This window comes from Gouania willdenowi, chromosome 11 (assembly GCF_900634775.1).
Source record: "Gouania willdenowi chromosome 11, fGouWil2.1, whole genome shotgun sequence".
NCBI lineage: Eukaryota > Metazoa > Chordata > Actinopteri > Blenniiformes > Gobiesocidae > Gouania > Gouania willdenowi.
The window spans coordinates 30,554,363-30,610,048 of NC_041054.1; the positions used below are offsets into that span (position 1 = coordinate 30,554,363).

General features: G+C 38.0%; 2 protein-coding genes across 4 annotated transcripts; one reads left to right on the top strand and one right to left on the bottom strand.

Moving 5' to 3' along the window:
* Window positions 1–18,128: 18,128 nt before the first annotated feature.
* On the bottom strand, window positions 18,129–47,155 carry LOC114471830 (homeobox-containing protein 1). Of its 3 annotated transcripts, none has more exons than XM_028460767.1 (10): window positions 46,857–47,155; window positions 40,670–41,102; window positions 40,516–40,601; window positions 36,059–36,169; window positions 31,664–31,885; window positions 30,324–30,480; window positions 24,440–24,522; window positions 19,521–19,616; window positions 19,332–19,426; window positions 18,129–18,757 (listed from the first exon to the last, which is right to left on the bottom strand). In XM_028460767.1, the coding sequence occupies exons 1-10, from the start codon at window positions 46,948–46,950 to the stop codon at window positions 18,605–18,607; spliced, it is 1,530 nt and encodes a 509-aa protein (XP_028316568.1). In that variant the 5' UTR covers window positions 46,951–47,155; the 3' UTR covers window positions 18,129–18,604. The 3 variants fall into 3 exon arrangements, with proteins under 3 accessions (XP_028316568.1, XP_028316569.1, XP_028316570.1); XM_028460768.1 differs by having other exon boundaries at window positions 46,782–46,913; XM_028460769.1 differs by lacking the exon at window positions 31,664–31,885.
* Window positions 47,156–48,800: 1,645 nt separating this feature from the next.
* Window positions 48,801–49,998, top strand: LOC114471900 (gap junction beta-4 protein-like). The gene is given in 3 exon segments (XM_028460886.1): window positions 48,801–49,458; window positions 49,838–49,943; window positions 49,945–49,998. Coding segments are annotated over 3 exon segments (696 nt in total). The 5' UTR covers window positions 48,801–48,922.
* The last annotated feature ends 5,688 nt before the right edge of the window (window positions 49,999–55,686 follow it).

Genomic DNA, 55,686 nt, shown 5'->3' on the forward strand with positions numbered 1-55,686 from the left:
ATTCATATATTTCCTTCCAGCTGACATAAATGTGTTGATCAGATAAAGATTTTTTTCAGACTTTAACGAACCACTAAACCCTGAGGTTTCCGCTGACCTGTGTTACGGCTGAATTTACGGTTGACCTCATTTGGAGACATGATTCATTGCTCTGGTTGAATGATGGAGTCCAGGAGAAGCATTGATGATTTTATATAAAAAAAAGTTTATTCTAAACTAAGAAAAAAGGTACAAGATGGAACAAAGTTAGCGTCCGTCCAGGCGGACGTCCGAAGGAAGTGCCGCGCCCCCTAACAGTTTCAGCTTAAGGTTTTATACAGATAAGAAAAGGTCCCAACAGTGAGAGACAAAAGGGAGGGAGTCAGATGCCCATAGTGGAAATGTTGGAGGATGATGAAGATGTTATGAGAAGGTTCGGTGCCAGTCCTTATCTGTCCTTGATAAGTGTGTGCGTCAGTGTATATCTGCATGTGAGCAGAGACTGTGCTGCACTGAGAATAATACGATCTGTACTGTTTAATCATGATTCAGCTGTTCAAAAGTGTAAAGAGTAATGGAGTCGTCATGTATTAAAACATGACAAATTGTACACATGAACATACATTTGAGGATATGATGATGAATATAATAATTGACCATAACATTCCCCACTTTTGGTCGCATCAACGACCAAATCAAGAAACAAAATTATTATATTCCACCTTTGCTGTCTGTCAGGGTTAACCATTAGCATCGTTATTGTCATACATTGGATATATTCTTCTTTTGTGAGGCACAGATATATCAAGAAAAATGTGGAAATAAACCTTAAAAAAAAAAAACTTCATCATTATTATCAATGGCATGAATCATCAAAAATCATCCTTTATTACATCTAGATAAGCAAAAATCATCATTTGCATCAAGGACATCACTCGTCTTCATCGGCTGAGTTCAGTGGTAACTGGGGTAACCAATAGCCATGGTTAGAATCACCGCACTTGATTGGCGGCATCATGAGTGAAGAACCTTGAGTATTTTCCTCAATCGTAGCAGAAGGGTTTATGACTGTATTCCTGCAGCTAGGTGTGAGATTGTCCTCCCTCAACCTAGCTATGAGCATTTGGTGTGGCTTATAAACAAAGCTAGGCCCTTGTTCTAGAGCGTTTTCTTGTGTGTGTCTCAGTGGCCTTGTCGGTTCCCCCTTCATTGTTCGGTCAGCCTCCGTCTCAGCATCAGCTGGTCTCGGCAATCATCTTGGATCCATGTCGCCCGCTCTGCGACCTTCACTGCCGTGTGGGTCGTTCATTTCGGTCGGCGTTGTAGATGATTGGTTGTTGTCTGAGGAAGGGTAGTCTCCACACACCTGGCAACCTCTCTTGGGATCGGAAGGTACCTGAACAGAAGAGGGGGAAAAACACCAAAACAGAACTCTTGGGATTGGCTGGTACCTGAACACAGGCGCGATCCCACTACTGAGGCTTTAGCTGGTAGCTGGTACCTGGACAGAAAAAAAAAAGGGGTGGGGGGGAAAAACACTCACCCAAAACTAAGAAAAATAAAATAAAATAAAATAAAATAAAATAAAATAAAATAAAATAAAATATAAAATAAAATAAAATAAAAGTTTAGGGGTGTTAGGTTTAGTTAACTAACTAAATGAATAGTTAGTATGGCCAGGAAGGCAGAGACAGGTCAGAGGTCAGGATCTGAGAGCTTTTCAGATCCTAAAAGGTGCTGCTGCACAATCACACAATGGTTAGGTGTGGGTTAGTGAGCTTTTAGCCATGCTTGCTCTGTAGCCCATTCGCACGCGAGTGGGAAAATATGAGGCTGAAAGAAAAGCAGGAAGTATTAATTCGATTTTCTTTTCCTGGAGTAAGGAGAAGCATAGCTGGAGTTGCAGTGATTATCTGTGGTACATCTACTTACCTGGTGAGAAGCAACAATTTGAGAACCACTGTTTACAAGGACATGCAAGTCGGACGGAGAAGGACATGCAAGTCGGACGGAGAAGGACATGCAAGTCGGACAAGTGTGGAGTGTGGTTACATGTCTTCTCAAGATGAATACATACAATTGGGAGACATGGAGATGTGAGAAAGCTAAATAAGTTTAACCAAATAAATAAATGATGTTATTTATTTATTTAAATTGTTTGTTTCTTTGCTATCTCTTATTTGTGAAGGAGAAATCTTATTCTATCCTTTATTTATTCTGAATAATGTTAACACTCCACACCTATTTACATAGCCTAATTCTTTTATAGAGCTGAATTTGTCAGTTCATTTATTTCATTATTTTCCCTCATAATTATTATTTGAGATGTAATTTACTTAATTTTGAAGGTCAATTGGTGGCAAAAGTGTCTCCTATTCTGTGTCTGAACCAGAGTTTAGCAAGACTATTGGCCCTTTAAGGTTAGACAGAATTAAAGTTAAGTTGAGTCGAACAATCATATTGTCTTTTGCTCTCTGTATTTATCCCATTCGTAGGGGTGACGAGCCCCAGCACGGTTTGGAGAGCTTCCTTAAATGCTTGGAAGTTACTTAACTTTAAACTATCTCTTATTTCAATCAATTATCAAGAATTTCAGGAGGACCCTTTTTAAATCTCAGGCGACCCAGATTGGGCCACCAACCCAATGTTGAGAACACTTAATTTTTCCCTTAAACGTGTCTAAACCCAGTGAAGGTGTTTTATGGTCTTGCACGCTAAGTGCTGGTGGAACAAGAAGAAAATAGTTGGAGGGTTTGAGGTATATTTTCCTATGATAAAATATAAATCAAGAAATCAGAGGGACGTTGGCCCGCTCCCTTCCCTTTTTTACATAAGAATACATTTGGATTCTTAAAACCATATGATAAATATCATTGGAAAATCACTTATCTGATCATTTTGGATGTGTCTCCGTTTTCCTCTCTCTTGTGTCCGCCTGCCTTTGTGCCCTCCAGCCTCATCGACCTCCTCCTCCTCAGCCTTAAAAGGTCAAAGCCAGGGTCAACTGTACGCTCCCTTTGGAAATTTGAAGATCTGTCCCCACTTTTGCAGTTGGATTGGAAGTCTCTGTAGTCTCTGGAATAGATATTATGTTAGAACATCCACAATATGTCATATTGTCACGTGTCTATTTCAATCTATTTCCCCTTTGCTTCCCAGTTACAGTTATGGACAATACTTCCCTTTAATTCTCATCCTTCATCATAAGAGCAGTAACCAGGCATGGCGGCGAAGAGGTAGGATCGGAGTCGAGAAGGCGGTGGCATTGTCTGTTAGGAAACACTCAGAAACAGAAAGAGAGGAAAACATTAAGACTTAAATGAATAATTTAAAATATCTCTTTTCTTTAGTTGGATCTGATTCGTCTCCTTTGAGTATACAGCCAGCGACCTGTATTTTGGAAAAAGCTACACAATAACAACAACTAAGACGAAGACATAGACAAGTGCACTCAACAACGAGTATACACATATAACAACAAAAAACATGGACACTGAACATGAACAGTAAGGTCAGTCAAGGTCAAAGCCAGTCATTCCACTGAAAGTGGTATCATATATAAAAAATGTCGTTTGGTGTTTTTAAACACCCAGAAAAAACCTTTAAAACCTGGTAAACTTTTTAGAAGGCCCAAGGCCTAAAACCATAGTTCTTTTAACAAGCAGCAGTGTTTTCTGAACACCCCACTACATAATTGGCAAAAACAGGGAGAAGATCTAGTGCATCAGAACCCAGGAGGAAAGGAAGGTGAAACAGAGGAACATGTGTAGTCAAACAGCCATTCATCGGTCAATCACTCAATGACACGTCCACGGCACATTCGCACTCACAACACGGTTCTCTCAGGCATACGTAACGTGTCATCATTCAGTCATTCATACACCGCACACGTTCATGCCTCAATTTTCACGTCCATGCATTCACAAGGTTTTGCTGCATAGTGTCTAAGTGGAATATAGGTCTCATCTAACCCACCAGCGGCGATAGCCAGTCCACCTCCTCTCTCGGGGTCAATGAGCTCTTATTGCCCCCCCATGCTTGGCAACCTTTTAGTGTTAATTCATTGCTTTTTACTGGTATCGTCTGATTACTAAGAGGTACGCTCCTTTTTACTTCCGCCTTGGCGGAGTCTTAGATTATCGCCCGCGGTACTGACAGTCTGCTCATCTGCTGATCAGGCAGGAATAGCACAGCCGTGTCTAACTCAACAAACTCAACCGCGGTACCAAACCGCGGGAAATTCACCCGCTGTCCGTCTCCAGAAATGTAAAAAAGAATCTCTGAATCAGCAGGGATCAACCACCGCTCTTGAAAATAAGAGTTTGGGAGAATAATTCAACAGTACCAAACTGAAGGAAAACTCAACCTCCAGTACCAAACCGAAGGAAAACACAACAGTACCAAACTGAAGGAAAACAACCTCCGGTACCAAACCGAAGGAAAACACATAAACTCAACCTCGGTACCAAACCGAGGGAAAATTCCGCACAACTGTCAGGACTTTTATTGGGCACCTCTAAGATTGAACGGAGCACGCAACCTCTAATAACCCTCACTCTAAGGGAACATAGAAATTTGTTCAGAACGGTCTTCGGTTACCAAGCATGTATCAAATCAGGTAGACCACTATCCCCCGAAGAGTGCTTTCCCTAGCAAGGTTTATCCTTTTTCTGCACATTAAACCAGGACTTCTTGTTTGAAAAGTAATTGCCTATGTACTCATAGCAACTAATGGGACATTTTTTTCTCAGGAAAAATTTGGTACCCCCCCATGCTGTCGAGTGGCTTTGGGCCGGCCAGACAGTCCGACGCGGTAAGGGGGAGGCGCGCAAAATGAAAACAATGAATGTTGAACTAGGCTGTCTGTCGCAAGCAGCTTCAAAAAGGGTAAGGTACAGATTGTTTACGAGGGTATCGGTCAAAAAATGTCAAAATGTAAACTTGGTTGAGGCTGCAGTCCTCAATCTCTGTCTCAATTTTCCTGAAATTGAGTAAAAACAAAAGAGAAAAAGAAGAATCGTTCAGAAATAACAAAGGAGAAAAACGTGTGAGCTCAAAAAAAATCATGGCCAATAAAATAATAAAAAATTAAAACTTCAGCTCCAAAAGCTGAGGCAATAGAGGGCTCTTTCTTCAGCGGATGTAACCATATCTTGCATTGTGGGGGCCTCCCCTCAATCAAGAAAATAAATGAAAGAAAAGCAAACAAAAACAACCTTATCAGTAACACTATTTTCTTCCCCTTTGTTTGTTCTTTTCTCATAAAGGCAACAGCAGTGTAAATAAATGAGCAACATAATGAATAAAAGCAAAGATAAATGATGGGCACACTTGATCTCATGTGGCAAACAGAAGGGTTCTGTGTGAAGTTCTGTGTTTCTCATAGTTGTGAATGTGGGTGTGTGACTGTATGTCTGGTCTGTCTGCGTGTGAGAGAATAAATGAAAACAAAATAATCTAGTGCACAGTCAGAAGATAGAGGGGTTAGTATTGTGCGAAGGAGAAGCTTGTTGGCTATTTGCTAGTTGTCCCCCTCCATGCCAAAGTTCAAGGCTAAAGTGATTTAGCACTACCACCAAAGGCTGTGGTGGACTTCTTGTGGCTTGGTATCCTTGTGGCTTTTGAAACAGTGTCTTTTTTGGTGAAGATATTCCATCAGACGTGTGACCAGTCTGCAGTTGCTGCCCATCATTCAGGCAGTAGTCGTGGCGTTTAACTCGCAACTCATTGGTGGGGGAGTGTCCACTCCGACGCCCACAGGTTCTCAGTCTTTGATGATGGGGCAGGATGTGTTAATCCCAGCGATGAAGAGTTGACTTGGGACTGAGCGAGTTATTTCAGCATTGCTTTGCTGAATGGGAGTTGAGTCCTTGAGTCCTGAAAGGTCACAGACCTTTGATTGTCCATTTCCTTCTGATGTTTGGTCCTTTGAATGATGTTGACATTTCATTAGCGTAAGAGTTGAAGGTGATTTCATTCTTTCATTGAAGATGTCGTTTCTTCAGGGGGCAACCACAAAGCCAACAATAGAATAATAATAAAAAAAATGATAATGATGATAACAGTAATATTAAAAAAAATAAAATGAAATACTGTATTCATCTGTGTGTGTGTTTGAGTGTGTGTTGCTCATGGGTGTGGTTCTCTCTCTCTCTTTGCGTGCGCGTGCGCTGTGCGTGCGCCCGTGCTTCCCTCTCTCTCTCTGTGCGTGGGTGCGTTTGGCTCTCTGTGTGTGTGTGTGTGTGTGTGTGTGTGTGTGTGTGTGTGTGTGTGTGTGTGTGTTGAGAGAGAGAAGAAAAAAAAAAAAAAAAAAAAACCAAAGCCGGCTCTCTCCAAAATGAGAGCCTTAAAGCCAAACAACTACAAAAAAAAGAAGTAAAACTCACCGAAAGCATGATCTGAGTTCACATCATACCAAGATTGTATATGCGTATGCATATATTATTTGTTTATTGGGTTGTTCATCTGTTTGATTCACAGAAACACAATTTAGGTTAGATTCGGGGGTTTAATCTATTTTGCTTTCGGTACAGAGGTGAACTCAGATCATGGCACCGCTGGGATGTTTTGGAAACTTTGGTTGCCCGTCTATCTATGGTCAGGACCTCACAGGCTGTGGGTGTCCGAACAAAACAAAGTAAATAATGACCAGCCGTATTTTATGCCTAAACAAAATATCCGAGCCCGAAGAAAACCAGAGCGAACCTACAGCATTAAAAAGCATAGAACCTCAACCATTTGAGCCCTTCTCATGGCTATTCACTGCGTCAAAACACAGAACAGCTGAGGATCAAAATCAAAGCTCAAAGCTGAAAATCAATACAATGCTTGACTGGTTCCAAAAAAATCAACACAGAGCAAATATATATGTAAATGAAAATTTATATATATATGTTTATAAAGGCAGCTTTACCTTAGTCCGAATTGGTGTTTGAGGTTCAACCGATGGTTCGTGCTCCAGTCTCTGTCCGAGGGCGGACCACCGCGGGCCAGCCCCGGGGCTTCAAGTGTGTCGACCCAGTGCTGGTCCACGGTCGACGCCCCACAGAGCAGAAGATGGATCCTGTTCGTGACGCCAATTGTTACGGCTGAATTTATGGTTGACCTCATTTGGAGACATGATTCATTGCTCTGGTTGAATGATGGAGTCCAGGAGAAGCATTGATGATTTTATATAAAAAAAAGTTTATTCTAAACTAAGAAAAAAGGTACAAGATGGAACAAAGTTAGCGTCCGTCCAGGCGGACGTCCGAAGGAAGTGCCGCGCCCCCTAACAGTTTCAGCTTAAGGTTTTATACAGATAAGAAAAGGTCCCAACAGTGAGAGACAAAAGGGAGGGAGTCAGATGCCCATAGTGGAAATGTTGGAGGATGATGAAGATGTTATGAGAAGGTTCGGTGCCAGTCCTTATCTGTCCTTGATAAGTGTGTGCGTCAGTGTATATCTGCATGTGAGCAGAGACTGTGCTGCACTGAGAATAATACGATCTGTACTGTTTAATCATGATTCAGCTGTTCAAAAGTGTAAAGAGTAATGGAGTCGTCATGTATTAAAACATGACAAATTGTACACATGAACAAACATTTGAGGATATGATGATGAATATAATAATTGACCATAACACCTGCCACGAGGCTAGAAATTCTAAAAATACCTTGATTATGGGCGGGGCTCCTGGGGCAGATAAGACACTCCCAGTCACAATAGCCCCACCTCCACAGCGTTGTACAATTATTACACATTAGGACAGAAAAATACACAAAAAAGCAAGAAAAATACTTAAAATTGCTGCCAAAACAGGCAAAAGAACAGCAAAGTACACAAAAGAAATAGTACAGAACAACATGCTTGTGCTGTTACTGACAGCTATGGCGTTTAACTCCTCTCTCACATCAATGACTCTACAGACGTGTGTCTTTAAGCAGGTTTATTGATGTTCGAAAAGGTGAAACGGTGATGGAATCTCTAAATATTTGCGGTCTCATAAGACTGTTAGAAATGAAGAAGTTTTATTCAAAGCAACAAGTGCACTAACGTCCTTTATCCACCTGATGGCTCTATAAACTAACTGAAATGAACAATAGGGCAAAATACACATTTTAAACTCAAAACTATGCTTATTATGCATAATAGAACAATGCCAAACGATAAATGACATACACAAAAATGACTCAAAAAAACTGCACACTGTGTTTTAGCAGGATTAAAGTAACTTTTAACACAATGGGCGTGGCCACAACCATGTGTTTGTATCTGATCTGAGGGTCACATGATCAACACAATCACATACACAAAACACAGAGTCAGAAAACATCAACTTTAATAATGTAAATTTAAAATGTATATATAGAGCAATTCAAATCAGAGATAAAACACAATGTCACAGCAGGACATACCTGTCAAGTTTTGGATTTGAAAATAAGGGAAATTTTCTTACCAGCCGTCCCACCCCCCCAACCAAGCTCCAGTATCTCTTATATTTTAAGATAGGTGTATAATAAATCTAAAATACCCACTTGTCAACCACTTACTAAATACAATTATGTGAATCTGGTAGGTCGACATTTATTAATAAACAGCTGATCAATATGTGACACTCATTAATCATCTAACTGAGCTTTACATGTTGTTCTGAGAAGTAAAAGCAGCGACTCTTAAAACTAGTATTTTATATACATAATAAGCTATTATATATATATATATATATAATATCGCCTAAATAGAAAACTCGATACATCTTGAATCTCGATATATCGCCCAGCCCTAATTCCTAAATTATAAAAAAGCCTAAATAAAAACACATGTTTATTTAATATACTTACAGTTTATATACAAGTTAACACTTTGAATATTTACTGTTAATTTCACATTGTCTTTAAGTTAGACATTAACATTTTATTCATTATATATTTTATTATAATTTCTCATACTCACTCATGTGGTTCTCTGGTATTCACTAATGACTTATTAGACACATTTATTACAGACTTTACATTATTTAACACTTTATAAACAGTTTATATTTGTGGAGCTTGTGATTGGATGATTTTTCATGGTGACTTACGTGGTTCCTTCTGCTGTGGTAGACGTTAAAATATCAGTTATTAATCTAACAGAACGTGTAACTGTGTCACATCCTGATGGTCTTTATGAAGATAAACTCTGTTATATTTTACAACGTATTTACACCAGTTCTTTGTTTTTATCACCAGAACGTCTTCATTCATCATCTCTGTTCTGAGTTCTAATCTAATCTAATCTAATCTAATCTAATCTAATCTATTCTAATCTAATCTAATCTAATCTAATCTAATCTAATCCAATCTAATCTAATCTAATCTAATCTAATCTAATCTAATCTATTCTAATCTAATCTAATCTAATCTAATCTAATCTAATCTCGTGATAACTGCCACTCAGGCCATTTCAGGTGGAAATTCTCGCGAGGCTCGTGACGACGTTCAGTTTAATAAGGCATCTTTTAATTATTATTACATTAAAATACGGGATATTTATGGAAAAATACTAATACGGGAAGATGGCGGGAAAGAGAGATAAAATATGGGAGTTTCCAGGCCAAAACGGGATATTTGACAGGTATGCAGCAGGAATAGTCACATTATTTTCACATTTTACTGAAATAATGAGGAAAACTATAAAATGCATAAGTGCAGTTTGAATTACATTTTGAATACATTAATCAAAAAATGAATACAAAATGAAGAGTATAGTATGAACTTATTTTATGAGTACATAAATCTAACTTTAATCAATACTTTGTAAAACTGAGGTCCTATCAGAGAGATGCCACAATAAAAGAAAAAAGGGTTTGATTTCTTTTTTTCTGAAAGATGCTGAAAATCAGTACGACCTAATTTTGCACCTTGACCCACACGTTGAGAACCTCTGTCGTAGTAAAACCATACATAGTGTATAACTGCAGACAAACCAGCCTCCAGCAATTTACTGTGTTTATTAACGGTTTTACAGTAATGCAGTCAGAGGACGGACTTCAAAATAAAAGCAGAGACTTATGAAGGCAGTCTGCAATTTCACACAGATTTAATCAATCATTCAGTCTGTTTATTGACTCAGAGTTATACTCAGAAGTTACTTCTTTCTATAGACTAATTTCACTTCACTTGATATTATAAAATCTTAGCAAGTAATGCAGATTTGTCTAGCAAGTTTCAAAACAAAAGCTCACCAAAGTTTCAAATGAGACTTATTACATATGATTTTGGATTCATTTTTAAAGACAGTGCACTGTTATTACAGTCTAATTCTATTTCAGGGTTATAGTACACAACCTCATGGTGTGACCCAATCATTTTCAAGACATTCTGATGTGTTGTTTCAAAATAAAAGCCTGTCAAAGTTTCAAATATGAGACTCATTACATAACATTTTGGAGTAAATTTAAAAGGAAACGCCTTGTTCTATTTCATAATATTTTGCAAGATGTCTCACTATGGGGTGCACCCTCCATCTGCAGCCCTCAGAAGCATTTATCTCAATCTGTCAATCCTGATTGGCTGGTGAAATATGTCTCTCCACCAGGGACACTCCCACCTCCTATGAGAGGAGGAGGCGGACAGACATCCTTCATTCAAAATAAGCATCTCTTTTCACTCGTACGAGCAAGAAGGCTTGTCTGGTGAAACATCTCACTCATATAATAAATATATATATATATATGTGGGCGACCATGGCTCAGGTGGTAGAGGGTCGTCTTCTGATCGAGAGGTTGGGGGTTCGATCCCAGTACCTGACTATGTGTCGAAGTGTCCTTGGGCAAGACACTGAACCCTAAGTTGCTCCCAGTGGTCGACTAGCGCCTTGCATGTCAGTCCTGTCCCACTGGTGTGTGAATGTGAGAGTGATTGGGTGAATGAGCTGATGTGTAAAACGCTTTGAGACTGTTTCAGTGGTGATAAAGCTCTATATAAATCAAGTCCATTTACCGTATAGAATCGTGTTATGTAGAAAACCTAATGTTCTATTTCATAATATTTTGTGAGATGTCTCACTATGGGATATTGTAGTTCGTATTGCAGACATGCGTATCGAGCAGAGACCAGCCACAGGGCAGAGGTCTGTACACATCCGGACAGTAAAACCGCCCGTGCAGAAACGTCCAGCATGTAAAAGCGGAAAAACGTGAGGGGCGAGGTTCAACTCGCCGCCGCACAAATGTCCTGTACAGACACTCCCCTGAACAGCCCAGGATGTGACAAGACCCCAAGTCTAGTGTGCGTGCAGACCCTCAGGCGGCCACAGACCCTGACTCGTATAAGCCAAACCAATACCTCCACAACTCAGTGTGACAGGCGTTATTTAGTAACAGGCTCCCCCTTCGGGGGATTAGCACAGGAGACAAACAACTGAACACTCCTCCTGAGGCTCCTTGTCATGTCCATATAGGTGCGCACCACACAAACTGGACACAACACATGACGCCGCTGCTCAACTTGTGAGGCAGAAAAGGCCAAAAGGTCAGTGGGAGAACATGAGGCCACCACATTCGGCACAAAGGCTGAGTTGGGCTTCAAAATGATCTTTGCATCGCCCGGGAAGAGCTGAGCACATGACGTGTGTGCTGAGAGCGCATGGATGTCACTGAACCGCTTAGCTGACGCCAGAGCCAGTAATAGAACAGCTTTCAGAGAGGCAAACATCAGGCTCGCCTCCTACAGTGGTTCGAACGGAGGACTTTAAGTCCCTCCAGAACCACCGGTACCAGTGAGTGCTGACTCGCTAGATTCTCCCCATAGCCTACATGACAGGTGGTGATCGCAGCCAAATACTCTTTCACGGTGGAAAAAGCTTTGCGCTTGTCAATCAGGTCCTGCAGGTATGACAAAACATAGCACCAGTCACTTTGGGTGTGGGTGGAAAATTGTGCCCCTGGCTTGTGACAGCAAGTCCCTGCACAGCAGCAGCCGCCAGGGACGAGCACGCAGCACCTGGTAAATCTCCGCAAGCCAGTGCATGGCAGGCCAAAGTGGAGCCACCAGGATCAGTGTATGGCCGTGCTTCCTCACCCTGGACAGAGTGGGGGTATCAGGGCCAACAGGGGAAGAAGCATGTGTGGCCAATCGTGTACTAGTGCGTCTACGCCGAGATACCTGTTTCGAGCATGTACATCCAGGATAGGACAAATAATGCTCCCACTTATTGTTTGGGGACCAGAATCAGCTGGTGTAAAACGTTAGGTTATTCACATAACCCCGGTTCTATTAGTAATATGAGTGAGATTCTCACACATATTATGAAACAGAACTTGCTCTGAACCTGTGCAGGAGTAATGACAGAATTGCCCATTTGTTCAACAGTAAGATGATTTCCTCTTGTAAAACGCAGGATGATTCTCCCACAGCATGGCCCATCTTTTGCCTCCAAATCTACTGAAATAGTCTTCATCCGCAGTGCGGTGGCGCCCTCTCTTAGTGGAACAGTGCCATTCCCCCAGGGCGAGCACACACTGCACACCCAGGGGGACAGTGCAATGATGGGGGCCCGCTTCTCTCAACACGGGGGGAGGCCTCCCACCAAGGGTCAACAGCGGGTGCCGTCACCGTGCAGCTTATTATGGCAGAATTTGCTTTCATTTGTTGCGCCCTTGGCCTTCGGCCTGGGTGCCACACTGGGGCACACTTTATTATTTCTTTTTTTTTTTTTAACACTTTATTTGGAGATTTTTCAGTTTTATACAAACAAACATTTCAAGAATCAGGGCTTGTTCAAACTAATTTTACAGAGATTTACACCCCAATGCCAACCAGCGGCACATGAGCCCTCAACTTGTGAAAAGATATCCATAAAATGAAATTAAACACACACAAAAACAAAAGGAAAAAAAAAAAACATACAATTCAATACAATACAATAGAATAGGCTCCACAACCCAACTCCTCAATGATTGAATTATTCTTTACACATCCCACTCAAGTAAAAGGCAAACCTTCAACATAAGCAATGAAGAGTGACCATGTCCTATGATATTTATTTATTGACCACGTAAGCTGTACCTTAGATATTCAATTTGCAAACACATCATCAACTCTCGTACCCACTGACTAAAGGAAGGAGGTTGTACGTCCTGTGGGCCAAAAGTGATGAAAGGGCAATGGTACTGGTCTGGTACGTAGTCAATACATGTCCATTTGGGACAACACCAAACACTGCGGTAATCGGATTGGGATCAATCTTTCTGCCACACACATGTGAGAAAGCATCAAATATAGAACCCCAAAACCCACCCAATGCCACACAGGACCAAAACATATGGCTCATGGTGGTGGGCGACTGTTTGCATCTTGGGCACGCATCATCAGAGGTACCGTATATTCTAGCAAGCCTGGCCTTAGTGAAATAAGAACGTGAAGAACCTTAAACTGTATCAAACAGTGTCGTATGCAGATGGACGTCGAATATATGAGCCCGATACTCAAATCCCAGGTATCACCAGATATTTTCATGTTTAGGTCTTGTTCCCAAGAAGTCTTCACCTCAGCCAAAGAAGTAGGATCTATGTGATGCAACGCATTGTATATTTTGGAAATCATGTCCTCTGGAAATAGATTGTAGCTGCAAACAGTCTTCAAGGGGGCAAATGTATGGTTTGTTTGGATACGTGGAGAAATGCTTTGATGCAAAGCTACGGGCCTGTAAATATCTGAAAAAGTGAGATCTGGGAATATCAACATTTTTTGCTAAATCTTCAAATGACATAAATGAGCCATTAATAAACAGATCAATGAAAAACACAATCCCTTTTGTTTGCCAAATTCTGAAACCCGACTCATTTAAGGCTGGTAAAAAAGAAGGGTTAGAAGTAATAGGAGCATAGAGAAGGGTCTGTTTGAAGGAAAAGTGGCGACGACATTGAAACCAGATACTGAGAGAATTTTATTTTCCCCTCTAATGGCAATGAGGAACACATTAGAGCTATGGGTGTGGTTGGAGGACTAGAACCCAGTTCCATAACAGACCAAAGTGGGCCGCCGCCCTTTTTAAATGTGCGGAGCCAGGTGGAAAGTTTTACAATATTAGCTGACCAGTAGTAATACATGAAATTTGGTAGGGCAGGGCCACCTTCAGCTCTAGAGCACTGTAATCTAGATTTCCGAATCCTTGGGCATTTCTGGTTCCATATAAATGAAGTCACAATACCATCAATTTTTTTAAAGAACGTTTTGGGAAGAAATAAAGGCAGCATCTGAAAAAGATACATGAATTTGGGCAAAACGACCATCTTAACAGTGTTAATACGCTCGGCAAGAGAGATGGATAAGCCGACGAGCGCTTAGGTTCTATCAAGAAGGGTGAAGTTATATTTAAAAAGATTAACACTTTATTATTTCTAATACAACGTGTGTGTGTGTGTGTGTGTGTGTGTGTGTGTGTGTGTGTGTGTGTGTGTGTGTGTGTGTGTGTGTGTGTGTGTGTGTGTGTGTGTGTGTGTGTGTGTGTGTGTGTGATTGTGGACATGGGGGAACAGCCGACCCTCCCTAGAACATGCCAGTCTGTCCCGGCCGCCACACCAGTAGGGCCTGTTTTGTCTTTTTCGTGGTGTTGTGATTTGTTTTGCAGGTACCTGACTGGTGGGCGGAGCCTCGTTAGACTGACTGGGAGCACCTGGCCAGTCACCAGTGGATGGACTATTTAAAGATTCACTGTCACCTGCAGTGAACTCAAAAAATCCGCCTGTGGACAGTTAAGCTGATAGAACAACACAAAATATGCATGTGAGAGAGAGGAGCTGTTTGTCTGTTCGCCTCCTCCTCTTATAGGAGGTGGGCGTGTCCCTGGCAGACGGACACGTTTCACCAGCCAATCAGGATAAACGCTTCTGAGGGCTGCAGATGGAATATTATGAAATAAAACAGGGCGTTTCCTTTTAGACTGAATCCAAAATGATATGTGATAAGTCTCATCTCTGAATCTTTGACAGACTTTTATTTTGAAATTACACATCAGAATGTCCTGAAACTTATTGGGTCACACCATGAGGTTGTGTACTATAACCCTGAAGTGGAATTAGACTGTAATAACAGGTAGATTTCTTTTAAATTTAATCCAAAATCATATGTAATAAGTCTCATATTTGAATCTTTGGTGGGCTTTTATTTTGAAACTACACATCAGAACTTGCTAGAAGTATCTTAGTCAGTGTGTTCATTTTTATGTTGGACTATTTATTCACAGATTAAATGTGATGGCCTCCATCTTCTAAGGCTTCAATGTGATCAGAATTAAGATGGTAAAATGAATTAAGTAAATAATCAATTAATTTACTCTTTAAATGTTAATTATTAAGAATTAATTAATTAACTCAGCCATGTCCAAACTATTCCACAAAGGGCCGATATTCTTTTTAACCAAGTAGCAGCTCGTGTTCATAGGTCGGTGCTTTTATTTTGAAGTACATCCTTGGACTGCATTACCGTAATCTCGTTAATAAACAGGCACCGCATAATGGTTGGCGGAGGCTGGTTTGACCGCAGTAAAGTACTGAAGGTCAGTGAAAATCTTTCCTTTGTGTAACAAATAAACATAAATATTTAGCGGTAAATGTCTCCCCCGTGTGGCCAAAAACAATATGATGGAGAGTTCCTCCATTTGTTTATTTTACTGAATAACATTTAGAATAATGACCAAATACAGCATTAACAAAGGCTCTGTGTGTTTTTAGAGTCATTTTTCTGCATTTGTGTTGTGCTTTTATTTACTTTTCTTATATTTTTAAAGTAATTTTATGTGATTTTGAGAAATTTTGTATATTTCTGTTGCCATTTTGGTGATTCATTTGTTAGTTTTGTGTATTTTGGTCAACTGTTGTTTATTTATTTTGTCATTTCAGATAATTCTGTTGACTTTTTGTTTTTTGTCATCATTTTGTAAGTTTCTGTTTTTTTACTCTAGTAATTTTGTATATTTTTAGTCATTTGGTGTATATTTGTTGTCATTTTGTAAATTGTCTATTATTTTTGTGTCTATGAAGTCATCTTGTCTGTTTTTGTAGTAGTTTAATTTGTGTATTTCTGTTGATATTTTGTGTTTTTTATGTGCTTTTGTATATTTTTCTATAATTGTGTTTTTCAGTCATTTAGTGTATTTTTGTCATCATTGTGTTCAGTTTATTGTTAGATTTGTGCATTTTAGTCATTTTGTGCTACTTTTGTGTTTTTTTTTTGTAATTTCAGACATGTTTGTGTTGCTTAGTTGACCTTTTAATTATGTTTCTATTATTTTTGTCATCATTTTATACATTTCTGTTTTTTGTATTGTCTATTTCTACTCTAGTCCTTTTGTATATTTTTCTATAACTGTGGGGTTTCCAGTCATTTTGTGTTCTTTTATGTATTTTTGATGTGCTTTTGTATATTTTTCCATCATTTTGTGTATTTTTGTAAATGTTATCTGTAATTTTAGTCATCTTGTAAGTTTTTTTTGTTAAATGTCTCTATTTACAGTCATTTTGTGTATTTTTGTAGAATCGACTATAATATAAAACATGAGTGTAAAGTTGAGGACTCAAAACAATAATCTCTCCACTTGCTGCAGAAACGTAACTGTATAGATTGTGTGTGAGTGTGTTTTAATGATTCTGATAGTTACTAGTTAGTAATAGTTATTTATTTGTATAAGTCCAGATACTGCTGTGGTTTTGTACATGTTTATTACTTTCTTTACATCAGATAAAAGCAGAGAAAAGCTTGGGTGGCTCCGTTCCAAAGCTGGAGGAGAGAAATAGAGAACTGTCTCATGTTCAGTCAGGAAGTGCTACATCAACCTGGAAATATGAAGCTCCGCCCACAACAGGTGAGGTAAGTCAGGCCTCGACTCGTGTCGAGTTAAACAGATGAAAGATCATCAGTGTGGACTCAACTTTGGCCTTTAGCGTTAGCCACGGTTAGCTCAGGGGTTCTCAACCCCCAAAATAAAGGTTCCAGAAAGTGGGGAAACCATGTGGAGACAGGACCATCTATAAGGAGGAATAAAGGAGAGATTTTTGGGGTCCATCCATAAAGTCAGTAAAATGATGGTCCATTGTTCTATGAATCTGTGATAACCACATTTATTTATTCATCTGAATAATATCCACTGTTATCAGGAACATTTATTATTATTATAGTCATCTTAAAGATGGAAAAATAAGTTGCAAATTATGGTAGCGTGGCCAAAAACAGACAAAGTGGTAAAAAGCATTTTAATATTGGAACATTTAGTTTAAACTGGCAAATAATGGGCATGACAAACAGTAAATGTGATTAAATTGGCAAAAATAATCATGAAATATGGTGAAAAGAGGTTAAAAGTGACAATAATGGGTCAACATATGTGACATTAGGTGTAAAAGTGGTAGAAAGGGTTTATAAGTGCTGAAAATGTCTGGAAAGTGGAAAAAATGTGCAGAAAAGGCATTAAAATGTGATGTAGAAGTGTCAGAAATGGGAGAAATGTAGCAAAAATGTATTACAAGGAGCAAAAATATGGCAATAAAATTTGATGAAAATAGGTTAAAATATGGAAAGTTTGGTGTAGTTACAGAAAAAAGTTAAAAAATAAGCAAATTGTTTAAAAAAAACAAAAAAAAACAACTATTCTTAGTTTCTTGAAAACATCTGACAAACCCACACCCAGTGTCTCATGGTCCTGACCCCAAGGTTGAGAACCCCTGGTTTAGCTTATTTTAGCTTAATTTAATATGTTTAATCCACCATCAGATGGAAAATGAGTTGTCCAAGTGATTTTAAATCAATAATTGATCCTTATTGGATCTCAGTGTTAGCATTTGCTTAGATATAGAATTCATAATGTGCTCCCACTTCCCACTGGTCCAGATGTTGAGGTGTAACACCTGCTTTACGCGGCCTTGGTTGTAGATCTGCTGATGGAACAGGAAGTTATTAATTACATTAACACTGGAGCAGATGTTTCCAGAAGTGTTCCCTCCTTTCATGGATTATATTTACAGTTAGAGTGTGGTACAAACACACAAGCTTTAGCTTATTCTAAAAACCTCTCTTTTTAGCGTTCTTTCAAACGGTAACAAACAGAAGGACCGTCCTACTGGTCCTACTGGTCCAGCTTCACTGGCTCCACATGGAAGGACTGGCGTGTGACGTACAGGAAGTGACACGTTGAATTTTTTTTCTTAAAAAAAGGAAAAAAACAAGCTAGCACGAGTCTTTGCTGCAGTTATTGGCGATTTTCTTTTTTTTTTTTTGGCGTTTCCTGAGATTCCCGTCGTCCCTCAGGGTTTTAATGCTCGGTAACAACAGAGAGATCCCTGACAATCACACGCACGCGCACACACACACACACACACACACACACACACACGCACGCACACACACACACCTGACCTGCAGGTCCATCAAAGCTAAAGTGTGGCAGAGGTTTTTCTTTACGTAACTCTCAGAGGATCCTGGTTGATTAATCCCAGCTAGATATTGGTATATATATTTATATATTTCTGCATATATTGCCATTATTGATGAGCAGGATTACTGTTGATTACTACAGCAGGCTCCGCCCCCTCCTCCTTAATCGAGTGAAGCCGGACTGAATCTTTTCCTGCTTTTCTTTCCTTTGTTTTCTTTTTTTCAGTCTTCCATCACTCTTCATCCACGCTCTCCCTCTTTGACTCCTCCCCCTCCTCCTGGACCTGCTCCAGAGGGGTGGGGCTGGGTGGAGCTGCTAGCGCTGTGCTAGTAGCCAATGAGCTGGGCTCATGCTGCTCTGTAGTTCTCAGGGACGAGGCATCTTCCTGTGCAAACAGGAAGTACAAAACCATCAGCAACATCGACACTTCTCATGATCTGGTTTGATTTGATTCGTCAAATCTTTGAATTCTCGTTCTTGAACCTGAAGTTAAAAACATTCTGTGTGTTTTTGTGTGAGTTGGGTATCAGCAATGGCATTAGCCAAGCATGAGCATTAGTATAGCATCAACATTAACCTAGCAATAGCTGAACATTAGCAATAAGTTTGAAATGGGTTGAAAAAGTTTTTTTTTTTAAAGTTGAAATGGGTTAAAAAAGTAAAGGAAAAAAAGTTGAAATGGGTTGAAAAATGGCTGGGAATGAAGGGGTTAAAAGTTTAAAAAGCTGAAATTTCCAATAGAAATTAATGGGAAAGAAAAAAGTTAAAACAAGTGAAATTGTTTAAAAGTTACAAATTACAAAAGTCCAAGCATAAATCTCAGGAACCTTCTAAACGTTTTGATAGATTATTTGTCACAATCGGACAAACGTGTAGGAGAAGTGAACGGATAACAGTCGGGGGGATGTCTCTTTTATCCTCACTATTGTTATCTGACTTGACGTACGATGATCAATCACCTGATCAGGAAACTCTGGCATGTCCCCCTCCTCCCCGTTGGAGTGGCAGGTGGGACTGGGCACCTCGATGCCGTGGCTCTCCAGAATGGCAGCTTCTGGTTCCATGAAGACACGAGAACACGAGAGAGCAGAAGACGTTACGGTGCTGAGTTCAAAACCTGAAAACCAAACGTGAGAAAAGTTCCTCACCGATATTTGCTCTCCTCTTCATCTCCTTACGACGGTTGGCGAACCAGTTGTAGACTTTTAGAGCCGTCACGCGCTCAAACTCAGACAGTTTACAACCTGCAGAGAGAGACACACACACACACACACACACACACACACACACACACACACGGTTAAAAACTGTCGCTAAGATACTGTTCCTGGAAGTGAATTCACTCCGATGTTCTGCAGTAAGGAACCAACAGATCCTTCAGGCCGAATTAGAAACAAAATGGAAATGTGATGCTGCTCAATGTGATGCTGCTCAATGTGATGCGTTTGGTTGTAATCCATGTATCCTTCGTTCTTTGGTTATTCCGTTTTAAAACAAAATCAAAATAACAAATAAACAGTGTGGTTATTAAGTTTTACTTAAACCAAAACATCAAAAACCAGACAAGCAGCATTTTTCTGTTTTAAAATTAAAATATATTATATTTATGGCAAAAACTTGTTCTGTTGTGATATATTTGGATATTTACGGGGAAATTAGAGCGAGAGCTTAGGCACGCCACAGTGTTACGGTCCAAATAGTATCCAGATAAACTGGTGACTGACTATCGACTGAGAGGAACAATAAATGCTAAAATTTCTACCATTTGACACTTGCAAAAACAATTACAGAGGGCAGTAAAAATACATATTTTGCACGTTATAATACCACTAGCCACTAACGGCAGCCATCAACACACACAGAAGTTGATCACAAGAAACGAGGAGCACCAGTAGATTCATTACACCACCTCTGGTTCCTGTAATCACATGATTAATACACATATGAATGTATTAATCACATTTCTATTCACCAGTTAATCAGTAAAAGTTCCCACCCCCGTCTGTGGGTCCCTCTGTGTGGTGAGATTAAAACATGAAGCTCTCGTCCATAGTCTTGCCATAAATATCCAAATATCTCACAAACAGAACAGAAATGTAATTTTAAAACAGAAAAATGCTGTGTGGTCAGATGAAACCAATATACAACTTTTTGGTAAAAACTCAACTCGTCGTGTTTGGAGGAGAAAGATCACCATAATTACTGTAAAGCATGGGGGTGGTAACATCATGCTTTGGGCCTGTTTCTCTGCAAAGGGGCCAGGACGACTGATCCATGTAAAGGAAAGAATGAATGGGGGGGCCATGTATCGTGGGATTTAGAGTGAAAACCTCCTTCCATCATCAAGGGCAATGAAGATGAAACGTGGCTGGTCTTTCAGCACGACAATGATCCCAAACACATCGCCCGGGCAACAAAGGAGTGGCTTCGTAAGAAGCATTTCAAGGTCCTGGAGTGGCCTAGCCAGTGTCCAGATCTCAACCCCATAGAAAATCTATGGAGGGAGTTGAAAGTCTGTGTTGCCCAGCAACAGCCCCAAAACATCACTGCTCTAGAGGAGATCTGCATGGAGGTATGGACCAGAATACCAGCAACAGTGTGTGAAAACCTTGTGAAGACTTACAGGAAATGTTTGACCTCTGTCATTGCCAACAAAGGGTACATTACAAAGTATTGAGATTAACTTCTGTTATTGACCAAATACTTGTTTTCCACCATAATTTGCAAATAAATTCATTAAAAATCCTACAAAGTGATTTTCTGGATTTTTTTTTTTCATTTTGTCTCTCATAGTTGAGGTTTACCTATGATGAAAATTACCACCTCTCTCATCTTTTTAAGTGGACAACTTGTACAATTGGTGACTGACTAAATACTTTTTTGTTGCACTGTACATGTGACAACTAGGAATGTGCGATATTTTATCGTTTATGATTTATCATAAAAAATATTCTCACCGGTAAGAATTTGTCATCCCACGATATAAACGATAAATTCCCATGTCGGAATTTAGCGGAACGTTGTTTACGGGAGCTCCGCAGCGAAGCCTCTGCTGCCGCGGTGTGCACCACCCCTCCCGCCTCCAGCTCTCACACACACACGCACGCGGCGGTGCTCGTCACCTGAAGCTGCCGAGCTGCGATACATCATGGACCACTACTTCCAACAAAGCAACAAACCATCCAACAAAATGAACCGATTCAAGTTCCTCCATCAGATCCACCCAAAGTTCCACAAACACGGGGACAGAGATGAACCTGTAGCAACGATTATAAACTGGAAACTCAACTAAAGCTAACTATGCTAAGCTAACACACCAACACACTGAGCTAATGCTAACCACTCCTTATAAGGAACAGACCAAATAAAAACAAGTCTTACTGTCATAAAACCACAAAATCCATAGATTTGTTTATGGTCAGATTTAACACTTGTATGAAAGAATAAAATCTAAACTTGTCATATTGTGTGAAATTAATGTTAGCATAAATAATAATGTCACTATGCATCCCTCCAAATTTTTGAAACGTAATATTTTTTAATTATATTTCACGTGTTCACAGACAAAGCATTAGACTAATGTAACTATTGAGATTATTACACATAAATATACTGAATGATTAAATCATCAGCTTGATCTGGTTTAATTATAGGAAATCATAGTTATTTATTAACCATAACTTTATGTAACTCATTATCAGATAAATGAAACAAGATTCAGCAACAGTAAAAACATTAATGGAGTTATTTGTGTTTTTAATGTGCTTTTTCTTTTTTTAGAAAATAATTTCATTTTAAGTGAGTAAATGAATGAATTACATACAATAACACTAATAGTGATCCAAATACACTAATATTCCATAAAATATCAGCTCATGAACTCTGAGTCAGCAGCTATTGTAGCTTTTTTTAATGTGTCTATTGTTGATGTATTCAGATTTATTTGTGTTTGTAAAGAACATGTTTACACTTTAAGTTGTGAATTGTTTTATTTATTTATAGTTTTTTATTTATCGTGATGTTTATCGTTATCGTGATTAATACCAGAAATTATCGGAATATAACTTTTTTCGTCCATATTGCCCATCCCTAGTGACAACAATCTCCCGTCTTCTTCATATGTCTGGGCTATGGGGTAGGGTGGCAAGACGGAAGCCTTATCTTACCAAGAAAAACATCCAAGCCAAGCTTCATTTTGCAAAAAGACATTTGAAGTTTCCCAAACGCATGTGGGAAAATGTGTAATGATCCAATGAAACCAAGGTTGAACTTTTTGGCCATAAATCCAAAAGGTATATTTGGTGCAAAAATAACACTGCTCATCACCAAAACAACACCATACCTACAGTGAAGCATGGTGGTGGCAGCATCATGCTTTAGGGCTGTTTTTCTTCAGCTGGAACTGGGGCCTTAGTCAGGGTGGAGGGAATTATGAACAGTTCTAAATACCAGGTAGTGTAGGTACAAAACCTTCAGACTTCTGTTAGAAAGATGAAGATGATGAGGAACTTTATCTTTCAACACCACAATGACCCTAAGCACAGCATCAACTAAACCAGTGGTTCCCAACTGGTCTCACCCTCCGACCCAATTTTGTCACCGTCATTAAACCGCAACCCACTTTTCTTTTTTGTTTTGTTTTTTTAAGAATTCAACCAACCAAATTTATTCTTATTAATCCATACAACCTTTTTTTTTTAAAGATAAATCTATATATTTGCCTGCGCAACAAGCATTTCACAACAGGCCTGTCAAAAGAAAAGTTTCTTTCAAAATAAAAGACAAGTCCAACCCAACATGAGAGACATTAAGTATTTATTATTTTTGACCAGCTGTCCGCGACCCACCCAGTACAGGTACGCGACCCACTTTTGGGTCCCGACCCACCAGTTGAGAATCACTGAACTAAACAATGGCTTCACCACAATCAGATGGAGGTTCTGGAATGGACCAACCAGAGTCCAGACCTGAATCCCATTGAACATCTGTGTGGTGATCTGAAGAGGGCTGTACACAGATGTCCTCACTATCTGTCACATTTAGATCAGTTTAGTAAAGAAGAGTGGGTAAATATGACCTCATCAAGATGTTCCACACTGATAGACTCTGACCCACAAACACTGAGTGCTGGAATAAAAGCCAAAGATGCTGCAACAAAGCATTAGTTTAAGGGTGTGTTTATGTAACCAGGTTATCTTAAGTTTTTTATTTAATATTTTTCCCCTTTAAAGGTTTCAGTTTGTTTTTCAGTATCATTGTACAGGTTATAGGTCACATTAAAGGTGGAAAAAGTTGTGAAATTATTTATCTTGATGTCATTTTTTACATCACAAAAACCTGGCATTTGTAGACTTTATATATCGACCGTACTTTTACACATATGAATGACCACCGACAGTAGACATAGTAAAAGACTAGTTAGGTTTTTTTTTTTCGCATTTTAAAAGAATGATACATAAACAGATTTCTCAGAAACTCCGTATATCAGTTTTAACGTAATACTGTAAATAAAACAAGTTAAACATGTAAATTGTGATATAACACATACTAATGCTATACTATATTTCTCATTTGATCAGAAAACATCAAACAACGTTACATCATGAAGATAAACACATGATATAACCACAGAGAGAAGCTGAGAACATCCTCTACATGATGATCACTGACATGAGGTCTGTGTCAATGGATGAAGATGAAGCTTCACTACAATCATCCTCACCTTTAATCCAGGTCAACCACACATTTTACATTTTACATTTTACAAAGCTCATGGAGAGAAAATAAGAAGAAACTTTGAAGGAAGTGAAGAATGCATTTAACACCAACATCTCTCACTGCTGATATATGGACATGTGTAGCTAATGAATCTATCTCAGGGTGATCTACCACTACAGTCACAATGGGACGAATAAAGAGGCTGAAATAAAAAATGTGTTGTTTATCCGATTAATCGATTAATTTGTTGACTGATTATTGGATTATTAAAACAATCATCTGTTGCAGCTCTAATACTAACCCAGTGGCCCACAAACCTAATGGCTGTGGTTGTAAAAGCGCTGACTACCTGGTTTCTGGATGACGGAGTTACAGGCGTTAGCGATCTCCTCTCGTTTGGCCTCGTCAGGATACTGGTTCTCCATGAAGAAGCTGTTAAAGAGATGAACACATGGAAATCCTGCTGAGTCATTAAACACATCATGATGACATCATGTAAACAAGCGTTCACATTACCATGGTATTTTTCCTGGTAAACGGGCTCAAGTTCCTCTTTATCTTACTTTTGAATCAAGTCCCTGTTTGTCCACCTACTACATCATGCTTAGAAAACTATTTAAAAACAACTATAGATCATAATGATGCAATAAACTAGTGATAACACATTTTAAAGAATCTCATTTTATAAATAAGTGGAAAGAAAAAGTATTTAGTGCAGTGGTTCACAACCTTTTATTGGATCATGAGCTTATTATGATATCAAGATTTTCTGGGCGACCCCAAAGACATTTTTTTTTTGTCGGACTAGTTGTTGATGATGTTTTATTTATTTTACTGCATTTTAGTTGAACTAGATTTATATTTCACAAAGTTAAAATATACAAATACAGTTGTTTAAGGTTGTGTGTAGTTTTTATTAAAAAAAGAAGAAGATGAATAGTAAAACATGTCAGAAATCTCAGGGTGACTCCATTTAAACTCCAGGTGACCCCACATGGGGTCCCTACCCCAAAGTTTAAAAACACTGATTTAGTGGCTCCTGAATAGATGTATTTCTATAGTTTGTTATCTGGCCATTTCACGCCTGGGGTGGACATTTTATTTGTTAATTTTCCTCTCTCTCAAGTACCCCCAGTAGTGCCATCACGTACCCCCATTTGATAACAGTAGTTGACTATTAACTTATTTAGCATGTTTGCTAGGATTTCAGGAAATCTAATAAACAGTAAAGTATCTAAATAGTGAAAGATGAGGAAACAGAAAAATCATCAGTCACTGATGGTCGATCAACAGTTTCTCTTTCTTTATCAGATAAATCCATACCAGAGTGTAGGCCTCATTGATCAATAAATCAAACAAAAAGAAGAAAAAAGGTATTAAAAAATAAATCAAAGTTCCTTTTCTCACAAACAAGTAAAAGGAATTGTAATAGGGCTGGGTGATTTTGCCTAAAAAAAAATTTCTCAGATTCCTTAATGGAAAATTCGAGTTTCAATTTGATTTTCGATTTATTTTTTTCAATGCACTTAAAAATAACTGCAGACATCAAATATATTGTCAAAAGTGTGACTTTATTGCTGTGATTGTCCTCAAGAGTTAAAATGCATAGAATAATCCTAAAATAAAAAGTAAATGAGACTCTGTCATTCAACTAGTTTAAGCTTTAATCCAGGTTTAAGCAAAAGAGCAACAACAGCAACTTCACAGTAGCTTCAATTTTCTGATTAATAAATCAGATAACGATATATTTTATAACATTACAATTAAAATAATAAACTCTTCCCTTAGTATCTCAGCATAATGTGAATAAAACATTAAACATGGCTGTGGCACATATATAGTTACTGAAAGGGTAAAAATATGTAAACAAAGAGGGGGCGGGCTCACATGGCGCTACGGTAACCCACAAGGACGGAACACAAAAAAGTCAGAAAAAAACTGTGGTGAGAAAAAAAAATAAATTAAAAAAATGCAAAAAATAAAAATCCTTTTTTTTTTTTTTAACTCGAATTTGCAAAATAAAAATTGTTTTTATCTAAAAATTCGATAAATCGATTAAATCCATTTTTTGCCCAGCCCTTAATTGTTGCTCAAACGTTCGTTTTGATCTCCTCTGTCAACTTTCTCTTATTGACGTTGTTTATAAAGTTTGGTGCATTGCATTATGGGATGTGGAGTCCTGTAGACGGATCATAGAAGTGTTTTTACTTCATTCTGACTGTGACTTCTTGTGTTTCTTCTCCAGATGAGGAGGACAGTGATTGGTTTGACTACACGTTTGTTTGCTCACTACACCACACATTACAGCAGGATTCACGTCTTTCCTTTTAAACCCCAAAATAAACATCCTCCACTGTTTTGCAGAGCTTCATGTTTTAATCTCACACACATTCTGCTGCATTTGATAAAATGATCTTGTATCATGTTGTCCACCTCACACTGATGACAGAGGTGTAGTTTGTGTGTTGATGATGTTTTGTTAAAGAGTTATTGAAGCTGGAAGTCTGAATCTGTGAATATCTGCCAACTTTACCGAACAGTGTTACGGTCCAATTAGTATCCAGATAATCTGGTGACTTTTGCTCCCGGTACGGATATAAAAAGAAGCAACGCATAAGTCACATTACTGGTGAATAGAAACATTATTAATACATAAATAAATCAAAACAAAAAATGAATGTTACATAAGACATGCACATGATTAATAAAGGAACCAGAGGTGGTGTAATGAATCTACTGGTGCTCCTTGTTTCTTGTGATCAACTTCCGTATGTGTTGACAGCTGCTGTTAGTGGTATTTATACCCTCAAAAAAGCTAGAATTGTTTTTGTTCATCACACCAGCCTCACAGTCCATAGTCAGTCACCAGATTATCTGGATACTATTTGGACCGTAACACCGCATAACAAAACATAAATGTGAGCAGTTTTTTACGAGCTAAAACATCCACAGACTGAATAAAAACATGAGCAGGACCAGAAAACTGCTGAAATAAATCATAAACAGTCTTATTGTGTGAGGAGACCTGCTCCAGGACCTGGAGAGGGAAACCAGATGCAAGCAGACTTCAGTTCTCGCTCTAATTTCCCCGTAAATATCACACAAACAGAACAAGTTTAAAAAACAAAAACAGAAAAACGCTGCTTATCTGATTTTTGGTTTTTATCTGTATTTGTGTTTTGGTTTTAAATCAGTAAAATAAAATAAAATCAAATAACCACACCATTCATTTGTTATTTTTATTTGATTTTAAAACAGAATAACCAAAAAACAAAGAATACATGGATTCTTTTGGGTTATTTAGGAAAATATTTTGGGTTATGCAACGAGGAGTTACAATAAAAAATGAAGTACAAAAAACAATTCTATGCATCGGTCTTCGGCAGTGTTTCTCAAATGGGGGTACATGTACCCCTAGGGGTATGCGATGGCCCTACTGGGGGTACTTGTGAGAGAAAGTGGAAAATTAACAAATACAGTGTCAGTCTTGATCCCACCCCAGGCGTGAGATTACCTGAAATAATAAAAACTATAGAAATAAGTCTATTCAGGAGTCACTACATCATTGTTTTTCAACCTTGGAGTCGAGACCCCATGTGGAGTTGTCTGATGTTTAAACGGGGTCACCTGATATTTCTGAAAAATTAAAACTGTGTTTCTATGCTTTTACTTTGTGAAATATAAATCTAGTAATACAGTATATAAGGGACTTCCAGGTGTGCATTGGTTGTTTTAAGTCTGTTTAATCTGCATAACCCATAAACACATACATCAACCGCTACAGGCCTGAGGACCCCTGCTGCCACTTAGCTGCCCCGATGTTGCCAGTGTGCATCCTCCGCTTTGTAACCATAATCACCATCAAACAGAGGTGACAAGTAACAAAGTACAACGTCTTTGTTAATGTACTTAAGTAGGTTTTTTTCTGGTATCTGTACTTTTTTTTTTTTTGGTGACTTTTTACTTTTTTTAATAAAAAAATATCTGTACTTTCTACTCCTTACATTTTAAAAATGAGTTCATTACTTTTAAGACCTTTGAAGATTACTTCACGACTTAAAAAGATGCAAAATTGTGGTAGTTTGAGCTTTTTTTCTGTTAAGCAGGTTTTATAATTAACATTTTCTAGTTTTTAAAAATGTTAAACCCAAAGCTGCTCTGGGTTTAAATGAGCTTTTGTACTAGTTTTTTTTCTTCACATGTTTTTTGTACAAATTATATTTATTATGAGTGCTCAATTCTCAGATATTCAAAGGTAACAGATTTAACTTGTTTCCATTTACCAGTTTTCTACAAGTTCTTATAAATAAAAGATATGGAATTTGCTGGTTTAAAAACCCTGTTTTTTTCAAGTACGTAGACCCCAAACAAACTTTTTTCTGTATTTGGATATTAAAGGGGACAAAATATGCAATTTTTCATCAATCTACATTTGTTCTAAGAAACCCAAAAACATTGAGGTTTATTTTCACAAACTCGCCCGTTTTCCAGAGTTTTAGCCTCTGAAATCAGGCCGTTTTGGGGCCTACTTATGCATATTCATGAGTGGGCGTGTCTATAGACGCTCACTTACTTCATGTCTCACTCTTTTACAGTGTGATCAGTGATCACCAAAGCCATTTTATTTTTGCTATCCACACACTGTTGTTATTGTTTTCAGCCATAAAACTGCACATTACAGTAAAACACTGTAAGTGTCTGTCTCAGCGTTTAGGGTCTCACAGCAGTCATTCAAACTCTCACCGGAGTGTTAAACTGCTGAGTCACTTTCTCCTCCTCTGATCCTCTAACTACAGGAATTGTGCGCTGTCTGCCCCTGAGTGGAGTCTGTAAGGCTGTGAGTGAGTTTCACTTTGTGATTGTGTGTGCCTGTGGTTGTACTAGTGACATCTCAGCTTATGAACTCGCTATGTGTGTGTGTCTACAGACACATCATTGTGTGTATTACCGTCTGTCTCTGCACACAGCACTACGGGCTGATTGAGTGGCTGTGTCTTGCAGGGGTGTACCTACTCTTTAAGTACATTTAGTTGCATGTACTTTTTTACTTTTTAATTTTTTTTTAAATTTCTTTATTTAAGTAGGGACAATACATATTAATGAACATTCAAAAAAATGTAAATATGCCAGATTGTAGCCAACGGCTAATTTCCATCTGCTGTCCCTAGACAGGCTGATGTAATAAAATGTTACACTTAACAATAAGACATGGCAAGACACAAAACAATATATAAAAAGATTACATACAGGACAAAAAAAAACAAAAAACATAGGGATCATAGAATACAGTAACATTTCATGTAAATGGAACACTGGGACCAGAACAACTACACACAAGAGAAAAGACAGGATCCTGTGGGGTCAAGAAATGTACAGGGGAAAGAAAAGCAGTTCACTTCCACATAGTCAGGGTTGGTCAGTCACAGGAGTGCAACAATACATTTACATTATCATAATAATTTATTTAAAGTGCCACTGTGCATTGCAAAGAGCCCTGAATTGCCTTTTGATAAAAGAAATTAAAAAAAATAAATAGTTATAATAATAAAAATATATATATATTTAAAGTGCTATAGTGTATTGCACACAGCCCTAATTTGCTTCTTTCTCCAATTATCATTATTCTTTTTTTTTTTTTTTTTAATTTAAAGTGCTACAGTGTATTGCACGTAGCCCTAAGATGTACCATAAAAATATTAGTTCAAATCACTTGTGGTCACAAGTCTGTGTTGAGCTGAGCCACTCCTTTAAATGACTTTTAAAAGTGTTAAAGCTGGGGGCTTCCCTCACTATGGTTGGTAAACTGTTCCACTGAACGCTGCCTTTGTAGGACAAGACGTTTTGACCAAAGGTAGTTTTTCTCGCAGGCACCTGACAGTCACCCCTGCTTATGGCCCTAGTGGTCCTCGAGGCAGTCTTCATGTATTTAATGTAATTATTAAGACTCAAGTAAGGGAGTCATTTTTTATTCAAGCATCTATACTTTTACTTCAGTACTGAAAACGAGTACTTTTGCCACCTCTGTTGTCTAACATAAACAGTGTGCTTCATAATCTAAACAGGAAGAATCAACTGAGTAGGGGCCCCTACGCTCAACTGCACTGGCAAGAACCCTGCATTCATTTGTAAGAAAATTATCTTTATCTTTAATTTATTATTGATCTATGAGCTGAAATTCTAAATGTAAAATGCAAAGATCAGTTTGCAGATGTACGGCCAGGACAGAGTCATACCTCTCCATGATGGCCTGGCACTCCTTCCTCCAGGTGAACCTGCTCCCCCTGCGTAGCCGCAGAGGACCTCCCACTATGCCCACCCTGTCTGCAGTCATGATGCCAGCCCTCCAATCAGGCTCCTCCTTCACCAGTGAACGCATGGAAAGGGTGGCGCCTGGAAAAAGAACGCACAACACAAACGTACAGTCCATTGAAGAAGAGCATGGGCTCCATGTTGAGGGTGATTTTATGTTCGATCGGTCGCTGCTCGTTCTGCTGATGGAGGAGCTTCTTCACATTTTGATAAGCATGTATTGATCGTTTTGTTCATTTAAATACCAACTGGGATGGGATTAAAGAGATGATGTTATTGATTGACGTTTGTGTTTGGCCTCCTCATTAATGCTCTTAAGCTTCTCAGAGCGTCTCATTTCACTTTTCTTTTTTTTTAAACTCGTGATAGAAACAAAGTGAAGGAACTGTGTCAGAATGTTAGTGTTTTTGGTTTCAAAGGTATCCTCCACTGGTTTTACTAATGTGGCCTTTAATCTTTGAAATGTACTTATTAGAATATCTATGTCTAACAAAACACATTATTATACACTATATTCATTTAATTTACTTTTAAAAATAGGACTACTTTACAGTTTTAGAGCCTGTGTTCCTCCATCTTGAAATCACATGATTAATGACATCACAAGGCCCCACTGCCTGTAAACATCCCATTGTTTTTTATTAGAGTGAAATATTCAGCCTGATTTTAGATCATTTAGTAGATTTTTAGATAATTTAGCATCTTTTTAGATGATTTAGTAGCTTTTAAATTATTTAACAGCTTTTTAGATCATTTAGTAGCTTTGGTTTTTAGATCATTTAGTAACTTTTTAGATCAGTTAGTAGCTTTGGTTTTTAGATCATTTAGTAACTTTTTAGATCAGTTAGTAGCTTTTTAAATTATTTAACAGCTTTTTAGATAATTTAGTAGCTTTGTTTTTTAGATTATTTAACAGCTTTTATATAATTTAGCAACCTTTTAGATAATTTAGTAGCTTTTTAGATCATTTAGTAGCTTTTTAGCGAGTAAACCACAGACTGATGAAGACACACAAACCATGAGGATAGAAGGACTTTTGGGTGAGTCCTTCAACAATTTGTAATTATTCGCTAACTTCAGCCACCAGAGCGTGTCAGCACACTGTTTAAGGGGAAAAATCATCATTCCCCTTATAGAGTGATATAAAAACAACATTAATTTGTTTAAAAAGGTATTGCCGTGTATAATGGTTTGGGGCTGAGTTTGGTACATTTGCACTGGTCTGGTTTTACAGCTGGTGCACGTGACGTGCGTGATTTGTTACCTGGGTGAGCCTGGGCTGCTGCAGCGGCGGCAGCAGCAGTGTACCACGGCAACAAGTGCGTCAGCAGCTCTCTCTGCCTGCTCCACGACGGGTTGGGGTTCAGGGTGGTGTTGGGGTTGGGGAAGGAGCCACTGGCGGCCCCTGCTAGCGTAGCCTCTCTGTCCCCTCCCCTGGCCCTGGGCATAGGGCTCATGCTGTGCTGGTTTTCACTCCACCTCTGGCCTTTAGTCGGAACAAAACCAACAGTCAGGCAGGCCGGGGCCACTAGCTTCACTTATAAACACTAGGGTGTCTGGATTCACCTTTCAGAAGTTCACAAAAAATTTCCACGTCACGTTACATTTTTCAGTTTTGTTTCAGTTTAATCAACTTTTCCTTTTGGATATTTAACTGCTGTTAAACTTCCTGAAACCATAACAAATATGATAAACAGGGTTAATAGAGTCAACTAACTGTTATTCATTTTACATTTTATATTAGTGAGGCACTGAAAATTCGTCCATCATAAGACTAATCACCGAAATAACACGGCCGAAACAGGATGTAGTGATGACGCAGCAAACACTGCGGCCAGCACGCGCTTGTCTGGACACGAGCCAGCGTGTCTGTAGACGTATTTCGACACATCTGAGCATTAACCACTTAAGCCCCAGTCACTTGTGTCTGAAAATGACATACCCATAGCCAATAACATTTCTAAGCTTCTACATGACCTACATGACTCATTTTAGTTCAGATTGAATAAGAACTCTTAGTGCTTAAAGATGTCAATTTTTTGAAATATATGATACTGTGACAATAAATCAAGTTTTAAATACATATATCTGTAGTCCGCCCCCAAAAAACTAGAGATTTACCTCATATAAAGCCAATTCTCAGTAGGGAAGGCTATAAAAGCAGAAATAATTGAACATCAACTGCAGCAAGTTTGGCGATAATAAACATTAGGCCAAAGTTACACTTGTTTTTGTACAAAAAAGTTCAGGCTGAAGACCACTTTGCCACAACTGTGCCAAAGTTTTCCACAAGTTTGAAAACAAGTTTGCAACCGTAATATGTCAGTCAAATTGATTCCAATCATTATTAGTCTTATGTTTGACCACTAGGTGTTGCAATTTAGCCTGAAATAAACATCCATTTTCATCCAGGTTTCTGCGGTGCCATACACTGTGGTTCCACTCTTTGGAGATGTTACGCATGTGTCTAGTTCAGCAATGCTTTGACCAATCAGAATGCTTGACACAGCGTTGCAAAGCTGAGAGCCTTTAGAAATCGGTGATATCAAACACTATGGGGGTGGGCTTTAGCCCTGGTTAATCAAAGCTGAGAAATGGAGGGAACGGTCATTTTAGGCACGAGCACTAAGCGCTAATTGGGCAGATTTATCGACTGAGAAATGCTCAGATGTGTGTCATGGCGGTATCTAACTGACTATGAGTTTTATGCACATTGGAGCAACTTTTGATCTGAAACAACAAAGGTAAGACATAATTTGTCATCATTGCTGACTTTTTCTGCTTTGTATTTTCTTATTTTGTGTTGTTTTGGTACGTAACATATCTGACCTGTATATCAGTGGATTCAGCTCGGCCTGTAGTTTCATGTAGGCTCTTGTTATAGAGATCTGTGTTTATTTTGTGACTCACAGCTGTGGAAAAATACTTAGTTTCCCAAGTTGTAGACTTTTTCCTCTTTGAACATAATGGATTGGTGTGTGTGCTGTGAATGTGGGTTTGGCTATAGTTTTAGCTTCTATAGTTTGTTAGGATTACAGAGAGGTAAAGAATGTGTGATTTCACTCACTCTTTACAACATTTAGATCCGTGTGAGTACGGAAGCTGGACCTCCGTTGGGGTTGAAGAAGTTAATGTATAGGTGTTGGTGAGGTTAGTAAATGGTCGGAGCCAGAAATGTAATTGTATTAATTAATTGCGCTGAAATCACGCAAGATTACGTCGCTTGAGAAAAGTTAGCCATATTGCTAACCCTCATCCACCCATTTAACAGGAAAAATCACATAGAAATGTGTGATATGATCCAAAACATTATTCATGAAACCCCACTGAGCTAAACCTGTCTTAGTACCAGAGCCTTTTAACATTTGAATGCAGTCATAATAATGTGAACCAACACATTAAAACACACTTCAGATGAAGCTCTGTAATAAGGCTGCAACAACTAATCGATAAAAACAATAAAAATCGACTATTAAAAACGCTGGTAATGAAATTCATTATTGCTACGTTGCGTCGTTGGATTTATGTGTTACTAACCGTAGCGTTAGCTTCACATAAGTGTTTGTGTGCGCGCACCACGAGTGTTTGTGTGCGCACAAGTATTTGTGTGTGCGTGCACCACGAGTGTTTGTGTGCGCACAAGTGTTTGTGTTTGTGTGCACCACAAGTGTTTGTGTTCGCAGAGTGTTTGTGTGTGTGCACACCACGAGTGTTCGTGTTTGTGCCAGAGCCTGCTTGTTGCATTTGCATGATATTCAATGACCAGTGAAAAACAGAGATATTGTGATATTGTCCCAAAACATGTGCATCTGAGGCAAGTATCAGATAGATTTTTCCGATGATTCAGAGCGTGAATTTGTTTTTTTCCGTCCATTTTCCACATCACAGAATATCTGAGGCTCTAACGCAACTCGTGGAAGCAGCAGCTGGAGAATTATTAGAATTTGCCTTTAAACGGTCACTCATTCAACAATAAGTTTAATGGGAGCCCATGAAAAAGGAATACGCTACAGCATTGTTAGTATGACTGTTTAAAGCCTGATTGTTAGCGGAGTAGGAATGAAAACCAGCACCAGAGCACCACTAGCTTCAGGGCTGACGACTAGCAAAGCTGGGGAGGGTCAACGAGGACCAAGTTTGTCTCTCACCTCTGATGAATGTGCACGTGTTAGAGCATCAAATGCATGCTAGCTCTCTGTTAGCTGTTACTCCACCCACAGAAGCCTTAGCAGTATTGATTTGGGTCGTCTGTCCTCTGAAATTATGGATCGCTCTGGCGTCCTCGTTTGACCTCGCAGCTCTTGAGGAGATTCTTGGAGTTAGCAGCAGCAGCAGGAGTTAGCAGGAGTTAGCAGGGAGAGCTGTGAGGCTTCATCATGCAGGAGCATTAGCATTAGCAGGGTGGTGCATTGATGGTGAAGGGTTAGCAAGCAGTCGCTCATGTTCATGGCTTATCTAAGCTCATCATCACTTCACTCTGTTCCCAGCGTTCCCAGTGCTTTAGACCAGTGGTTCTCAACTTTTACAGCCTGCGACCCCCAAAATAAAGGTCCCAGAGAGTGGGGACCCCCACTGTAGCTGAAGGTGGTTGAACACAGACATGAACATTGAAGAACAGTCATGTGGAGACAGGACCATCTATAGGGGGAATAAAGGGGAGAGATTTTTGGGGTCCATCCATAAAGTCAGTAAAATGATGGTCCATTGTTCTATGAATCTGTGATAACCACATTTATTTATTCATCTGAATAATATCCACTGTTATCCAGGAATGTTTATTATTATGATAGTCATCTTAAAGAGGGAAATCCTGGTTTTAATCACTAATAAAATGGGTTTAAAGTGACCACAAAGAGGTGGAAAAGGTGGTGAAATTGGATTTTAAAAACCACAGAAATTGGTTAAAAGTTGCAAATTATAGTGGATAAAAACAGACAAAGTGGTAAAAAGGGTTCAAAGTGTCAATATTGGAATAATTAGTTTAAACTGTCAAATAATGGGCATAACAAATGGTGAATGTGGTTAAATAGGCAAACATAATTCCAGTAAGATCCTTTTTGAATAATATTTTAACGTTTCATTTATTTAGACAACTGTTCCACAATGATCTCCTCTGATGAAGACTGGCAGTTGTCGGTAAAAAAATGTCAGGAGCTCAATGTGGATTTTGTAAGAAACAGTTGTCTAAATAAAGAAAACGTTGACATAATGTCAAAAATAATCATGAAATCTGGTGAAAAGAGGTTAAAAGTGACAATATTGGGTCAACATATGTGACATTAAGTGGAAAAGTGGTGGAAAGGGTTTATAAGTGCTGAACATGAATTGAAAGTGAAAAAAATGTGCAGAAAAGTAATTGAAATGTGATGTAGAAGTGTCAGAAATGGGAGAAATGTAGCAAAAATGCATTAACAGGAGCAAAAATGTGGCAAGAAAAAATGATGAAAATAGGTTAAAATATGGCAAGTTTGGTGTAGTTTCAGAAAAATGGTAAAAATAAGCAAAAATGAGCTCAAATTGTTCACAAAAAAAATTCTTATTTTCTTGAAGGCATCTGGTGACCCCCTCCCAGTGTCTTGCAACGCCAAGGTTGAGAACCCCTGCTTTAGATAGCTTAGCTTAGCTTAGCTCCAGTTTTACACTGAATCTAAAGTCTCACCTGGGTTGTTTCTCTCCAGAAGGTACCAGCGGTAAAACGCTCTGCGCTTGGAGTCGCTCATCTCCAGACCCTGCTGCAGCAACCACTGAGATATGTAGCTTTGACTGATGCCTGCAACACACACAAGCACAGCATGCTTTAAGAACACACAAGCACAGCTAACAGCAGGGGTTCTGATCAGTCCTGGTCTCTTCTTAGGAAACACCCTCAGATTGAACATTAATCATCCAACAGGAGGAAAAAACTAGCTTTATTAAAGCAAACTTCAGCAATCGTTGAATATAGGGTTGGGGTCAGTGATAATTAAATACAATTATAGTATAATAATGATTTTAATTGTAATTTTAAAAATCTGTTGCTGTGGTAATTGTAATGAAATTGTACTTAAGTTTAGATAATGCACCTTGTTTTTATTATTTTTAATATTAATATTGATCGCATTTTTGAGGGCCTAGACACGTTCAAAAACTCGTGAAAATTTGAACGCATTTTAGGATTGGTGAAAAAATTGATATTTTGGGGGAATTGCACATGTGAATGGCAAAATGACTCAATAGGGGCTAAAACAATTAATTTCACGTACAACTACAAAATTCTGTAAAATTCTGACATCACTGAGGTAAACTGATGACATCATCAATTTAGAGGTAGAACTGATGACATCATCACTGTAGAGGTAGAACTGATGACATCAGCACTGTAGAGGTAGAACTGATGACATCATCACTGTAGCGGTATAACTGATGACATCATCATTGTAGAGGTAAGACTGATGACATCACTGTGGAGGTAGGACTCTAACGAAATTTGTAAAGCATTTATTACCTTCGTCAACATACGGTGATGATGTCATCAGTTAGAACATTGGTCCTAACCTGGCTGCACACCATAGCCTCGTGCCAATCACTGGAGAGCACGCCTCCACGCCCACAATAATGATATCGGTTCGAAATCAGCCAGAAAACAAATATCGTATTTTATCGGACTGCATCTAAGATCTACGATATAAGCCCTCTGACAAGTTTTTGTTGTTTTTGGCCCCGCCCTCAGTTCTTCCCACCATATACTGACTATTGCTGATTATTGTTCTCTGTCTGAGTGACATCACTTGATCAAACCTTTCCTGTATCATGTTTTTCTGCAGTCAGTGCCTTCTCCTCCTCCTTCTCTCTCTGCTCTGTCTGATGATGTCATTTCCTGATCTGTGGTTCACGGCTCAACTAGTCTGGAACACTGATGTTCTATCTCTCTGTCCTGTTCTGTTGGTCCTTCTGTTTACTAACCACAACCAGTCTACGCAGATGGCTGCCACCTCTGAACCTGGTTCTAACGGAGATTTCTTCCCGTTAAAAGGGAGTTGTTTCTTTTCTTCTCTGATTGCTTGCAGCCTTAATTGACTTTATAATGTAATTGGCATGTAAATTCTATAAAAAAGGTCAATTATAATGTAACACAAAACTGGGGAAACGTTAAAGTTTATGTACAGTTCACTGTTCTACACACACATGTGTGTGTATATATATATATATATATATATATATATATATATATATATATATACATGAAAATGTCTCATATCAAACTTTTGCATATTTTACCATTTTAAAAGAAAATAAATCTAGGGTTATACTGACACAAAAAAAGCTCAGACGTCCACACCAAAAATATTAAAACCTTTATTTTCATTGATTAGGAAACATAACAAGGTAACCAATAGATAGGAAAGAAATTAGATGATATATATTTGTTTTTAGTGTATTTTACAGCTGATTTAGGAAAGCTAACACGCTAATTGGGATTACCATAACTGTAATTGAACTTTAGCAATTGAGAATGTAATTGACTTTCTATAATATAATTATAATAAAAAAACGAAATTTAATTGTAACTGGATAAAATACTGGTCACTGTAATCGTAATCAAATTGTAAATGAAAGTGATTTTCCTTTTTTTATTTACTCTCTTTTTCTTTTATAAAAGTGTTTTTACTGTTCTTTCTTTCTATTTTTCTTCTATCAAAGTTATTACTTCATTCTTACTGTGACTTATTGTGTTTGTCAAAGTAACTTCCCAACACGTTTCTGGTGTTTTCACTGAAAGTTGTGACAAAATCATTTAGCACTGACTGTTCATTTGTCACTCATGGATTTAATCATTTTGGTTCTGAACCCTGTCTGAGTGTCAGTGTGGATTGGAGACACTGTCTGCTCCACAAGGACCATTGTCCCTGCTAGCTGCTACCTGTTAGCATTGAGATGCTAGCTGCTACATGTTTGCAGTGATGTGCTAGCTGCTATATGTTAAGCAATGAGGTGGTAGCTGCTACATGTTTAACATTGAGGTGCTAGCTGCTACATAATTAGCATTGAGGCGCCATCTGCTACACGTTAAGCATTAAGGTACGAGCTGCCATATATTTAGCATTGAGGTGGTAGCTGCTACATGTTCAGCATTGAGGTGCTAACTGCTACATGTTTAGCATTGAGCTGCTCTCTGCTACATGTTTAGCATTGAGGTGCTAGCTGCTACATGTTTACACTTTAGTAATTGAGAATGTAATTGTAATGGACTCACTGAGGATAAAAAAAATTATTGTAATTTAATTGTAATTGGATAAAATGCTAGTCACTGTAATCGTAATCAAATTGTAAATTGAACATGGGTAGTTGAAAATGTAATTGTAACTGATAAATGTAATTGACCCCACCCCTGATTGAATATGAATAATAATGAGACTGTTTGTGCACGCTGTGTTGGGTTTCACTGCATTTCTGCATTGGTGAGTTCAATAGAAAGTTCTATGAGAAACACAGAAATACTTTCTCGGATCTTTTGCTGAAAATAAAGGGGGAAAAGATTGAAACTTCTGATTGAAAGTTAGTTTTGATTTCCACTGCAAACACTCTTATTGAAATTGTTAGTAAAGTTTGCCCCGCCTCCTTTTTTTCTCCAATAAAAGTGATTTTACTTTTTATTCTCTTTTCTCTTCTATACATGTTTTTACAGTTTTCTTTCTTTTTCCTTCTTTCAAAGCGTTTTTACTTCATTCTTATTCTGATTACTTGTGTTTGCCAAAGTTACTTCGCAACACATTTCTGGTGTTTTCACTCAAAGCTGTGACAAAACAACAGATGATGTTTATTTTGGGATTTACACAGAAAGATGTGAATCCTGCTGAGATTGATTGTGTGGTGTAGTGAGGAGATATCACTGGGAATACTGGGAACAAAATAGAACAAAAATGGAGTGAACCAATCACTGTCCTCCTTGTCTGGAAAAGAAATATCAACTCTTGTTTTTCTCTCAACATAACCTGGTTGAGGTGTAAGCTGCTACATGTTCAGCATTAAGGTGCTAGGTGTTACATGTTTAGCATTAAGGTGCTAGGTGCTACATGTTTAGCATTAAGGTGCTTGCTGCTACATGTTTAGCATTGAGGTGCTAGCTGAAACATGTTTAGCAGTGAGGTGCTAGGTGCTACATGTTTAGCATTAAGGTGCTAGATGCTACATGTTTAGCATTAAGGTGCTAGGTGCTACATGTTTAGCATTAAGGTGCTAGGTGCTACATGTTAAACATTAAGGTGCTAGCTGCTACATGTTTAGCATTGAGGTGCTAGCTGCCACATGTTTAGCAGTGAGGTGCTAGCTGCTACATGTTTAGCATTAAGGTGCTAGCTGCTACATGTTTAGCATTGAGGTGCTAGCTGCTACATGTTTAGCATTGAGGTGCTAGCTGCCACATGTTTAGCAGTGAGGTGCTAACTGCTACATGTTTAGCATTGAGGTGCTAGCTGCTACATATTTAACACTGAGCTACTGGTTGATACATGTTTAGCATTGAGGTGCTAGCCACTACATGTTTAGCATTAAGGTGCTAGATGCTACAAGTTTAGCATTGAGTTGCTAGCTACTATACTACATGTTTAGCACTGAGGTGAAATGAAAAAATACAATCAATAAGGAGTTAAAAACTAATATTTTCTTAAAAAAATGAATATTTTTTTTAAAAAAAAAACTAAATTTTAACAAATTTAAGTAGAAAACACCGAATTTGGAAAAAAAATAAAACTGATTTCATAGGGCCCTATCGAATGTTTATTTGCACTGTTGATTGTTAATTTTGAATTTTTTACGTTTTTTACTGTGATTATTATTAATGTTGCGCAGTTTTGATAAGTCTTATTTACAGTTTTTAATGTTTATTTTGCACAGTTTTTTTTATACTTTTTTATAATGTTAACTTTGCAGTGTTTTGTTCAGCTTGTTATTGTGAAGACTTTAATATTTAATAAATGTATTTACTGTAAATATAAATCTTGGTGAAAATATTTCAATTTATCAGTGTTTTTTCAACATTCTGAAGACATTTTAAAAAATACCACGGTATATCGATAACCGTGACAGTTTTAGTCACTATAACCACGGTGTGGAATTTTCAAACCGTTACATCCCTACCTGTGACCTGTCCAACGATGGCCTGGGAGATGCGACGGTTGTTCAGGAAAGCTTTGATCTCCTCCTTCACCTGGTTGCTGTCTCTCCTGTGGACCAACACACACACCTGGTCACTGATGCCCCGCCCACACACACCTGACCTCTGTTTCCTCACCTCATGTAGTCTTCCACCTTCTCCTCCAAGTCCCACTCCTCCTCGCCCATGGCGTCGTAGCTGAAGGAGCGCTGCATCACCACGCTGGGCGGGTACAGGGGTGGGGGTGACGCCTCTAAGCTATTGCTAGGCGACAAGGCGGCACCGTCCAAGCCCGAGGTCTGCGTTGTGGCGGAGGTCAGAGAGAGGGAGGACGAAGAAGAGGAAGAGGAGGACGGGGCCGGGATGGCGGCAGAGGGCGGGGTGCCGTTGTTGGAGGGGGCCGGGGGGGCGTCGCAGTGGGAAGGCCGGGGCTCCGGCTCCAGCCGCTCCAGGGACTCCAGCGCGTGGAGGATCTGAGGTTTGGTCATACCCGACAAACGCAGGCGCTGCAGGAGGTCGATCTGCTCGATGGTGTAGCGTGGCTCAGCGTCACAGCACTCCATCCTGGCATCTGCACACGCACACATAAAAAGTTCATCAGTATAAAAGTGCATTATATAGAATACACAAATTTAAAAAAAGATGGCATTTCATTTTCCATTATATCAGTTGTGATGTCGATGTCTAGAGCTGAAACAACTAATCAATTTAATAGATTAAAATTGATTATAAAAATAGATGTCAACTAATTTAGTCATCGATTAATATTAATAACTTTAATTTGTTGTAAGCAGCTCAATTTGTGCATATTTTAAAAATAAAAAAGTACTAAATTTTCAGAGTATCAATATGAACCGTGACACCTATGAATCAATTAATAACTGCCTGATGATTCATCTTTACATCCCTAGTAGCTAGTGATCTTGAATTATGGCAGGAGAAATGCAGCAAAAACGCTTGATAAACAGGTAGCAGTCACATTCTCTTATATGTAGAGCCCTATAAAAGTCGAGTTAAACGCAATTTTCAAAACGCAAAGGCTGCGATTTTTTTTTTTGGACCGACAAACTACATCCTTATCGGTCCTGTTACCGGAATTTTTAAGGTGACGTTAATCCTCAAGCCTCAGTCAAGCATTGATACTACCGTGCTACCCGTCAGTCCACCTTAAGAACCCACCTGCGGAGCTGATTGATGGGAGGGGCTACTGTAGACATTGCTCGCCTGTTCACCTCGCTTCATGAGTAGACATGTCTGTAGACGTTATCTACACATTTATTATTGTTTTCAGCCAAAAAACTGCACACTACAGTAAAACACATGGATAATTAAATGGCTATTGTGATTGTGAGTCAGAAAAATGTGTGTGCAGGGTTCTCCACGGCTTAGCCTTTAGCCTAGCCGATAGTCCTCCGTGGCAGCCACGCTTCTGCCATCTGTCGCACCGCCTCCGTCTGCTCCAGTGGCAGCGAGTGCTGGCAGGAAAACCCGCTGCTTTGTGGGCTCCCGGGTTGTTTTGGCGGTAGGTTTCCCCGCACATCAGCCACTACCGTGCCTCGGCTGCTGTCAACGTTTAGTTGGAGTAGTGACTTGCGATCATATATTATTTTACAGCTAAAACGTTGAGTTAATATAGAAAAACAGATAAATCAACATAGTTAGCCTTGTTGTCACGAGCCAGTGCAGCATCTGCATCAGAGGAATAATTCACCTTTAGCACAATTTTTCATTGTTAAGTTATGTTTGATATACTTGATTTGAATATTTGTATTGTTTAGATAGTTTGTTTAGTGTTTTGTTAATATAAAAAAGTTATTTATACGGTATTTTTTTTACTGTTTTATTTAAACATTTAGTGTTTTATTTAGAACTACTCTGTATTTTTCATTTATTTTGTGTACCATATTGTTAAAAATGTTCAAAAATAAACACATTGATGTTCATTATAATTATTATTATTATTTTGTGTTTTTCCATTGATTTAAAAAAGAAAGGTATCGATAAAATACTGGATCAATAAGAGTAGTAGTACAGTAGTATACCCATCCCTAATGTTGAAGAGTAAAGACACAGATTTGTTTGTATTACTGTTGTAATCTGTGCTTTAAAATTTACATTTCATATTTGTTTAAAGTTTAAATAAATCTGAAATTGTTTATTATGAAACAGATTGATTTATTGCTTGTGTCCATTGAAAAATACATGACAAGAGGCCCTTGAAAAAAATAAATTGCATATTATATCGCAATCACAATATTGAGGAAAAAAAATCGCAATTAGATTATTTTCCAAAATCGTTCAGCCCTAGTTGTCTTTTAGTTCTTTTAATTCCAGCCTACACATTCACAGTCAGCTAGCTACCTCAAGTACAACCAGTGGGAACTTCCGGTTTACAAATAAAAGTCAGTTGGAGCAAAGTTATTAGAATGATACATTCTAACATCTCATCAGAGCTACAGAAGATAGGATAAATTAAATTAGGTTAATTTAAACTAAGTTGATCAAAACTTAATAAACCTGATCAGATTGAGTAAATTAGGTGACATTAATGCTGTTCTCATACATCTTTATATGACATATAAATAATTAAAAAGGAGCAGGCAGAATAATCCATGTCACTACAATTTATATGTACCTTTTAATTGTATCTTACTTTATTTTTTACATACATTTTTGTTTAATTGAGTTTTTATTTATTTATTAGTATTTATTTTGTTTCCTCACAGGAGCTAGAAACTAATATTTTCTTTAAAAAATCATAAATATTTCTAAAAAAAAAAAAAAGGAAATTTAAAAAATTAAAGTGTAAAGAAAAAAAGGAATTTGGGAAAAAAATAAAATGAATTTCATTGGACCCTATATATGGGAACACTTTGGGTTTGATGATGAAGACCTAGAGCAAAGACACATCACGTGCAAGAAGTGTTTTGTTTTGTGCAAAAGTCAACATATTTGATTTTAGTGTTTGAAGGATTTTATTAATGTTTAAACAATATATTTTATGTTTTTTTTGTACAAAAAATAAATAACGATTTGGCTGACAAATAATCGTTTGAATAATCGTGATTTCAATTATGACTAAAATAATCGTGATTATTATTTTTTCTATAATCGAGCAGCCCTAATCAGGCCTGGGTGTGGCTACACAAATTGAACTCAGGTGTGATCAACCAGTTACATTTTAACAGGAGTTGGGGGCAAACACTTTTTCACACAGGGCCGTGTAGCTTTGGATTTTTTTCTTCCTCATTAATAAAACCTTTCATTTAAAAACTGAATTTTGTGTTTACTTGTGTTATCTTTGACTAATGTTTAAATTATTTTGGGGAAAACATGCAAAAAAGTTAGAAATCTGGAAGAAGGAAAACATTTTTTCCCACCACTGTATATTCCAAGCATGACTATAACTACATTCATCATCACCTTCACTAATTCAACAAAGAACTTTTAGCTTTAAAGTAAGGCTGTTACAAAGATTTAAAAAAAAAAAACAACTTTAGCTTTACTTCACTAAATTTGGTCCTCAGAGAGTTATACATTTCTACATTTTCACCACCAATGGCGCTCCACGAGATCCCGTTATGCTGTGAAAGATTCCTGGTGAGAACCCTGGCGATGCCTATTGTATTGTTTAGTATCGAGATATATTGTATCGCAACATGCAAATAGAATCTCATCGTCAGACGCTTTGAAATGCACACCCCTGACACACACACGCATATACACACACACAAGGAGCAACAAACTGAACGTTTACATAGACAGCAGCTATATTTAGAACACTTAAATTTAGATCATTTTCTGACAAACAATAGAGGAATTAATAATAGACGAAAAGTAAAGCTTGATCGTCACGTGACCATGGGGGGGGGGGGGGGGGGGGGGGAGAGAGAGAGACTGATTCTGCAGTCTCCTCTGAACAACCTGGGTCAGTCTAGCTTCTGGCACACTTTCAAGTAGCTTGGCACGAGCACTTAGTGCTAACCTTGATCAGGATGGAATCAAAAGGAGGATCAGCCCCAGCATACAGAACACAACCAAACATCACTACACAACATAACCTAACATCATATACACAACCTAACATCACTACACAACATAACCTAACATCACTACACAACCAAACATCATATACACAACCTAACATCATATACACAACCTAACCTAACATCAAATACACAACATAACCTAACATCATATACACAACCTAACCTAACATCACTACACAACCGAACATCACTACACAACACAACCCAACATCACTACAGAACATAACCCAACATCACCACACAACCTAACCTAACATCACTACACAACATAACCCAACATCATATACACAACATAACCTAACATCATATACAAAACATAACCTAACATCACTACACAACATAACCTAACATCACTACACAACCTAACATCACTACACAACATAACCTAACATCACTACTCACCCTAACGTCACTACACAACCTAACATCACTACACAACTACACAACATAACATCACTACACAACATAACCGAACATCACTACACAACATAAACTAACATTATTACACAACATAACCTAACATCTAGGGATGTAACGATTCACTCAACTCCTGATACAATTCGATTCACGATACTGGGTTCACGATACGATTCTCTCACGATTTATTTTACCAAATGGGACTGTAGACAAATTATGACTGAAAAATGTTCCTTTATTTTTTTTGGGGAAAAAAAACAGAAAATACTGTACTATTTTCCTTTTATTTTTCATTGTCAAAAGAATCCCTTGATAAACTATTCAAAACAATTCAATTTAACTAAAAATAAATCTTGAATGAAATAAATAAAAGAATAATACAAATGAAGAAGTCGTCTATTAATTTAAGTTCTAGTCCTATAGTAAACAATGCAAAACTGCATAATAGTTCTTTTTCATTTTAAAACTGCAACTGAAAATGTTTTTTGTGCCTTAACAATTGGACTTTAAAAAAAACAGTCATTTCACTGATTTACGTCATATATTTGTTTGGACCAGCGGAGGGCACTGGTAACCCAGTGGTCGGTTGGCATGCAGATATTCTTGCAGTGAAGAAGAGATGCTACACTAGCAGACAGAGCTAATAGAAAAACATGACTTTTACAGATATTCACATAATATTACAGATATTATTTCGGTGCTAAAGGGGTAAGGAATCATTTATGAACATGTTTAAGAGTAGAAGGCGGCCAGAAAGCAGTAGCAGATTCTGCCCGCCGCCTACGCTTCTGGACAAGAGAAAAATAAATATAAATAGCGCCCTCTGCTGGTTAAAAAAAGTACTGTGATTCATGTCATGTATTGATGTCAACCGTGATACCTATGAATTGATTTTTAACTGCCTTACGATTATTTGTTACGTCCCTACTAACATCACAACATAACCTAACATCACATACACAACATAATCTAACATCACATAAATCACATACTTGCATACATACATACATACATAACATCACATCACATACACAACATAACTTAACATCACATACACAAGATAACCTAACATCACATACATACATACATACATACATAACCTAAAATCACATACAGTACACAACATAACATAACCCTACATCACATACACAACATAACCTAACATCATATGCACAACATAACCCAACATCACTACACAACATAACTTATCACATACACAACATAACCAAACATCACATACATACATACATACATACATTCATAGATACATACATACATACATACCATAACCTAAAATCACATACACAACATGACATAACCTAACATCACATACACAAGATAACCTAACATCACATACATACATACATACATACATACATACATACATACATACATAACATAACCTAAAATCACATACACAACATGACATAACCTAACATCACATACACAAGATAACCTAACATCACATACATACATACATACATACATACATACATACATACATACATACCATAACCTAAAATCACATACACAACATAACATAACTTAACATCACACACACAAGATAACCTAACATCACATACATACATACTTACATACCATAACCTAAAATCACATACATCACATACATAACACCACAAAACACCACATCACACAACATCACACAACATCACATAACAAAACATAACATCACATACACACCCAACAGAGCCATAGCTTTATATTCTGTTTAACACTTTCTAACACAAGTGTAACCACATGTTTTAAACCACGTCAAAGTTCACCTGGTGACGTCATAAGGACACGCTGTGGTGGTCAAGCACCAGAGTTTGACTTTTGTTCTCCTCCAGCTGGTTTACCTGTAGGGGGTGGAGGGGGGGACCCAGGCAGGCGCCCCGGGAGTGGCTCGGTCCTCGGGGTCGCGATGGGCACGGGCACGCACCACTGTCGCATGGCTCTGCTCACCGGGCTCGAGGAGCTGTAGACACACACGGACACGAGCTAAGCTAAGCTAAGCTGGTGCTATGCTGTGCTTGGTTAGAGCATGCTAGTGCTAGTGCTACTGACAGAGCGGACACCGCTCAGGACACGCTGTGCTACTACACGAGCTAAGCTAAGCTAGCTGTGCTAGCCTGTGCACGAGCACAGAGAGTTGCGACAACTTCGGTCACTCCAATGGTTCGTCTTTTTTACATGGAGCCTCACAATCGTTCCCGGAAGTGAGCATTTGACTGTTGTAGCGCAATGAAGCTAGTGCGGATTAGACAATTTGTGATGCATTTTGACCGGTAAGACGTTGAAATAAGCATATTGGATATTATTATTATTATTATTATTATTATTATTATTATAATCAGCGTTTCTAATAACTTCCGGGAACAAATTGAGTCTACATGAATCACGTGACGGTCAAGCATTTCGAACTTCCGTTGTCGCAGCTCTATGGCTGTGACCGACGGCGGAGGACAGCCATCAAAATAAAAGACAGCATTTATTACATTATTAATTTTTACTATATTAACATATTTTCGTTATTCTTTTTAATTTATTTCTACAAACAACTGTACCTTCACTTTCTCTTATACAAATATAGTTTAAATAGAAGAAAGAGAGAGAGAAAAATGACATACACAGTATAACAAAAATGAATCCTCAAAATAAATGATGTGGCATCGCCCAAAATTTGGGATATAAAAATTAGGTCACAATCGAAATAAGGTTGGGAACCTCTGCCCAAGACAAACATGCTTAAATGAAACAAAAATGATTGAGGTCACTCAAAAATACAATTTTTAACAGGAGGTTTAGACTGGATACATGTTAATATTTTCACTTTTATCTTTTATTTTGCTCTGGTAATAAAAACGAAAACTACTCCTGTTAGCTTTTAGCTTCAGCTGGTCAAGTTAACTCAGTAATTCTTAGTGGAGGGTGAACAGTGTGGGTCATGTTGTTTTATGGCTGTGCGAAGGCAAAAACACAGCCATGGTGCAAAAATCAAGTGTTTGATACTAACTGTACTAGGGGTGTCCCATCCGATATTGATATTGGTCTGATATCAGCCAGAAAAGGAGTACAGGATTTTATCGGACTGCATCTAAAATCTCCAATATAAGCACTCCAATAATTTATTTATTTCATTCAATTGTAGAATACTGTAGATATTGTGTTGAAGGTTAAAATGTATGTAACCAATCGGTTAATAATATGTTTTTCTCATCCCTACTGTTGCTGACTATTGTTCTATGTTTGAGTAACATCACTTGATCAAGACTTTTCTAACATTCCACACTACAAAATAAGTAATAAAAGTATGTACGATTTGTACATAGGATATCTGCCTCTTTAAGGGCTCTATTCTCCCATGGGGGTAAGTCCAAAAAGCCACATTGTTTTTGATGGTGCGCTCTTTTTGGTCCTGAAATGTGGGCGTCCCCATTCAAATCTGGCCCTACGCACATTCTCCCCTCTGCTTAAGTTCTTTTCCTCTTACTCGCTTCTAACCCTGGAATAAGTGCAGCGCCCCCTTAAGGTGAAACATTATATTGCACTAGAAATATGGACTTAGTTACAATTGAAGCCACACAGACTCATAATATTGCAGAAGAGACTCCTGGAAAGAATCTATCCAAACTGACACTGTTACACTGTCACAGGGGTGGGAGGAGTCACACAAGCACGCCAAAGGATTGACCATCAGCATTACTAATATATGTTCACATTGACCAGTTCTAGATGAGACAAAATGTCTTACATTTCATTATATTTTACCCGTGCTGCCGACTCCTTGTCCTGGAAGGGTGTGTGTGTGTGTGTGTGTTTGCTTTCCTTCTTCTCCCTCCCTCTATTCCAACGGTACCAAGAAGGAATCAGAGCGTTGTTCCAGAGCGTTCTGTGAGCTGGTGTGAGCAGTGATCAATAAAAGATGAACTGGGGCTTCCTGGAGGGCCTCCTCAGTGGGGTCAACAAGTACTCCACAGCCTTCGGCCGTATCTGGCTGGCCATCATCTTCATCTTCAGACTGCTGGTGTTCCTGGTGGCTTGTGAGAAGGTGTGGGGCGATGAGCAGAAGGACTTTGACTGCAACACGCGTCAGCCCGGCTGTCAGAACGTGTGCTACGACCACTACTACCCCGTGGCCTACACCCGCCTCTGGGCCCTGCAGCTGATCTTCGTCACGTGTCCGTCCCTACTGGTGACACTCCACGTGTCCTACAGAGACGACCGCGAACGCAAACATCGGCAGAAGCACGGCGAGGACTGTCCCCCCCTGTACGACGACACAGGCAAGAAACGAGGAGGCCTGTGGTGGACATACTTCCTCAGCCTCATGTTCAAGATCTCAGTGGACGTGGTGTTCATCTTCCTTCTGTTCTACATCTATGAGGCCACCTTCTTCCCCCCAGTGGTCAAATGTAGAGAAGATCCCTGTCCCAATGTGGTGGACTGTTACATAGCCAGGTAAGGAACCACACAAACAACAGCAAAAATACCAAAAATGACTAAAAAAACACTCAAAATAGACAAAATGACTCCAAAGAAATGAAAATGACTCCTAAATCACACAAAACAAATACAAAAATAACATATGAAATGATAATCTAAATGTGCAAAAACACACAAAATAACTCCTCAAATTCACAAAAACACTCAAAACCACTACAAAAACTCAAAATAACAGAACAATATACAAAACGATAACCAAAATATACAAAAATTACTTCAAACGAATGCAAATTACACCTAGAACACACAAGATCCACAAAGTTTGTTTCACCAGTGAATAACTTCTCTAATGTTTTTGTGTTTAAACTCCTCCCCTTTCCACGTTGTCCCTCAGGCCCACTGAGAAAAAGATCTTCACCATCTTCATGGTAGTCACCAGCTTTGTGTGCATTCTGCTGTCGCTTTGTGAGATCATCTACCTGTGTGGGAAAAGGTTCTGGGAGAGCTGCAGAGGAGGAACAACTTCCTGTGGAACAGGAAACGCCTTCACCATGATCAGAACGCCCTTGAACGGGACACACAGCTCGCCCTACAGCGGGGTAACCCAGATAGACCAGTTCAAGATGGACCAGTTCAAGATGGACCAGTCCATGATGGACCAGTTCAAGATGGACCAGTCCATGATGGACCGGTCCAGTTCAGCTCCTCCATACGGGATGGGGGACAGAACGTAAGAAAAGCTGGAAGAAGACAAAGCAGAATCACTTTTTCAGTGTTATTTAGATGTTTCAAATCCTTCAACTTATTTCAACAACTTTCATCATATCTTTTGCCTTATTTCAGAGGGTTTATTGGATAGGCTAATGCTAGGCTAGTGCTAATGCTAGGCTAGTGCTAATGCTAATGCTAGGCTAGTGCTAGTGCTAGGCTAGTGTTAATGCTAGGCTAGTGTTAATGCTAGGCTAGTGCTAATGCTAGCTTAATGCTAGAATAATGTTAATTCTAGGCTAATGCTAAGTTAATGCTAGGTTAATGCTAGAATAATGTTAATTCTAGGTTAATGCTAAGTTAATGCTAGGTTAATGTTTAGCTAATGCTAGGCTAATTTAAATGTTTTGCTAAGCTAATACTTCCATACTGCTAATCTTAATGCGAAGTTAATGTTAACGCTAGGTTAATTGTTAACGCTATGCTAATGCTAGGTTGATGCTAAGCTAATGCTAATGTTAGGCTAATGTTAATGCTAGGTTAATTGTTAATGATTTTGTTAATGATACTTTCCTAATGTCAATGCTAATATATTCATAATGCTAAGCTAATTCTAATGCTAGGTTACTTTGAAATGCTAGGTATTGCTAGGCTAATGCTAAGTTAATGCTAGATTAATGTTAATAATAATGCTAGGCTAATGCTAAGCTAATGTTAATTTAATGCTAGGTTGATGCTAAGTTAATGCTTAGTTAATTCTAATGCTAATGTTAATGCTGTTGCTAATCCAATACTTTCCTAATGCTAATGTTAGGCTAATGCTTAGTTAATGCTAATGCTAGGTTAAAATTAATGCTAGGCTAATGATAATTTAATAATAGGTTAATCTTAATGCTAATACTAATGCTAGGTTAATGCTAATGCAGTGTTTAACGATGCGGGACAGCACCTGCATCCTCACTTGCATTTTCTTCAGGAAATATAAATATTTTAGATTATTCTGTTAATCAAAGTATCAAATATCATGTGGTTGTAACTGTCTGGCCTTGAAAAATCTTTAAAATGAACTTACTGCCCTATTTTAGTTGTATTTTAGTCTTGTATAAGATTTCAAAGTATTAATGTATTCATTTCCATTTAACATTTTTCAACTTTTTAAAGTTTTTAAACTTGTTTCAACTTTATTTAGATTGTTTCAAGTCCTTCAACCTATTTCATCATGTTCTGCATTATTTCACAGAGGGTTCATTGGCTAGGCTAATACTTGGATAATGCTCATTCTAGGCTGATACTAAGCTAATGCTAGGCTAATGTTAATGCTACTGCTATAAGAAAGAAGACAATGATGCAGGCAGAAATCCAACACAACAGAATCACTGTTAATGACATTTATTGTTTTATTTGTGAGCCAAAACCAAAGGAATGTAAAGGTGAGCGTGTGTTTAATGATTTCTAATCAATAAAAGACTGATTACAGTAAAAAGTATTGATTTGGATACTAATATATTGGATTATTTACTTGGGGTTGGACCCAAATGTAAACACAAGAATACTAAAATATTTATAACCATCAGCACTCCTTCATGGATAACCAGTGGGACCACCCATGACTCACGTTCTGCATTCTTTGGTGATTTACACCTGTGTGTATTATTGAGGTGTGACGAGCATTATCTTCACGTACGTCCACAGTCTAATCTCTGGGTGCTGCTTAAATAAAGGTGGTGCTTCTCTTTAATTCTCCATGAATAACCAACGTGACATGTGGACAATGAAAGCGATAAGAACTGTGGAGCTAGGACTTCTTTCTCAACTTTAACACTGCATATTGGTCAATGAGGTGACACCAAAATATTCTGTCCAACTACGTTTCATGTCATTTCAAAACATTATCAGGACATCCCACAAACTCTAGTCAAAAAAATATATTTATCATTCGTTCCTTAAAGGGATTCTCAACTGTTTTTACAAATGTGGCCGAAAAGCATTATTTTACACTATATTCCTTTTATTCGCTTCTAAAACTGGGACTACTGTACCCTGTGCGCCGCCATGTTGAAATGACATCATTGGTGACGTGAAAAGCCCCTTTTAGTCCATATAGTTCAATAGGAAGTGAAGCATTCAGGATCATTTAGCAGCTTTTTCAGTCAAAATGACAATTTGTGCTGCTTTGGGTTGATCTAAAAATCAGTAAAACTTAAAACAAGTCGATGTAAACCTCTTTTATTTTCTGAAAGATGATAATATAAAACTGTTACTTGAAAAAATCTGTGGCCACAGGGGGCGACGTCCGTTCCCACTCTGCTGTTTCGTAGCCACCGTTATATAGAGAAGATGAATAAAGGCGACGAGGATTCACTGCTGCTCATTAGAAACAGAAGTGAACTTTTATTTTCATCTTCTTCTGTCCTTAATGGTGTCTACAGCAGAGTCAGAGCCGTACAGACAGACAGAGAGTTGTGACAACAGAAGTCCAAAATCCTTCACTGTCACGTGATTCATGTAAGACTGAATTTGTTCCCTGAAGTTAGTGGCGGCTCATTCGAATCCATTGATTCCTAGTGACATAACTGGGATTTTTGGTAATTTGTCATCAATAACTGCATTGATTGACAATATTGATACAGTACAACATCATGTGTAGATACAATATGTTTATGTAGTTCCATAAATATTTTTTTCCTAATGTAAATTTGTATTAATAATTAGTGTAAACAGCTACCATACCTGCTTTTTTGACATAGTAAAAGCCAACATTAATTTGGTTAAAAATGTGTTAATATGTATTATTATTATTCTTTAAAAGAAAAGGCAGGAGGGGGGGGGGGGGGGTCATTAAAAAACACCACATCCAGACAGGACACATTGAAAACATATTTATTATGTTCATAAAAATACACATTAGATTTTTTACTATGCACTTATGTACCAAGATAAATTCATTAAATAAATGTCTAACAAAGTCAGAAACATCAATAACTTGTGATGCAGTTTGCTGCTGTGCTGTATGGGGATGCTCCAATCGTTCTGATAAAGGAGGTCAAATGTTTGGCTTCCTAAACAAACCAGAGATTAGAAAGAAATGGTTAGCATTAGTCAGCAGGAGAGATCTAACAAAATAAAAAAATAAAAAAATCAGGATTATAACAATAAAAATCTGTGAGGCGATCGTATCCAAACACTTTATTTTTACACTTTATCCCACAAATAACACAATTGAAAAGCTTATTGTTTGATTTAAAAAAGAAGAAGATATGTAGCCTGTGTGTGTAGATAAAACCGTGTGAAGTAAACGCTGTGTATCCACTAATGATCCCTTAATTTTTGATAATAATAATAATAATAATAATAATAATAATAATAATAATAATAATAATAATAATAATAAATGAGCTTGGGGCTTTCTCGAGTGTGCATGTGGGGGTGATGACTGCCTCTTGGCTTGGGATCTTGGGGCCGTCTGGGGGGCTGCTCGGTCGTGGGGGTTGGCCCCCGCTCTTTCTGCTGGCCTGGCTGCATTTTCAGGCATGGGGCGGCGCTTGGGTTCGCAGTAGCGGTTCATGCCCAAACATAGGTCATGGATGCACTGGCCTTGGGCTGTGGGATAAACTCGTACTGGGCTAAACCTTAGACACGCTGATCCCAAATATCTTACCCCTCACCCAGGTGTAACACTGCCCTCTCTTTTTGTATCCACCTTATAATAAAATATTTCTAACCCTAACCCTTAACCGACTTGGGGATAAGTTTATCCAGGATAGCTGATTTTTCCAGGCTTTATCATTTGTCCTGGTTTTGTGCGACACCCCCTGGACTCCACCTCCTGCAGCTTTAGATGCAGAAAGGTTCATCTTATCAGTTAGTAATGACCTTACCCCACAGGCTCAGTGAACCACACACACACCATGAAGTGAGATCTACAGGTGAGACACTTTTTATCACTGTTTTAACTTTTAACCATCGAGAAAATAGAGTTTTAACATTTAGAACAGAGATAAACAACTTTAATCACATGATTGGGTCACATGATCAACATTCATGTCAGCGCTAATGTCCAATCAAAGCATTCATAGAGCAAACAACAAAGGCTTTGTGTGGTTTTGTGCTTTTATTTACTTTTCTATTTTTCTTATGGTCGTCTTGTGTGCAAAATTTTTGTTGCCATTTTGGTAATTTTCCTTTAGTTTTGTGTAATGTAGCCATCTTGTGCAACTTTTGTCATTTTATATATTTTTCTTTAATTGTGTGTTTTTCTATGGAAGGTTATTGCATTCACAGAAGAAAAAAGTTTAGTTTTTCTGAGTTGATGAGATAAAAATAAGGAAATAAAAATTGGCCCTTTTTTCTGTTTTTATAGGAAATATTTTTTAGTTTTAAATATTTGCCATAAAATAGAATTTTAAATTATTTTTTTATCTAATCAATTCAGAAAAAACTAAACCTTTTCCTTCTGTGAATTCAATAATTTTAAATTGTGTATTCTTTTTGTCATTTTGTGTATTTTTGTTGTCATTTTGTAAATTCCATCCATCCATTCTTTGATCCACCCAAGTTGTGGGCGTTTTGTAAATTCTCTTTTATTTTTGTGTATTTATAGTCATCTTGTCTATTTTTTAATGTTAAATTTGTGTATTTTTGTTGTCATTTTAAATTGTTATTATGCTTTTTCTGATGCCCTTTTGTATATATATTTTTAATTGTTCGTTTTTCAGTCATTTTGTATATTTTTGTCGTCATTTTGTAAATTCTTAGTTATTTGTGTGTATTTTTGTAGTCTAAGCTGGGGCTGTTTGTTAAATTGTGTGTGTTTTTGTTGTTTTATATATAATTCTGTGAATGTATATGTCCTTTTGTATATTTTTCTATAATTGTGTGTTTTTCAGTCACAACACAGGAATGAACAAAGGTTTATGTGTGTTTTTGGTGTCATTTTGCATGTTTTTGTTCCCCTTTTCTGTGTTTTTGTTGTCATTTTGTAGGTTTCTTGAATCAATACCTAAACCAAGGAGCTAATGTTTTCTGTTAATGTGGATGTTTGTTAGCAGGATGTGTCAAAACGTTCTAAACAAATGAAAATGACATTTGGTGAGCTGATAAACAATGTCAAAATGAAGAAGAACTTTGATTTTGAAGATGATCCTGCAGGTATTGTGGATAGAACAGTATCTAGAACATAATGTTTGGCTGCTTCTACAGCACCACCTGCTGGTGACTTTGTGCTTTTGTATTCTCTGCTTTTGTCATTTTGAGTGTTGTTATTCCTTGTGTTTTAGAGTATTTTTGTTGTTGTTGTTGTTATTTTGCGTGTTTTTTGTTATTTTGTGTATATTTTCTGTAATTTAGTGCATTCTTAGTCATTTTGTTTGTTTTCTTTTTTTTTGTGTGTGTCTTTTTAATATAATTTTGCGTATTTTCTCTCATTTTGTGAAATCTTAGAGTCAATTTGTCTGTTTTTGTTACTGTTTTTTTAAAATATTTTTGGAGTCATTTTGTGTGTTTACTTTTGGGTGCCGCGCAAAATTAGGCCGAGGG

Excerpts from the sequence above, each read along its gene's own strand:
- LOC114471830 (XM_028460767.1), bottom strand. The coding sequence starts at position 46,950 with ATGCGACAGTGGTGCGTGCCCGTGCCCATCGCGACCCCGAGGACCGAG. Across the intron at positions 36,170-40,515 it reads CATCGTTGGACAGGTCACAG|GCATCAGTCAAAGCTACATA; the intron begins GTAGGGATGTAA and ends TGTGTGTTGCAG. Across the intron at positions 18,758-19,331 it reads TGCCAGAGTTTCCTGATCAG|GAAGATGCCTCGTCCCTGAG; the intron begins GTGATTGATCAT and ends CTGTTTGCACAG.